The 70,194-nt window shown below is 36.7% G+C and overlaps 1 long non-coding RNA gene across 1 annotated transcript; it reads left to right on the plus strand.

The window, feature by feature from the left end:
- The first annotated feature begins 29,290 nt into the window (after positions 1–29,290).
- Positions 29,291–60,422, plus strand: LOC143662533 (uncharacterized). The gene is made up of 4 exons (XR_013165393.1): positions 29,291–29,386; positions 51,864–51,909; positions 57,050–57,101; positions 57,615–60,422. It is a non-coding gene; the product is annotated as an uncharacterized LOC143662533 (long non-coding RNA).
- The last annotated feature ends 9,772 nt before the right edge of the window (positions 60,423–70,194 follow it).

Consider the following 70,194-nt stretch of genomic DNA (forward strand, 5'->3'; position numbering starts at 1 on the left):
GTAACTGGACGCTTCAGGATTTGGCACGTATCTGTTTGAACTAATAGCTTGTGTTCTATTTACTATAAAATATTTTCATGATGAGTCTAATTTAGCAATGAATCAATGTGTCTTTAGGCAGAAAATACAACTGTCACAACAAAGTTAGATTCCAGTTCCACCATTATGGCAATGAATTCATTCAAACATACCCTTCACCTCCCTCCACATGCCCACATTCTCAAAATTAATACCTATGATGACTCTTTTCTTATAAGAGCAAATGTAACTAAACAGTAGCATAAGCTCATGGGCAATCTTGACTCCATATGTGAATCCTTTATGTGTCCTCTTGAACACCCAGCATAGAACCTGGCAAAGTCCTGCAGCAAAGTTTGGAGAATTGAATTTTGAAAACCAGGATTGAAAAAAATAAATGATGATGAATTTTTACACAAACATTGCATATGTGTGTACCAGTTTCATCAAATATTTTAGCAGCAATGGTCCAACAGCTTATTTGTAAGCTTCACTAAAGATATTTTTTGTATTTCAAAGGTAGGAGAAGAAAGGGTAAGCTGGATTAAATTTAGTAATATAACTTTTTGATGAAAGTTGAATTATTTGGCACTATACATCACACATAGGACACTTTATTGCTACACAGGGATTATTTACATGATAGTTTATCCCTGTGAAAAGTGTCTTTTTTGTTATAAATAGCTCTATAAACAAACTATTTTTTTACCTATAGTCAGCTACATTTTGCTGCAAAAAATGAGGTTTCATCTTTCACTAGATGACACCTTAATGAAGAATAAAATGATGTTTTCTTTTAAGGAAATGCACGTAACAAATAGCTTGTTGTTAGATTCCAAGGCTTTAGCAAAATATGAACTGTCGGGAAAAAAACTCCAAATTGACGAAAGATGTTACTCCAATATTTTATGGAACTCTGTAGAACACAGGCATAATCCCCTTTGTGGCTTATATTAGCCACAAGCAGTAAAATAATTATAAACCTACTGACTCCATGCATTACATCTTTTATTCTCTAAGTCATTTTGTAACCTTTCATTAAGACTCAAAGTAAGAACCAAAAGTAAAATATAAATCCATCAGTGAATATGTCCTTAAACCTTATCTGCATTTTAACCCAGAGCAAAGATAATCTGTCTCATGAAATTAAATGAAAATAGAATGATCCATTCAATGCAGAACAAACAAATGGAAAAATAAAGTGTTTGTTCTCCAAATATACCCAGATGTGTTCGGAAGTTGCTGTCCAAACAGTTTATTCTTCACACAGTGTCTCCCTGATCTTGTACAAATCAAATAATCATGGTGTAAAAAATGAAATCTCCCCTCTCAAGTCATTTCTCAGTTCCTTCCTCCGTCCCCCAGCTCTTCTCTTCTCCCTGGTTTCCTTCTCATTCTGCAATCAGCCCTCCAATCTATTCTGAACTCTTGGGATTGCTTGATGTTTCAGCGGATGGTTTTTAAAGAGAAATCCCAAATCTTAGATACATTCCAACTTTAAAGGTCAATGTAAAAATAATTTAAAGTATGAAGTTTTAAACAGGGGCAAAAAAAAAAATTCCCCAATTCTACCCAGTCATTTCTCCAATAGTGCAAAAATACCTAATAAATAGCACAACCTGGGAAAGGTCAAAATGGAAATTATTAATAAATGCTAAATAACAAGAACCAGTGCCAGCAATACATAAAACGATGAAATGCCAATTGAAAATCACCAAGTGAAGCAAAAATCATTATATTTAATTGAAAATATCCATTACAGGAGGAAATAAAACATATTTTCCAAGCTACAGCTTTTTAAGGCTTGATTACTAGATGGGCTGTCAGGAATACCATTTCTGTTTAGGCTTCTGTGGACCTTGATACCCTAATTCATGTTAAAGGGTCTTTATCTTTTATAGGTTTTTATATAGAGATACCTCGTTAAAATAAATTAATGAATTCAGCAAATAACCGGTAGTTTTGCCAACGTTAGCTAATTAATGAGAAAAAAAGAGTAATTTATGAACAGGGCTTAGAAATCTTTGTTTTTTACTGACAAACTACAGTTTATCAATAACTTTCCACTCAAAAAATCCGAAACAGATGATTCCTGATTTTTAAATAATAATGATACAATCTTGTCAGAGTTGCTTTAGCCAAATTGTATTCTAAATTTTGATTTTCTAGACTACCTTTCTTTCACCATTTTTTTTCCTTCATTCTTTCTGAAATGTTTTTAATTGTTGGGGAAATCATAAAATCTCACCAAAATAGTTAAAGCTTATATACCTATAGAATAATTCATCTGTATTACAAACAATAAGTTAAGTAACTGTGATATCATTTTAAAATGCCCCTAGCTTCAGAAACAATAGTAACAGACTATGAAAGTGGCTTTATAACTTTTAACCAAAAAAATAAGCAAATTGGATTTGTTTAATTGTTTTTCTTTCCACATAACTATTCCAGAATGAGATCTGAAAGGAAGAGGATTTCAGAAAAAAAAATACTAAGTTTTAATGATAGATGTTTTACATAATAAGGATAAAAATGTTTATTGTGATTGCTTTTAAACATTTTCCTTAGTTGTCCTTGGGGGAAATCTGCATTCCGTAGGGTAATTAAAATTGTGCATATGCTATAATAAATAGAACAATCTAGAAGCAATTCCTGGCTTTATAATTATAGCATCTATTTAGTGATAAGACTATGTACTAAGAAAAAATATGGTGTGAAATCATAATTTGGAAAACTGCATAAAAACATGTAAGTGAAGCAAAAATACAATCAGTAGACACAATAATATAATGATGGCATTTGATTTTCCTCATGTCTGGCAACTGCAGCTATTGTAAGAATATTTTAAATTACAGAAGTAATATAGTAGTGTTACCACAAGTTTGGAAAGTGTTTTTAAAGGAAAAAGGATCATTGGCTAAAACAATACCTGTTAGGCACACAAAACATAGATTTTCATTGTTCTTCACCGATATTGATGCTCTGAGCACAACTATATTTCAGTTTAAAATTTTGTAGTATTAAAGTTAGAGGATATAAAAGTCATCGTTAAATAATAATGTATGCAAAAAAACATGGAAAGGCAATGTGGATGAGACAACGTAATTTTTCAAAAATCAAACGCAATTTTGGTAAATATAAATGGAGAGTTTTAGAACAATTAGCAGGTTGCAATACTTTTATGGGAAAATATATGAGGAATGGCTGAAAGCTTGTTTAAGATGGGAAATATTTTAAGCAAGCATATACTTTCATAAATTTTATTATGGCTCCTATTAAAAGAAGTTCTTAATAAATCAATTGTGATTGTTGCTATGCTGGGAAAATATGCTGGAAAATAAACAGAAATTTTCCTGCCTAAAATATGTGAAGATAAAGGGATAAAAGTCATTTTAAACCATCTTTAAAATCATATGTAATATTTAAAGTAAATAAAAGTTAGTGAAGCAGTCACTGTGTTTATGCTAGTTCATGGTTGATGAGAATAAACCTGCAAGCTCTAGCAGGAGATGGTGGAAGGAGATGACCAGTGACTACAGAATAGAGCGTTTTTTTATTGAGAAAGGTTTCCCTTTTTTGCCTTCATGTATACACATGAAGCAATGAAAGGAGAAGGGACAACCACCTTTCCACTTGACTAGCCAGCCAAAACAATCTTAGAAATTAGTGGCATGTTAGCCATATTGCCTTGGGTTCTAAGGTGAGAAGGCATTGAAGAAATGCAATGCTGTGATGGGGGTAGGTCAGGAAGTGCTGGTCAGGAGGAGAGACACCTAAAGAGATGTCAGCCTTCTCCAATAGTGTCAGGATTGCCAGCAAAAGCACAGCTTCACACAGGTTCCAAGAGAAACTGATTTTTAGTCACACAGATAAAAGACGGCGAAAGGTTTGTTTCACTAGTGGGCGCCGGTTCCCCGTAGCTAGGAGGTTTCTGCCAAGGCCATGGCAGGGAGATGCTCCAGGCACTAATGTGCAGGTCCCCTGTCTTGGGTTCCTGTGCTGGTGCTGCTTCAGTGGAGAAGACCACTGGGATGTGAGCTGGACGTCAGAAAACATGTATGCCAGAATCAGACTGTGTCCAGAGAATGTTTACCTAGGTTCCAACAAATTAGGACAAGGAAGGTGCTGGCAATCCCCTTATCTGCCAGGGGTTTGTGCTTTATTCCTGTTTCTGAGCGCAGGGTGTATTTGTGCATCCCAGGCAAAGGTGGCAGGCCACCCGAGGATCGTCTCTCACCACAGGGAGCCTTTCCTTTAGCATGTGAACCAAACGAGTTCAATGTGGAAGTTAAGTCAGCTTCCTGAAGGTTAAATCTATTTGTTACATAGGAAATACATGGGGGACCCTAAGCATTTAATGTATTTTATAAAACTATCTGAAGTGGAAAGGAATATTTGTGATCAGTGTAATGACTGTAATAATAAAGGGGGGAAAGAAGTTCTTGAGACACCAGAAAATTCAAAATGTCCCTATGGTAGTTCCTGGGGTCTTTCCATACAGAGAATTAAAGAATGAATATAGAGAGAGGGTATTGTAGAAGAAAGAGGTGGTATAGAACAAAAATCTAGACATACAGAAAGGGGGAGCATATTTAGGGAAAAAAAGGGACAGGTTAATGTCAAAGAAGGCTAATTTATTAAATTTTGGATTGCTATTAGTTAAAATAAAGTTACTTAATGGAAACTTCATTTTGATCTGTGTATTTTTCATTACCATTTGTAATATCAACTGTGATTTTATATAATTTTGTGCTTGTGTACATACCTAAACTGAGGTAATTACTTTTGAGTTTCATTTCAAGGATGTCATTAAAAATGATAATATAATAGAATTGACTCAAATATAGCAAGCATTTGAGAAAAAAAAAAAGACTTTCTCTTAATGGCCAAGTAAATCTTGCGGTCACTGATTCCCTGTCCTTTTTGGGACTGAGTAGCAGTGAAGGCGGCTGTGGCTTCAGGATTTGGTTCTCTGATCTTGGGATAGAAAGTGCAGATGTCCATTCCCCATCCTCTGGACATAGGAGGCAGTTGTTCTCTGTGGTTGTCTCTTATTATGATGCAGCTCCAGTGAAAATCTCAAAGGTAGTGACTTGTGTGTATCAGCTCTGAATGTGCACTACAGACTCAATCTAGAACTATCCCATTCCAAAACAGAGATGATGGTTCTTGTGTTCTAGTTAAGATGCACACTTTTCATATACATTTACTTGTTCTTTATATTTTCATTACTTCTCTATTCATATATTAATTCTGCTTTTCAGTCATATAATTTAAGTTGCAGTTTTGGACATCCATATTGTAATATTCACTAGATGGCAATGGATAGGATATACCAGTGTTGTGCTTACAATAATGAGCTAACGCTTAGTCAGAAAATAGCATTGATACAATCCACCGACTTTATTTAGATACACCAGTTTTACACGCAGTCATTTGTGTTTAGTCTTACCCAGTTTTACCAAAGGTGTTATATATGTATAATCACCACCAGTGCCAAGATATAGAACAGCTGCATCAGAAGGGTCCCAAATGCTTTCCAACGTTAACCATGCCAACCCAACCCGATCTCTAACCACTGACAAGCACTATGTTCTCCTAAATATAATTTTGTCAATTATATTTATAACGTGTATGCATAAATATAAATGGAATCATAAAATACATGACCTTGTGGGATTAGATTTTTTTATTCCACATAATTCCCTCGAGATGTGTTCAAACTGCTGCCATGCACATCAATAGGTTGTCCTTTCTATTGCCGAGTAGTATTATGTGGCATAATTGCACCACAGTTTGTTTAACCATTTACCCGTTGAAGGACATGTGATTTTGTTTCTTGTTTTTGGCTATTATAAATTAAGCGGTCATCAACATTTGCATACTAGTTTTTGCATGAAAATAGTTTTTATATCTCTGTGTAATTCTAAGTTTAGTTTTATAGGAAACTGCCCCACTGTTTTCCAGAGTGGGTCTACAAACAATGTGTGAGGGATCTGGTTTTGCCTCATCCCTACTAGTATTTGGTGCCATTTTTATCTTTTAGGTAGCCATTTTTTATGGTATATGGTGATATTACATTGTGGATTTAATTTGTTTTTACATAATGGCTATTTATGTTCAACATCTTTTCATGTTCTTATTTGCCATCTTTACATCCTCTTTGGTGAAATTTATGCTTACATAATGGCCCATTTTACAATTGGATTGTTTCTATTTTTAATGTTGAGTTTGAGTTTTCTTCACGTTTTTCTACTATTAGTACTTGGTTAGAAAAGTGATTTGCAAATACATTGCCCCAGTCTGTAGCTTGTCTTTTCATTCTCCTCTCTTTGGGTAAATTTGTGGATATGTGAGGTAATGTCAAGACCCTTTTTCCTTTTCCTTTTCTTTTCAAGTCTATGTATGTCTGACTGCTCTAGCACAATGTAGGAAAGATTTTTTTTTTTTTTTTTTTTTTTTTGGCATGGGCAGGCTCCAGGAACCAAACCCGGGTCTCCGGCATGGCAGGCGAGAATTCTGCCACTGAGCCACCATGGCCCGCCCGAAAGACAATTTCTGAATTTTTGTCAAAAAGTCTTTATTCTATTCCCTTGTTTATGCCCTTATCCTTCAGACTGTATCACTCTTTTGCTTCCTGTAGCTCTATAATATGTCTTAATATCATTCATAGCAATTCCTAACAATTTACTCTTCTTTCTAAAATGGTTTTATCTACTCTAGTTCCTTTGCCTTTCCATATACATTTTAGAATAAGCTCATCTGTTTAATTTTAATTTTTTCTGAGATTTTGATAGGAATTACATTAAACCTATGGATCAACTTAGGGAGAATTATTATCATTTGCCTTCCAATTCATGGGCATGATATATTTCTCCTCTCATTTAGGTTTTTTTTTCATGTCTTTCGTAAGCAATTTGTAAATTTCAGTAAATAGGTTCTCTACATTTTGTTAGACTTATATCTAATAATTTCATTTTATTTGGAAGAATTATATGTTCTTTGTTTGTAATTTGGTTTTCATGTGTTCATTGCTGATATATAAAGATACAGTTGATTATTTTCTATTTATCTTCTATCTGGAAACTTACTGAATATATCTACTCTAGTGTTTGTTTGTTTTGTAGCTTCCTTGAGATTTTCCACATAGACAATCAAATCAACTTCAAATACGGATAGTTTTACTTCTTCCTTTGCAACCTTTATGTCTTTTATTTCTTGTTTTTTTTTTTTTTCTTATTGTAGTAGCTAGATCTTTCAGATCTATGAATTAGAGTTGAGAGATACCGTCCTTGTTTTGTTCCAGATTTGGGGGGGAAATGGAAATGCTTCAGTCTTTCACAAGTAGGTGACATTAGATGTAGAATTTTTATAGAGCTTCTTTACAAAAGGAGGTTGTTTTCATCTATTCCAAATCTGCTGAGAAGCATTTAATGATCGGGTGGTGGATGCTTTCTCTGTCTGGGTTGATATGATCACGTTTTTTTCTTCTTTAGCCTGGTGATATGATGGATTATATTGACTGATTCTCACATATGAAGCCAGCATTGAACAACTGGAATTAAGCCCACTTGGTTATGATGTTTAATTATTTTTATAGATTTCTGAATTCAATTTGCTAATATTTTATTGAGGTATTTTGTGTCTATATATGAGATCTATTAGTCTGTCTTTTTCCTTCCCTTCCTTTCTTTTTCTTTTCCTTTTTCCTTCTCATACCCCTCCTCTCTTCCTTCTACACTTCTGCTCCTTTCCCCTTCTCTTTTGTAGTGTCTGTACTGCGTGTGTCTGGTTTTGATATATTGATAATATAATAATGGCCTTAAGACATGAGTTGAAAGTGTTACTCCTTAATTTTTCCCTCTTCTATTTTCTTGAAGATATTTATAAATTGTTAATTCTTTTTAAATGTCTGCTTGAATCCTCCAGTGAATACATTTAAGAGAGTTTTTTTATTACAAATTCAAGTACTTAATCATTTAAATATTTCATCTTCTTTAAGTTTTCAAAATTCGTCGTTTGGGTAGCCTTTTTTTCCTAAGTTGTTGGAATCATGAGCATAAAATTGTTTGCAGTATTTCTTTCTTGCCCTTTTTAATGATTGGACTATCTGTAATGATATCTTCTGCTACATTCCTGATATTGGTAATTTGTGTTTTCTCTTTTTTTTGTTGTTTTGTTTTGTTTTCCTGTGCACCAATTTAATAAACTCTTTGGAAGAACCAGTTTTTTGTTGCATTGATTTTTTTATTCTACATTTTTTTTCATGGATTTCTATTCTTTATTATTTCCTTCCTTTTGCTAATTCTGAGCTTATTTTTTCTCTCTTTTTTTCTAATTTCTTGTGGGAAAGTAAATATATATATATATATATATATATATATATATATGTTATTTGAGAACAATTTTCTTTTCTAAGGTAGGCTTTTAGTGGTATAAATTTACCTCTGTGCTACTTAAGCTTCATACCACACATTCTGACCTATTATATAATTATTTAATTCAGTGGCCTGTATTTTTATTATCATATGGATTTCCTCTTTGACCCACTGATTATGTAGAAGTGTTTTGTTTAATTCCCAAATGTTCAGATAATTTATGTTCTCTTTCTCTTATTGATTTCTCATTTGATTCCACTATTATCAGATAAATATTCTATATGCCTTAAATTCTTTTAAGCTTTCTGAAGTTTATATATACAAATATTCCAGAATTTGTTGTATCTTAGTAAGTGTTCCATTAGCGCTTGGGGAAAAATGTGGGTTTTGTTGTCATTAGGTATAATGTTGCATAAATGTGAATTAGATCCTTTTCTTTCACTTTGTTGAGTTCCTTGGTTTTCTTGTCTGTTGGTCCTAACACATTGGTGAGTTGTGGGTGGATGTTGAAGTCAGCAAGTATAATTGTGGATTTCTCTATTCCTTCTTCTGCTCTATCAGAATCTTCTTATGTTGTTATATTTGAAGTTATTTATTTTAGACAATTATTGGTCCACTCTGGGGAGCTCTTCAAATTTTAATTTCATCTGCCAATCTGTGCCTCGTAACCAGTGTATTCATATAATTTTTATTTAAGATAATTGTTGATACCCAGCAGGGCTAAATCTGACATTTTATTGTTTGTTTTCTGTTTGCAATGTCTGCCTCCCATTTGTTTATTTTGCTTTCCTGTTGGTTATTAGAACATTATTTGGGGAATCTATCTTGATTTATTCATAGGGTTTCTGAGTTTATTACTCTTTCTAATTTTCTTAGCAGTTGCTCTGGTTATTACACACATACCCACGTATGCACGCGCACACACACACACATATATACATACTAATATATACATATACATTACATATAAACATTTGCACATATGTATACATAAATATACATAACATGTGGCAATATGCTGATATTGATGTTTTATGACCTTGAGTGAAGTATGGAAAATTTTACTTCCATTTCCCGATCAGATCTGCCTTTGGTGGTGGAGTCTCAGGCTGCCCTTCCAGTGCCTCTATGTGGAAAAGGGATTCTCTGGCCCCAGGGGTGAAGAGCGCCTCCCTAAGTGGACCAGTAATTGTGCTGGGATGCCCCTTGCAGTGTTCAGAGCCTCCCAGTGTCTAGGTGGGTGAAGATTCTCTGCTGGCGGGGCGCATTCCTGCTGGATTCCTCCTCCTGGGGCCATCTGTCCACCTTGATTTGTTGGTGGGACTCCTGTGTGATCTTGGGGAAGAATGAGCCCATCTAGGATGACTTCTGCCGCTCGGCTGGGATTGGAGATGCCGAGCCCAGGTCACCTTCTGTTACTGGATGGGCACTGGGGAGAAGGGTGTACACAATGCCTGGCTGTCTTGTGCTCCTGCACCTGGGAACCCCAACTAGTCTGGCTTCTTCTCTCCATCTTTCCGAATCCCCCTATGTTTGCCTCTTGCATGATTTACAGGTCAAGCAAAATAGAGTAGGACAAATAGGAATAGAGTAGGTAAGAAATACATTTCTAAGGTCTCAGAGGAAGCGACAACTGATTCTTATATTTGACAGCAAAGAAATAGATATAAAACCACCATGAATATTCTGTCACAACAAACATGTTTAGAAACTGAAACTATGTCAGGGTCAAGACCCACAGGAAATTATTAGTTTTGTATGGATAATTTCATCAAATATACAATTTATTCAATTTGAGAATCAGATGATTTATGGCTAGTGAGCATGCCTGCGTATATTTGAAAATGGGAGAAATCATCTTCCGAATGCAAATGTCATTTCCTCTGTTTCTAGTCAACTGATTTCAAGTGTATCTTCTCTTATCAAATGAGAGTAAATATTTTCAACTTGCTTTTGTTTCCATTACTCAATCCCCAATACCTAAAACAATGTCTGGCAAAAAGTTGATGTTAATTGATATTTGTCTTGTGAATGAATGTATAAACTATCCAAACGTCATTTAAAATATTAGTTATATTAAAGCTCACACTTGTGGATGACACTTTCAGTGTTCATGAACTGAAATCATAAAATACTTCCAGCCAGCAATCAAATGTGCCATCTGCATTTTGGCTAATAGAGGAAGATAAAAACAATTTTTATCATTTACAATTGCTACATTCTACACTTAGAGTTTTGCATTTATGTATATTTATATGTACAATATTTTCATATTTTATTCTTTTCCTCAATTCCCCTATTACCTACCTAGTCCAAGAATGCCATTGACTCAAGGCTAGAGTACAGGTGCCACTCTTTCCCTGTCTGTCCACTTTCTGAACACCAGCTAAACTTATATTTTTAGAACGTAAATCAGATTTTCGGAAAATTTATATTAACAATTTACATCTCTTTTAAAATAGTCTACTAAGGTTTCTCTCATATATCCAATTTAGTCTTACTGATTTCTTCCTTGTTTCAGGAATTTTTCACCATAATGTATGTTTCTTTTTAAATTTGACATGTTTATTTAGTTTAGATAAATAACATACCATCACCATAGCTTTTTAATGCAGTTACAGGCTTCAGTTCTTCAGCTACAAAAAGCTAAGATGAAAGAGACCATGACAGATAAAAATGAGAAGTGTGAAATATTGACTGTTTCTTTTAGGTACTAAATAACTTCTAAAAATGAAAGCATAATCCTGTGAAAAAAAAAGAATTATGGTCTTTTTCTGTATAGAAATACATATGGCTATAATGTATGTGCATGTGTATTTTTATACATATATATTTGCATGTTCTGTGTTTTAACCTTTAAAGCTGTGTTCAATCATGTTCCTCAGCCCTCAGTCTTCTCATTTGCATCTATTGTTTGTGACCATTTACACTGCTTTTTGGAATGGAGGATATGATAATTAACTAGCATATTTCCATTTAGCAAATCTAGAATATTGCACCTTTTTTTATTTTTGTACTTGATGACATTTCTTTTATTAGCCTATGTTTCCACTTATTCAAATATAGTTACTTGATTTAAATATATATATTAATAAAATAAGCCAAAATTAATCTTGAGAATAGAGAAAAATGTTATGCATTTTCTAGATTTTCTTCTAAGGTATTATGGTTTGAATCATGACCCTTACAAGCCATGTTAAAATCCTAACTCCAAGTCTTGTTGATGTGAACTCATTAGTAAATAGGATTTTCAAAGATGCTATTCACATGGCTTCAAACTTCAGAACCAAGGTAGGCCTTCATCCAATTTGATCGAAGTCTTTATAATCAGAGGAAATTTGGCCACAGGAGTAGGAGTCAGTTGGAGACAAAGGGAGACAGTGGTCATATGAAGGACGCAAATTGAGATATTGGTTGTCATCAAGTCATCATCAGAAATCTACAAACCTCAGAGGAAGCACAGCCCTGCTGACAACCTGGATTTTGGACTTCTAGCCTCAAAAAGTGTGAGACAATAAATTACTGTAGTTTAAGTCAGCCAGTCAGTGGTATTTGTTATAGCAGCCCTGGCAAACTGAGACACAGAGATTACACTGGCATGACTATAGAGATTAGTGAGGACAGTCATGTGCACTTAGGCTTCAGCTACAACATCTGCTGAACGAAGTAGGGAATGCGTCTCTACCTGGTAAATGGAACTTCATCAATAGGCAATGGAAGATATTGGCACCCATGAATAAAATGCTTTTTGAAAGTTTTAACATTTAGCAAAAATTTTTATGATTTTATGTTTTTTACACACTTTTTATTTTTAGAAGATAGTCACAAAAACCAGTTGTGGAAATTAACATCATGCAGCATAACACTGCTGGACTTGGGCTGATTGTATCATCAGTTGGCCAGAAACTATCTGTTACTTTCTTGAAAGAGGGCTAACATGCATGTTGATATATTTTTCTATATTGTTCCTTCAATTCACAAGCTTTAACCCTGGCTCTGTCACTTCTAAAAATGCATGATATATGTATATGTAATCCACTGACATTATTACTTAAACTATAAAGACTAAGTAAGATTGGCAGCTGACCATGCCCAGAGAATATTTGTGCTGACCATGATTTGAAAATCCCTAATTACTGTCTTTTCTATCAATATTTGCAATTACACTTAAATAAAATTAATAATTTCACACTTTTATTTATATAGTCCCAGAATCTGACCTATTTGGTTCTAAATATTTAATATATGGCACTAGACAGTTATAAAATGACTCTGCTGTTTGTCAAATGAAATATCATTGACCTTGCCTTTCGTCTCTTAAATGCTGTTCCTTTTTGTTCTAAAACAAAACTCTGATAGAATTTCTAGTTGTTTCTGAGTAAATGAAAACTCAGTTTGTACTTTTGTCCTATCTGCAATAAATTTCTCAGTGCTATGCTGTCTGAAAAGAGTTATCTGATTTAGTGTTTTTTTCTGAAATTCTTCTCTCCAGAATCTGACACACACAAAATACCAGAGTGCTATTTCTGTCTTGGCTTGTATTCTCCTGTCTCTTTCATTACTGAATCCTGATCAAGCATACAGTTTTATTTTAAGGTCATATTTTCTTCTTTATATTAAATATCTAAAGCTTTTCCCATGAATATTTGTCAGATTTACAGTCTTTCTAAAGCACAGCCTGTAACTTTAGATTGAAAACTTTGATATGGTAAGTATCACTTTGTCCACAAATTTCAAAATGATATATTAGTGTGTTTTGGGACATGATACAATGAGTCATGGGGTGTTTAAATTCTTTAGGACTACTCAAGTCTGATAATATAGACAAATTTTCATAAATAATCCTTTATTCCTCCAATAGTTTGCCTATTATGTATGTTTTTGCATATTAAGCAAAGCTATCAAATTATAGTTGTGTGTTTCTTGATGTAATTATTGGACCAGTGAGCATCGACTAACTTTTCAAGATGCCTTAAAACATGTTCATGTGTTATTCTTTGCCGTGATTTATTTTTGCCCACATTTCCTAATTGCACAAAATATGAAGCACTTTTCTGGTAAATGTAAGTCTTTCTTTGGAACTTATTTAAATGCACAATTTAAACTAGTACTGCTCAAATAAATATGACCTGGTTAAAGCTACTATCAGAAATAGGTACAGGGTTTAAAGTAGAGCTATGTTTCTTTTTTGTTAACAGAGGAAAATATTGAAAATGGGAATATGCTGAGATGTGATGTGGAGGCTAAACTAGGTGGAAAAGGAGGCAGCATACTCTCTTCTAGAGCACAAAATCAAAATTAAGATTCCATCAGAGTTTTCAAAAGCAAAAGCCCCTAACACAACATTTCTTTTACTGAAAACTACAAATAAACACACAATCACCTAAAATAAACTATCAGCAATGTTTATTCCTTTAGAGATGGTAACACTAGAGAGTAAGAAGTCAGAAGGACAGAAAAGAAGGAAAGTGCTTCAATATTTTGAAGGTACTTAGTCATTAAAACAATTAGTATACAAGGAAAGCAGTGAGACTTCAGATTCAGTGGCCCCTCCATAGTTTAACTCTGAAACAGGAGTCTACTGTTGGCTCTAGCTCACAAGCCCCTTCAAATGCAAGAAGCAAAGGACCTGTTACACCAGGTGATAATGGCTTTAATTAGAAAGTAAGTGTCATGGTCAGGTTCATGTGTCAACTTGGCCAGGTGGTGGTATCTGTTTGTCTGATTGGGCAAGTGCTGCTCGGTCTGTTGCAATGAGGACATTTCATAGAATTAAACCATGATGATGTCGTATGCTACATCCACAGCTGATTCCATTTGTAATCAGCCAAGGGGAGTGTCTTCTCTAATGATTGATGCTTAATCTGATCACTTGAATCCTTTTAAGGAGGATTCAGAAGGGACAGGATCTCTTCCTGCTTCGGCCAGCGAGCCTCTCCTGTGGAGTTCATCCAGACCATTCTGGAATCATTCCAATGATTCCATCAGAATCGTCAGCTTCCCAGCCTGTCCTGTGGATTTGGACACTTATGTGAGACACTTTATGAATTTTATATTTACAAATATTTCCTGTTGATTCTGTTTCTCTAGAGAACCCTAACTAATACAGTAAAGCAAATAAAAATGGGACAAGGAAGTGTTCCTATGTTCTGAAGCATCGAACCCAGAAGGCTAAAATGCGATGCCAGTTATATGTCCATATTTACATAATCCCATTTAATTCTTAGACTAATACCTTCCAGTAGACAATAGTAGACTTATATACATATATATGAAGAAATTGAAGGAACCAAGACTCAAATCTGTTTGATTGCAAAACTATTTATAGCCCATTCAACTACATTTCTAGCAAAGAAGCAAAATATCCAATATATCAAAAGTCCCCCCTCCCCCCCACTTTTCATTTAGATATGTTGGCATTTGGGAGCCATGACTGAGGATTGCTTTACAAATGCAGTTGCCTTGGTTTCCTTCTCTAAATTTGGTGTCTGGTATTTTACCTCTGAAATAAGGATGTCAATTTTTTTGTTTAACTTTTGTCAGGAACTGATATTACTCCCTCCCCTTTTTTTCTTTATATTTTGAAGCTGGAATTATAGAAAGCTTAGAACTGACCAAATAATATTTTCTAACTGAGCAAAGTTCTTTTGTACAGAGAATGATGACATCAATTCTCCCATCAATTGTGGAGTGACCAGAGGAAAGTCAACCACAGATAATTCGGTTATGTATAAGGAGACTCACAAAGGCTATTCAACACTGAAGTGGGAGAAATCTTTGACTGCAGAACTCTAAAAATGAAAGAGATTTTTCAGCCTTTTATGAACATTTTTGAAGGTGTAGTCTTTCTGAAAAATGACTCAAAATATGGACCTCTTAAAAGTTGTCTGGCTTCTGAGGTTATTTTTTGTAAATCATTTTACTATACATCTGTAAGTGAAAAAAGGACTAACATACGTTGAGTGCCTTCTTTTATTCTTTTGCAGAAGTCTTCATTATTATCTTATTATAGCTTTTACCAAGTCTATGTGGTAGGTATTATTTTTCCCATTTTTATCAAATGAGGAAATCAAAGACTGGGGACTGGAATTTTCCAAATTGGTGGTATTTGAACCCAGATATACTTCTCAATTCCACTTTTCATTTTGCCATGTTCTTTGTAACTAAGTTACTTATTGTCTTTTGATGGGTGAGATTATTAGAAGTATGAACTGAAGGATTATTCACTTGTGTCCACAAATGTCCACCAGTGCGTTTACCAGACAACATTAATTTAGATATAATCCATAATAAGATTAATTTCCAGATTTTTGTTATTAATTTATAGGTTAATCCTTCCAATTTCCCTTTTTGTATATATCTAATTATTTTAACCTCAAGAATTCTCTCTGCTATATTAAAACAGTACTAAAATATGATATAACACAAACTTAATGACAAGATAAAGTAAGAATTGATATACATAAATTATATTACTCTTTTCTTTTACCTTTTTGGAGGGTAGCAGGGGCTCAGAAAAATGGTGTCTGACTCCAGATCCTTAGGATTTATATGACTTCCAGGAGCAAAAGCCTGGCTTACCTATCTATAAGCAATGTAGCCTTGTCATAGAAGTAAGGGAAACAAAAAGGCAGGAAAATGTTCTTAAATGTCACAGCTCTGTGATATTCTACATTAGCAAACTTTAAAAATGATGACTCTATTCAAGTCAATGATTAACTCAGTTTATCAAAATTAAAATATCTCTTTTATACTGGAAGCAAAGTAGTATAATCATATATGAACCCTTAAACATTTGTAAAAAATTTGCACAAATATTGGTTATTAAAATTTCTTCAATGCCAAAATAGAAATTAGTCAGAATAAAATTTTTAATCTGGAAAATTTGCTGCATTTGTTTCAGATGTATTAGCTCATGAGGTTTAACGAACTGCTTTGCAAAATATTTTACAAAATACCTCAAGAATTTCAACTGTAGAAAATGAAAATTTACACAATTCCCTGCCTAAATCTGTTTTAAAGATGAATATGTAATTCTTCACAGCACTTAATTCTGTTTTAGCTTCCTCTGTTTTTTTTTTTAATTGGTCTGTACTCTTTATAAGCATGCATTTATAAGCTGTATCTATAACTTCATGGCTTAGAATCAATCAAATATTGAAATGCTTGAAAAAAGGAACTCTAATCTTATGAAGTAACATTTGAGTTGTAGTTTGTACATTTTGCAATTGCATCAATATTCCATAAATACACATGTACATCAGTTGCATATTTAAAAGGCATTTCAATGCTTTGACGATATTTGGAATTTACCTTTAAATTGACAATATTTTTAAATGTCAAGATACATTCTGATGTTCATAGAATTGAAAACAAATACCAACGATGCAGTTGGGTTATAATCATAGAACATGCCTCCAAAGTGAATCTATATTAGCACAACTCAATGTGGTAATTAAGATAGAAAAAAGCAGTACTAAGCCGCGTGTCCTATCAGGTTCCTTAGGGAGAAAAAATCACTGACGTGACTTGAAATGTGGCCAAGGGGTTTAGTTAGTCTCCAATTAGCTGTGAAATTCTGCTATTAAAATGCATAACAAATACCAGCCTGCATGTCCCTGAACCATTCATTATTTGAGTCCTAATTTCATATGGCTCCTTTATTGGAGCATATATCCCAAAAGCTAGCTCTGACTTTTAATTATACTATACAGCGAGTGCTGTCAGGTGATGCTGGAAGGACAACAGACTCTAGGGCATATATTGGTGAACCTCAAGGGCCCAACTCTTAACCAAAAGCAAGCAGCAGAACAAAAGCAAACAGTGCAGGAACCATCTACCGTGCAACAAAGCTAGGCTGTTGCCCCTCTTTAACCTTGCCTTTTACACTCATCATGAAATCCATATAGTAGGTTTGAGTGGCAAGGCAGAGATGTGAGCACAGGGGTTGTTTCAAGAGTGGGAAAATGGAATCTGTCTTTCTCAGGTTTAGAAAGCATATGCCTTCTTCCTGTATCCCTTTTTGCTGCATCACAGCTTCCCTTCATAAACATTTGCACTTTAAATACCACATTGATAATGAATATTCTAGGGTGAATAATGTTTTTAAAAGTAGGTTGGGTAAATATTTAGTGAATACTTTTCAGACTACAACTAGTTTATTCTTTGGAAAAAATTTTCTATATAAACATTCATTAGTAAGTCAGTTCTTTGAAAATCTTAACAAATTTTCCTTTATAGAAATAATAAATTGTTGTTCAATTCACAGGATAGGTTGGAAATAGTCTGTTTAACCAATGGCATAACTTCAAGTAGGAACATAATTCAGTTTTACTCATTTTTAATAAATTTACTGTGGAAAAATTGTCTCCTGACTTCTACCTCATGTCCTAATAATATCCTGTGCTTCAGATTAAGACAATCTTAGAGAAGAGCTGATGCTCTGATAATAATTCCTCCCACTGTCACTGTCAGCAGATGCACTAGAGTGGGTGGGGTAGATGTCCTATATTGAAGTGACTTTCAAAATCAATATGATTTCATGAGTAAAGGGACCTTTCAAAATTTTATTAAGAAGAAAACATTTCTAGTAATAGCCAATAATCCCTCAATTGCTCTGAACTAGGGAAAAATATATGCATGTATTTGTGGGAGCATGCTTGTGTGTATATGAGAGTATGTGTATAAGTGCCTATGACTGTGTAAGCATGATTGTGTGTGTATGAATGCATGTTATGTGTGTGTGAGAGAGAGTGGGTACCTGGTGCGTGTGTGAGAGTAAGGGTATGCATGAGTGTGTGTGGCATGTGTATGAGTGAATATGTGGGTGTAATTTGTGGAAGAGAAGCAGAGTGTCCATATGATGAGGTCAAGAGGTCATGGGTACAAGTGGAATTTTTAAATTTGGGCAATCCACAGAAACTCAACAATATATGGAGTAATGGGTGGAAAAGTCTAGTAAAGGACTATGTTGAACATGATTGTTCGTACAATATTCATCCAAGACATACAATTTCTATAATGATATTTTTCTATTAAAGGTAAATTAAAGCCTTTTAAATATCCATATGAAAAGACAGCGATGAATGGGATTGCATTGGGAGAAGAAACTTGCAATAACCAATAATGAGCTGGTAACCAGAATATATAAATCACTTACTCAAATCAGAACAATTAGACATTCCACCAGAAAAATACGCATAAATTTAAATAGCTGCTTCTCAAAGGATAATACCAAAAAAATAGATAAACATGGTAAAGTTCTCAGACCTATTACTTATCAGGTGGAAGCCATAAAAAATCACCAGATTGAGTGAAATGAGGACAGGCATTACCCAGAGTTGATGAGGATGGGAAGCCCCATGGATTTTCATCTCTACTGGGTGAGTGCAAACCTAGTGTACCACCCTTAGACCCAGGCAACGATGGCATCCACAGCATGCACCATACTTTAATATATCCCACTTTGGCCCTTCTCTAACTTTACAACTCCCCAGATACAGTGTCTGTGGGCCAAAGGGATGTGTTACCTAGAGCCTGCCATATACCCTCTTGTAGATCATGCTTCAGCTGCCTGAAGCTCCAGATTCCCTGCTCAAATAGTCCAGAGCCTGCTTTCACAATCTGCTTGGGAGTCTTCCCGGGTTTTGCCTCTGAAAGGGAGCTGATGCCACTTGTGTGTAGCACTAGACCCAAGAGATGGTCAAGATGCAGAAAGTTGTGGGAAGAACTATGAACTGGGTTTCCCCACTTTGTAAATTTACCATTTTATTTCATACTCATAAAGTCCTATCAATTGTATTTTTAAATATTTCTGATATCTTTCTACCCTCTGTAACTATACCCAGGACTGCAATAGCCACCAAAGATGTTCTTTCTGCTTCTATTCTTAGTTTCCTCATTTTCTCTGTCTGTAACAATCCAATGGTTCAACATTGTTCACAACATGAAGAAAAAAGAAATCCTTAACATGACAAGTGGCTGAATTCCTTCTGCCTGAAATATCTCCAGCCTCTTCCCCTACTACTCTAAACGTTACCCTGCTCCCCAGTTATCTTGGCCTTCTTGAAATTCCTCCTCCATGCTCTTTCTAGTCTCAAGACATTGGTCCGTCCAGTGCTTTGAACCATTCCCCTTCAACATACACATTTCCCTGATTAATTTTCACAAAGCCTTCATAGCTCAATTGAGATAGATATATTTTCTCCAAAGAACCTCACCTGGCCACTAATTTGTCAGATCCTCCCCCAACAAACTCTCACTTTGCTCTTTCTTAGCATTTAATACAGTACTAATAAAATAACTTATTTATTGCTTCACATCTGTCTCCCCAAGCTAAATTGCATGTTACATAGGAATTTTTAGCAGAAAAACTTTCAGATAGTAAGTGTTAAATAAATAATCATTTAACAAATGAATATAAACATTAATACTTGTAGTTTTGTAATACCTATATATTCTCTAAGGAAGAAGAAAATGTGTAGATAGCAATAATCACCATTTTTATTTGTATTATATGACAGATATTTAAATGATAATAAATATTTTAAGCCATACTTACAGTCATGAATAATATGTCCATGAGCTGTTTAAAAATAGTGTGATTCTATGTAATATACTAAATTTTAAAAAAACAACCTGAGCTTCTAATTCTTGGAAGGATTAGCATTTAAATAAAATAAATGGAGAGATAAATTCATAAACCTAATAGTAACAAGGATTATCATTTACATAAAATATACATAGGCATAAATTCACAAACCATAAATTTTCAAAATCAAATAGCAATTGTAACATTTAAATACACGTTGTAGCAAAATATGCATCATTTGTGCATGTATTTATGATGCATATTAATAGCTGGCATTTACTGAAAATTTACTGAATACAATATGCTTTAACTATATTATCTCTAATTATATCCACCATAAAGTCGATGTTATTATCCCTGCTTCACTGTTGAGTTAACTGATCGTTGGAGTTGTTACAAAACTTGCCAAGTTTGTGTTCGTGGACTCCTGAGAGCTGGACTTTAAAAGTTTATCTGATTGACTTCAAAGCCTGGCCCATTCACATTGCTTAAAAAGATTCACTTCATTTTCACTTTTACCAGAATTAATTTTTCAGTATCTAGTTGGAGTATTTTGATCAGAACTTTACTTTTCCAAAGAAAACACATTTGATTAAATCTGTTAAATAGGTTAGCATTTACTATACTTTGTGAATAATGAACTTAAAAGCAAGACAAACAAACACAAAAGCAGCAGCAAATCAATAAACCAACAAAAGTATACAAACTAGCTTACCAAAAATCATTTGAGAGTGATTTTGAGCTAATCCTTTCTAAAGTGTGAGCCTTAAGAACCTCTAAGACTGCATTTTTTACACTCTACATCTATAACATTTATTACACCTCTAACACTCTGCATTTATTATAGTAGTGTAAAGACCAAATCAAAGTTATAAATCCAAGACGATATTAACAATGCAATGTTAACGGACAAGGAAACAAGCAAATGCCACTATAAAATCACTGCAACCTGCTGATTATTAGCGCTTGTTTGCACATGCAAGTATACTTTCTCTGATAAGTAATCTAACAATTAGTGAGCATAATGCCCAAGGTAGAAAGCAGTCATTGAAAACTAGAGGTCATTTTATGCTAGAATATCAGTGTAAAATGAATTTCTGTCCTGGTCTTTTCCTCTATGGAGAAAAGATGCACGTGGGTATCATTAAGTGCCAGATTGTTTCTCACATTTTCTTGGAAACCATACCATACTGCAAAGGCAATTAAATGCATAATTTTAATTCTGAAGAAATTATCACTGCTAAAATTCATGGATAGAATGAGAATTGTCATATAAAAGCACATATAATTTTGAAATTACATTTAGTGATTGTGTATATTATATACATGGGTGCAAATACTCATACATAACTAAGTTAGTTGGAGTTAATGTAATATGTCAATGATTTTGCATAATTAGTCTAAACTAAATCCCAAAATAAAAGTCCCTTCCACATTGCAAATAAAATTCCAACCTAACCCTGTTATTTATTTTATTTATTTTTTACATGAAGCTCAGCCTAAAATATAGCTCAATTAGAAAGTGAACCTTTAACAATGTCCTTAGCTTCATCAAAGTAAATGTGAGAAAAGAAATAAGGTATACATAAAATGAGGAAATGCAAATGATTACTTTTATACCTTGTATAAAACAAAAAGAGGAAAACATAACTAAAGTAATGTTTTTCATAGATGACTTCCTTCTAGAAAGGAATACATTTTCAGTTAATGTCACAGATTTGCCCCAGTCTGTTTATAGTGGTGATTCTGAAAAGCATCACCATGAAAGATGTTTTGCAGTTGTATTTCATTCTCCTTTTCTCCATGAATGAAGGTTATAGTGTTCGAAATCAAGAATGCTGGCCACTTTAGGATCTATGTCCTCCCAAATTTTCTGATTTTTTTTTCAGAATTATGGTGACAACTCTGTGTATAATCATCTTATAATAGAGATGTAAATTTCTTTAAGACATATAGAGTTTTTTGAAGAGTTTTTACGATGCACTGAAATTTCAAAATGCAACTTTCAAAAAACCGTGAGAAGAATGAACATTACCCTGTTTGAATTATCATCAAGAATAGTTTATTATTTGCATCAGTGAGTTCAGCAGACTTTGATAAAGGTTGAACAAATGTTTGAACAAATGTTGAGCAGCCCATTAGAATCATTTGGAAAGCTTTTAAAAAATATACTCAATTCCCAGGCCACACTATAGATTAGTTAATTCAGAATCTCTGGAGGTGTGTTGCCAAATTGGATTACTGTCTTCATCCACAATCACTTTGATTTCAAACAGTTAGATATTAAAGCCATGGTATGTTATTCTAAGTTGCATTCTTTCTTTTTCTCATTATTCAAAAATGAAGACATCCTGCACTGTTTTGAAATTATATGTAAATGTGCATTACAGTGTTTGTCCTAAAATGGCAGTGTGAATGCTAATATCTTCCAGAAACACTTATCTTTGAGTTCTCATCAGCCCAGCATGTGAACGGTCAAACACAGCTTAGTATCCAAGGTTAAGTTTAACATCTGTAGCTAAGACTTTTCAGCATAACCTTGTGAGCTCCTCTGCAACTTCATTTATTTCCTTCCTGCACTTTCAGAGTACCAGAAACCATTCTTAATTTCCTTGTATGCAGAGGAATGTTCATCAAGAACTCCATTCTCTTTTGTAAGTGCCTCAGTTCCCCATTTTAAAGCTAGCAAGTATTATTATTTTGGAAATGTAAAATGATATGGTACTGCAAGAACTCATATTCTGAAAAAAAAAAAACAAGGGTATTATATTTTTCATGGAGGATAATTAAGAATATGATGAAAAGGAAACGTGGAAAATCATCTTTAGGGAATCCAATCTTAGGGAAAGTAATATTGTTTTTCCTTTCATTAAATGCCATTTAACCTGATGATAAACAACTTCTCAAACTCAAACGTTTAGAAAACTATAATTTGGGGGAATAACTAAGAGTAGTGATGTCTTCTTTTTGCTAATTAATGCAAATATAGTTTGAGAGATAAGATAAGGAGATAGTGGAAAAGAGGGTAAAAAGGAGGGAGGGAAGGAGAGAGAAAGAAAGCAAGGAGGATTTTAAGTGTTATATAATGCAATGTTTTAAAACAAGCAGATGCCATTCTGAACGGGGAAGACTCTCAGTAAATCTATGCCATTGGAATTCTTTCCATGTCCATGAGCATAAGGTTTAAGTGTTTAACGTTGTCATGTAGATGGTAATACATGAGGAAAATATGCATTTATCTTTGGGGAGGAATGTTAAATAATATCTTGAATGACAAACTGTGGTACTAACATGTGAAATAAATGCACATCAGCAATCTTTTCTTTAAAAATCCATATTCTTTTAGCACTATCATCATAAATGCATCCTTTTATAGACAAATAATTTGCACAAGTTTACAGTATTGCTCCGTGACTTAAAGTTACTATGATTAAAGTCTTCTAGAAACAACAGTAAGCCAAAAAAATCTGCTGAATGTGGACACATGTTTTTAGCCATCTGGGAATGTGGAGTTCATGGTGGGAGCTCTATTTCCCAAGCTCTGCCACTCTCACTGCTTTTTTCACTTAGTGCACCAAGGTCCAAAAACGTACTGTTAACTGTTTCCTCCCTGCAGATGGTAATTGACCTTGATCACCATGAAACTAACAGATAAAACAGGGACAGAAGAATCCACATGCCTTAAGACAAAAAATATGCATTCCCTGAAGACTGGTGGACAGGATAGGTATTTTAGTCCAGTGCTCTAGATATTTTCCTCAGCTCTTTTGCACCAACCAGAAGCTTCGGTGCAAAACTGTCATTTATCTCCAAAGGATCACTTTTGTTCTCTTATTACCATTACATGAAAGAAAATCACAGTTGTTTTCATTGTGTCTCAAGATTCACAACACCTCATACCTACAGGTATTAGCACATGAATTTGTTTTCATGCATATAAATGACAAACGAAAATGGAATGCTCTTTGTTGAAGTCACCTAATAAAGGTACACTATAAAAACCTGTACTCCCCTAAATAATATATACATAAGCTAACACCGTAGGGGGTCTATGGGGCTACCACTTTTGTGACCTTCATTAAAACAAATATTATCTTTGCATCTTTAATGATAAGCTAAAAATATTTTAAAGGATGAGGTTAGTGTAGCCTCTTTGCCTTCGATAGGTTTGCCCTGGTTTAAGTGAGTGGCTAAGTTTCCCACATCCTGTTATGTGTGGTCATGATACACATATCTTTAAACATCTGCATACCCATCCATACGCACACCCCAATACACACACATATACACGTGCACACACTCATTCATTATCCAGGAAGGCCTTATATGGTACTGTGGAGGTTATGTATATATAAATGCACATACATACATATGCGTGTGTTATGTTTATATATATATATATATGTATGTATGTATATATACGCAGTAATGAGTGAATGCAAAAAAAAGTAAAATGCATGCTTTTCTTATTTTTTTTTTTTTTAAGAGGGAGGAAGGGAAGGAAAGACAGAGAGAAGGAAGGAAGGAAGGAAGAAAGGGAAACATCTTTAAACATTTTCTTGTTTTATTGTATTTTGTTTGTTTGTTTGTTTGTTTTTACATGGGCTGGGGCCGGGAATCGAACCGAGGTCCTCCGGCATGGCAGGCAAGCACTTTGCCCGCTGAGCCACCGCGGCCCGCCCGCTTTTCTTTATATAATCTGGCTATTCTAAATGAATTTCAATAATGCGGGTTATAATCAAATGAGTAGCATATGAAAGAGAAATTATTTGCTTCTTCTTCTGAGATTCAAGCCATCACAGTAAAGCAGAAAAGAAGAGATTGTCAGTGTGCATGTGTGTGTTTATATGTGTGTGTGTTGAGGAGTGATGTGGAGAGGAAAACTTTGCTCGACTGTAAGTGAATAAAATGACAAAGAGTGTGGGGAAAGCAGTGGATGTGGTGTTCTCTCTCTGTCATAAGCTTCCAGGGCCTCTGTTGCCTTTTATTCTACCTGTTTTCAAAACCCATCCCCAAACTTTCTTCCCTGTTGCAGCATCCTTAATATAATCCTGGTAACTATAATCACATTTTATTTTTCTATGCATGTCAAGAATTTGTTTTTATCGTGTCTTTTCTTCTACAAATATATGAATATTTTACATTTTTAGCTCTTATAATGTACTTTCTCAGATGTCCTCAGTGAAATTAACTTCATGCTATGCAACAGGATGTTGAAATATAAATGTTAAATGATGCACCAAAACAAAAAAGATGATACATAGTAAAGAAAATGTGAGACTTACAAGCTAGAATTTGCCCATTGTCATTGTACCGTCGCAGACCTGATTAGACAGTCATTCAACTGAAAATATGATTATAAAAGAATCCTGAGAAAGTATTTTCAGGGGAATTTCTTTTGAGAAAGCTGATACTATAGTGGGAGTTACCTACCCTACCCCAACCCATTTGTTTTAAGTCATAGACTTGGGAGAGTTTTGTTGGGAGCAGGGCAGGTGAGGGGAGTGGAAATGGATTGGTTTTTAACATCAACCCAGGAAATAGAAAAGGCTGGTGACAGGTTGATAACTTCATTTTATCTGTACTACATGTTCAGAGTAACATGTGCGTATGTGTGTGAAGTTATAGATGCTTGAAAATAGATAAAATACATCTAGAAATCAGGATGCCTGGTTTGATGCAAAGGTCCTATAAAGGTTGAACTACTAATGACAGTGATTATCATTTTCAAATCTTTACCGCTGAGAAATTTTCATATGTCATGTTACATTCAATGCTATATACTTACAAATAAAAATACCTGCATATAATGAAGTCTACATTGAAAAGATGTAAGATTAGCATAAAAGTTTAAAATTATTGAATTCTCATCCCCTAGATTTTAAATCTCTTGATTACCATGCATATTCGCTGCCCTTTGCCAAGAAACTATTATCTTTACTCTGGGGAGGAAAAAACTTTCAGAAATTATTTGGTCACAGGATTTCAGACTCAGGCGAAAGCCTTTCTCTGGTATTCATTTAACAATTAAATTTTCTATTGTCCTTTGAAGAAGGGACCTGATCCTGGCATACTTTATTGAAAACTAATTATCAAATTTTGCATGCTTTCTTTAGAGCACCTTTAGTTTAAGAACAAAGTGAGTCTTAATCCTTTCCTGAAGCCCTTTGTGAAGCGGATAAAAGACAGTAAAAACGCAGAGAGTTTAGAAAGAAATGCCCATGGAGAAACAAACAAGGACCCACAGGAGCTGAGGGAGAGCCCTTGAAACCAGAACCCAGGAGAAAAGGACCAGCAAATGTCACCATGTGCCTTCCATGTGACATAGGGAACTCAGACACTAGCAGCCTTTCCCCAGAGATATCATCTTCCTTTTGCTGTCTTAATTAGGATATTTTCATGACCTTAGAACTGTAAATTTGTAAAGTAATAAATCTCCATTGAAAAAGCCAATCCATTTCTGGTATATTGCATTCTGGCAGTTTTAACAAACCCAAACACATAGTGTTCATAATTTCTTGGTTAGAATTACAAATAAATAGTGAATTTTCTAAAATATTCATATTCTAAATAGTTTAGTTATAAAAATATACAGCAAGCTATAATTGATTACTATACACTGATATGTCTTTAACTGGATATCATAATAAAGATTGATCCTCAGAGAAGGAGGAGATAGGGGAAGCTGAGTGTATTCACAGAAAAATTAGGGAATTTCAACTGTGTTGTTGCTGTGGAATAAGTTGACATTAATTAAATATCTATTCATTGACAACAAATGCGAAATAACATTAAGCACTTAGTAGAGCATTAAACACATACTTAAGGACTAATTGTACCATATCAACAGTTAATGGCAATATAAGAAACTAGATATACAATAATATATAATTGGTGTTAGCTGAAAGATATTCTATGAGTGTGATTTCCTATTTCATAATGGGACAGCAGTACAATATATACAGAATTACTGAGATTTTCCCTCCTCCAATCATGGACATATTTAGGTACTACTAATGTAACTGAATATATCTGTGTCACCATTAAAAAACTAACATTTCAAATTGTACACTCACAATCTCACCTCCCTGTGGCAAAAATAAATCTACTTATATAACTAAGATAATTTTCTGTCTAAGGTGAAATGAAAACTCAATACATATGAAACAAAGAAATTAAGCTGAAGTACATGACACCCACTTTTAAGAGGTTCTTCCAAAGATACACTTCTCAATGTTGTCTCCTTTTACAGAATTGGGGTTTTTACTTAAAATAGAGCAAGGTAGGACCCAGATTCAGAGAAATGCAGGCGACTCCCCCTGCGGAACATGGTCTAAACATTTCACCATTCCACATAACTATGAACTGAAATATCTACTTGACTCTGTCTTCATCCTATGGAAAGTTTCCAAAGTAAGTTTCAGTATCAAAATAGAGGAAGAGATGTAGTCTATATTTTGGCATTGAGATCTCTGTTGTCAAAGGCTATGCTGTTTGAACTCTGCCTAAACATTCCTCTTCAAATCGTATATAATCCTAGTCATTTTCTGGGAAACACAATAAAAATAACTTTCTGATGCAAACAATACTTTGGATTGTTGTCATAAATATGTACCTTTTCCTGTCCTTTGACATGTAACTTTGCAGTTCCTCCCACAAGGGGAGCAGGGAACTTTCCTGTCCCTTGACTTTGGCCTCAGAACATATGAAGTTAGCAGAATTGGTACAAATTTATTCCTGAAGTTCACTTTGCACTAAGGCTTGTCCTCTTGTCTTGCAGGTCACATATGGCAGAATAAAGATGGTCACCAGCTCCTTGACAGTTTCCCTATGGAGAGGACAGTTCTATTTCTTCTCTCTTTGAATTTAGGCTGGTAGGTAGGAGCTGAAAGACCCCAAAAGTTTGTTATTGGAAGTACAGTAAGGAGACTCTCAATAAGTAGGTCAATGAGAAAAATACCATTGGAAGCTGGAAAGAAGGGCCACATGTAATGAGGAAAATATAGGAAATAACTAATATTCAAGAATGGGCCAAGGATATTTCTAGACAGTAAGTTGCAAGTTCCAAATGACTTCTTGCTGCCTATAATCAGAATTACAAAAAGAAAGTGATGAATGAAGGAAGGAATTGCTAAGTCTTTAAGCAGAATTAAGAGAGATATAAAGGAGTCAGGGCTTGTTGTACATTTAAATCAGGCTGATGTTTATTCCTAGTCTATCTCAGAGTGATAACTGAATAGAGGACAAAAATAAAATCTAGGATTCAACCAGTAAACCATGGTCTGAGTTTAAACAGGTCAAGGATAAAGCTGTAAGATTTTTTAATAAGAACTCACAGAAATTATGTTTTTAGGACTTTTCTGTGGAAAAAAAGGAAGTTGTTGTGACTGTTGACGGTTTCATCACCTAGCTGACTGATGATCAAAGGAAGAGAAGAGAATAGTCCCAAAATACATGTTATGCCTTCTGTCTAATGAAATGAATTATAATTTCATACACAGGAAAGCCACAAAATTTTTAAAACAATTATATAAGATTAGATGAAAGAGCATGTAATGAAAAGAGGTCTTTGAACCTCTAATCTTCTACAGGCAGTAAGCAGTATGGGAACACTACTCAGTGGCAAACTTGTGTCTTTTATTGTGTGAAATCAAGGATAATTCAGAAAGCAGAGCCAAGAGCCATGGAGAATCGTTCTGAGGGAATAGGACTTGGTCTTAATCGAGGAACTGGAATATGGGCTGCAGTACATTTCAGAACTGCTACAGTCCTGTGATGTTTATATAAATCCTATCCTCTCTCCTTTGAGATTGGAGTGCCAATTGTCACTTTCTTATTGTGCATTGCCAATTCAGCTGTGTATTGCCATCATTTGTTGAGTGTATGAAGGGCAAATAATAATCTCTTTACCCCATAAATCTTTAGATTAAGAGAAATCCTGTGGAAGGAAACACATCTGAGGTGCTTCAAACACATCAGAACCTGATTTAGGTTTATCAAAGCCTGAATTTTTAATTGATGTTGCAGTGAAAAATGATTTGGGGGAGATTTGAGAGGGTTGAGTATATTTTGCATTTGAGTGGAATGTAAATAATTTTAGCTAGAGAGTGGGCTGTCATGGGTTAAAAATGGTTCAAAGTTCTTTGAACCTCCTTTTATCAAAAGGCAGAGCCTGTTGGCCGTCACCTGGAATGCAGGTGGACTTGGGGCTAATTTGACCAATAGAGAAAAATAACAGTAGCTTTATGTCTGTTCTGTGTCTAGCATTCCCCAGGAATGTCATCCTCTGCCTTGTCTTCCAGGATCCTTGTACCTTCATGGAAGAAGTCAAACTACCGTGCTGGAGAGACTATGCGGAGAGTCCCTAAAACTACACAGAGCTGAGAGGAGCCCCGCAGAGGTCAGCCTTTAGATGTTGCCCCCAGTGGCCATGAATGGGATGTAAACATAGGTCCATCTAGAGTGGGCCACCCATCAGCTGAATCCCATCACTGAGTGATCACTGCCAATAGCACAGGTACATCACCTGGGCTTCCAATCTCGATGTCCTAAGCTGACCTAGGTCTTACTAGGTGTAAAGCAGGGTTCTAAATGCTGGAATCCTGGGATTAATGTGAAAACAAATGAGCAAACAAAACAGGCTCGTTACCTGCCTTCCAGAGCCTCATATCCTTTCATATTCTTAAGAAACATGACACTTTAGACAGAAAATTATTTGCTATTTGCTTCCTTAGGTCTAAGAGTTGAAATTTTTTTTCAGGTGTTTGATTAAAAGTTAAACTGAATCACCCCTATGATGATCAAACTACTCATCAAAAAATGAGGCCTTTCTTTCCAAATCCACCAACCTACTAATTCAGGTTATGTTACATACACTGCATTATAGGAAATGCTGCTCCTTAGAAACTGGGATTTTATAACTAGAATTTAATTTCTAGCCTGATTTATTTCCTCTAAAACCCATCTCATCACAGAATAAGAACCTAGCTACATAGTTAAGATTTTAGGAAATGACAACCCTTCAGGCTATTTTCCCTTTTTGTTTATTATTTTAATTTTTTAAAAGTAGCTGTAAAAATGAAAATATGAAATGATGGGTAACAATTTATAGAGGGTTAAAATTTTAAAATATCTTCATGAACACTCACAAAAATTGTGAGGGATTCCTTCATTCTGAAGCTAAGGAAACTAAAGTTCCAGGAGCAGTTAAGTGATTTCGAGGTCAAATGAAAAGTAAACTGTGGAGCTGAGGGGTAAGCCCAGGTCTTTGATTTCTAAGTCCACACAACAGGCTCTGATGTTTCTGCCATCATTTCTGCGTTGTGTTGACAGACAAATTTAGAGCTGGAAAGTCCAGGTTTTTCCACTAATACTTTTTCCCAAATAATCAACTCACAAGTATCTACTAGAGTTAAGATGATTGATTCTTCTAAAAGAATGTGCATTAACACATTTATATTGCAAAATATAATTTCAATCCCAAAGACTAGCTATATCAGAATTTATAACAGTGGAATTCACACACATTGGCTGGTGGTGAAAACATAATTGGCTTCCAAATCTTTAGATTGATTAGATTATTATAAGTGGGTTTGGGGATTAGGAAGTTGGACATACTTCTCAAACTTCGAAGCACTGTCAAGCATTTTTACATATAAAAACAAAATTATAGAATTATAGATTTTATAGGTGTTAAATTGTCTAAATCCCTTATTTTTCAAAATGGAAAAATGTCTCATTTTGATAACTAATGCTCATTGCTTTACCATGCACATGTGATTTTATGTACTTTATTTCACAAGAGACTTTTGAAGATGGTTTATAGAATTTTACAGATACATTTTATTGTTAGTTAACAACTTATCACAAACTTAGAGGCAAAATACACATTTATTATCTCATCCTCTCCAAGGGTCAGAAGCCCAGCCTCAGTTTCACTGAGTCCCCTCAGCATCTCCCACAGCTGCAATCCAGGTGTCAGCCAGGCCCCTTTCTGGGGCTCAGGTCCTCTCCAAGCACATGATGGTAGAACTCATTTCCTTGAAGCTGAACCATGAAGGACCTGTTTCCTTGCTGGCTGTCAAGCAGACACCACTCAGCATCTCAAGACCCCTGCAGGGTCCTCTCATGTGTCCCCCCCTCACAGGTTCCCTCACAGCATAGTGGCTTATTTCAGAAGAGCCAACATGACAGTCCATCTCTCCAGTCTACTAAAATGGAGTCCTATATGATGTAACTTAATCCTGGGTCTGACATCCCATCCCCTTTGCCATATTCTATCCACCAGTAGCAGGTCTCGAACTCCACCTGACCTCAATAGGAGGGGACTACGCAAGGGCATGACTCAGTGGGGCTCCACTTGGTCCACCGCGATATACCAGCGAGAAAAGTAGAAGCTGCTGACATGGACATTTACTTTCAGATACGTCAGGTTCCAAATTCTCTGCTTTACTTAAGACAGAGGGACATTAAAATTTACTTTTCATTTAATCGCCTGTTAAATTTCCCAGGACTTTTTTTTTATGGGTCTATAAATAAAAGACAGAAATAAAATTTAAAATAACATAAAAGATGGGGGTGTTTCACATTTGCATTGTTGTAAATGACTTGACCTTCATTCCAGCAGAAGTTGCTACACCTTAGATATTTCTGCTTCTCAGTTAGGATTTGGCTTCCATCACCAGATAGGAGTGCCTTGCGAGTAGACAGAGGTGGTGCTAGGGGAGCAGATGTGAGGACAAGAACTTGAGGCACCTCATATGATTTACTTTCTCTTTTCCTCCAGGCCTAGTAAGGCTTGTTCATGATGATTGCAGTCTGCAAGAATTTGCTCTCAAGTCTCTACATTATAACATTGGAAATTTCCATTCACAAGTCTAGCACAGAATATAAGTTTAAATAAAAACTTCATTTAAGTGAGTGTCGCCAGCTGTCTTCCAAGGAAGGAAAGTGTAAGCAGAATGTGAGGGAAAAAATAACTAGTAGTGAAAACTATCATCAGTTTTCAACTAATTCCAGCAGAGAAGGAGAAACCTCTGATTAAGAAAGTTACTTACAAGAATCCTGGAAGAGCTATTCTCAAAGTTATGGTGATGAAGAGACAGTGTTGCCAAAATCCTCTGGACACCCCCACCCCAGGACACTGGTTTGATGACCTATTAAGGATTTTCTATGTCTAATGAATTTAGAATCAGGGAAACAAGATGATTATATTAAGATAATTAGCATTTTTATCACTTCAAAATTCTAGGGTAAGACCACTCTATTAGTTCTAATACCGGAATGCAATATACCAGAAACAAAACAGCTTTTACAAAGGGAAATTATTAAGTTGCAAGCTTACAGTTCTTAGGCTGTGAAAATGTCTAAACTAAGGCATCCAGGTAACGATACCTTAATCCCAAAAAAAGGGCTGATGAAGTACAGGGTTTCTCTCTAGCTGGGAGAGCACATGGTGATATCTGCTAGCTTCCTCTCCTCATTTTATAAGGGTCCCCTGGGGGCGTTTTCTTTCTGTATCTCCAAAGTTTTCTGGCTGTGTGGGCTCTGTCAGCACTGAGAGTTTTCCAAACTGGTTCCCTCTTAAAGGGCTCCAGCAGGTAACCCCACCTCGAACAGGTGGAGACACATCTCTATGGAAACCATCTAATCAAAAGTTACCACCCACAATTGGGTGGTCACATCTCCATGGAAACAATGAAAAGGATCCCACCCAGCCATATTGAACGAGGATTAAAGGACATGGCTTTTATGTGGACAATGACAGTTTCAAACTGGCACAAACATTTTTTAATTGCAATTTTTTTTTTTTTTGCTGAGTACATGGCACAGACTTTTATCATAGTAAATTCATAACCTGCTATACCATAAGTTGCTCATGGCTCCTATAACAAATTACCACAAACTTAGTGACTTAAAACAATATTTATCATCTTATAGTTCTGGAGGCCAGAAATCTGAAATCAATCTTATGGGGCTAAAAACAAGGTACCAGCAGGGCTGGAGCCTTCTGCAGGGTAGAGGAGAAAATCCATCCCTTGCCTCTGCATGACTACTGGAACCCTTTGATTTGTGGCTGCCTCATTCCAATATACACTTTTGTGGTCCCATCACCTTCTCCTCTTCTGCAGTCAAGTCTCCCTTTGCCTCCCTTTAATGAGAATATTTGTGATTACATTTTGGGCCCACCCTGATAATCCAAGACAATCTCCCACCTCAAAATCCCTGATTTAATCATATCTGCAAAATTCCTTTTTCCAGAAAAGATAAGATTGACATTTCAGAATTGGACATGCATATCTTTGAGGTGCCAGCATTCAGTCAACACAGCACTGTCCTTATACACGCACCTGAGTTATGCAAGTATGTGAAGCTAAATCTTAAATAAACCCCTATTTCCCTACTGGACTGCTTTTCAGACAAGTGAATAGTATTACAACAACTTCATAAAAGCCAAATATTCACATTTACACAAACACAGTTCTTTTACCTCTTTCCTATTCCTCTTTAGTCTTTTAGGATTTTTTTAAGCATTTTTTTTATTATTATTAAATATAGCATATATATACAAAGAGTCTTTTAAGTTGTTTATCTCTGAAAATGGACCCCACCCTCACCCAAAACAAAGCGAACTCTTTAATACAGCACATGCAAATATTTGTAACTATTTTTATTATTCACATGTTAAAACTCTTCATTTTTAAAAAAATAGATTAGGCAAGCACTGTAGGTTCTTATTTCAGGATCCATTTTTTTTTCTAATAGTATTATATTGCACCTTTAAACACTACTTGGTTTTTATATCTCTACCTTCTGCTGACATGTTTTAAGCTGCTTTATCAAATTATTTTTAAAAATATAATTACTGCGCGTAGAAAATGTATATAGTATATAGAAAAATCGCACATATCAGAGGCACTGTTCCTTGCATGTTTGTTTGTAGAACTCAAAGCTATCTCTACAGCACAGAAGGAAAGATTTATTTACATCAATTATTTTTGAAAGGCATTAAGTGAGTTTTCTGCTACCTGATCAGGACCTATCGATCTAGGCAAAAAGTAAATAATAAATCACCACAAAGGCTTCATTCTTGCCACCTAATGAATGTGACACATTTATTGAACAATGAGTTTAACTTGCTTCAGAATGTTAGTGCAGAAATATTTCTGGGGAAAAGAGGGAGAGAGAGAACGCAAGTTGGGAGCTTCGCAGATCTAAGGGTCAGAAAACTCAGGTTCTCATCCTAATTTTGACATCAATCAGTTTTGTGATCTAAGTCATTTAACTTGTATGACTCTCATTTGTCTGATTTACAAATTAAGAAGACAAAAATAAATTAACCCCTACCTCTCAATGAAATTGAAATATGCGATTCTGGCCGCCGCAGGTTACTGCCACTGTTACTTTTTCTTGTAACTTTACCAAACACAGCAAAGAGCTTAGGTTATTTACTAAAGGTGGGTGATTGTTTAAAGATGCAATAAATCATTGAGAATTGGAAAGTGTAAAACCATCCAAAACCAGACAATTCAGTCTTCCCTCACTTTTGCTTACCAACAACTAAATGTGAACGAAGGAAATAAAAATAGGCTTGCTTTGATTTATTTATGTGTGCTATCATAGGTAAAGATATTCTTTTTCCCACACCAAATCCTTTTCCTAATTTTACATTTGCTGGAAAAAGTATCAGTAGAGTGACTGGATTTATCTGGGCCCCAAGTTTCAGGTGAAGAAGGATATTTAAATTGAGGCTTCACTGACAATGATACCACACTTGAAAACAAACAAAAAGCCAAGCAGGCAAACACATTGTATCTACTATGATGATTTCGTTTCCTCTCTTTGTATAAGTATTCTCTAGCTGTAGTGACCCTGTTCACTCTAATGCACCATCCTTGAGATGTATAACAGTGAGAGAGATTCCTTAGAGATAAGGGACTTTCTACCTCAGGATATCTTATTGAAGGAATGCAGTGGATTAATTGCTGCAAAAAGCAGAGGCAAATTTCTGACCTCTCTTCAGGGGCTGAGATGCCAGGCCCTCCTTCCACCTCTTCCTTGAATAAGCAGTGATTAAATGCTTCTCAAGGAACTGTGCTCAGACATTATTATATCAAGACTTCCACTCTGGGAGGCAGAGTCTTTTCTTTTTGTTTCCTTTTCATTCTCCCCCTCACCCCTCCCTGGAGAAAGGGATCAAGAGAACTTTCCCTTGAACTAGTCTCTCTGTAGTTCCCTGACTTTGGTTTCAGACCAGTATTTGCAGTTCCTTATGCTCTGCTTTCCCTTTGCAGACTCCAGGGATAAGTTGCTTCAGTTACCAATGAATGCAAAGGAGAAATTCACCTTAGAACCTCAGTTAAAAGAAAAAAAGGCATTTTCATTAAAGAATTTCCACCATACAGCAGTGTGGCACTTTATGATAAAGATTTTAATAATAGGATGGTTTAGATATTACAGTAAATTTCATAAAGCTGTTGCATGGTTATTCTCAAGTCTCACCCCCACCCCCCAATGTCTCAGGGTGATAGACAAGGTAGCATTTAACCTTTTGAAACCAAACCCCACAGAGACTCCTGATAGCTAAAAGCACCCTAAGAAGGAAGAATGAAGTGGGAGGATTAACACTCTCTGATTTTAAAACTTATTATAAAGCCACTGTGGTCAAAACAGCATAGTACTGGCACAAAGATAGAAGTATCAACCAGTAGAATCAAATCAAGAGTGCAGAAATGGACCACCAAATCTTTGGTAAACTGATCTTTGACAAGGCCCCCAAATCCACTGAACTGGGCCGAAATAGTATTTTCAATAAATGGGCATGGGAGAACTGGATCTCAAAAGCTGAGGAATGAAAGAAGATCCTTGCCTTACACTCCATACAGAAATGAATTCAAATTGGATCAAACACCTAAATAAAAGAGCCAGTACCATAAAGCTCCTAGAAGACATAGGGAAACATCTTCAAGACCTAGAAATAGGAGGTAGCTTCCTAAACTTTATACCCAAAGCATAAGCAACAAAAGAAAAAACAGGTAAATGGGAACTCCTCAAAATAAAATGCTTTTGTGCCAAAAGACTTTGTCAAAAAGGTGAAGAGGCAGGCAACTCAATACGAAGAATATTTGGAAAACACACATTGGATAAAGGTTTGATATCCTGTATACATAAAGAAATCAAAAACAAAAAACAAAAACATAACCCAGTTATAAAGTGGGATAAAGATATGAACAGGCATTTTTCTGAAGAGCAAATATAAGAGGCTATAAAGCACATGAAGAGATGGCTCATTTTCATCAGCTATAAAAGAAATGCAGATGAAGATTACAATGAGATACCACCACACACCTATAAGAATGGCTGCTATTAAACAAACAGGAAACTACAGATGTTGGAGATGATGTGGAGAAATTGGGACACTTATGCACTGCTGGTGGGAATGCATAATGTTTCAGCGGCTATGGAAGACAGTCTGGTGGTTCCTCAGAAAACTGGATATTAAATTGCCCTACAACCCAGTAATACCACTACTTGGTATTACCTTATGCTCTGCTTTCCCTTTTCAGACTCCTGCAAAAGAGTTGAAAGCAGTAACACAGAGGTTTTCACACTGATGTTCATAGCAGCACTATTCACAATCGCCAAAAGATAGAAACAATCCAAGTGCCCATCAACAGACAGGTGGATTAACAAAATGTGGTATACACATACAATGGCATATAATGCAGCAATAAAACAAAATGACATCCTGAACCACATAACAAGATGGATAAGCCTTGAGGACATAGTGCTGAGTGAAATAAGCCAGACACAGAAGGTAGATATTTTTATGACATGGTAAAGGTAAAATCAGAGGCTTATAATACATAATACAGGGGACCTAGAGATACACAGAAGCTTGAGATGTATGAATAGTTTGCTAATGAGGTTGAACTTAATTTTAAGGGAATAGATAGAAGTGAAGGCAGTACACTAGTGGGTCAATAAGTAATATTACCATATTGAAGGTGAACATAATTGAAAGGAGGTGTATAGACCCATGTGTCCCACCAATTAACACTACAAATATAAATGAGTTATTGTATGAACTACTGCAAAGATATGAATCTTGTACAAAGAATATATAATTTCTGAGCATAGGGAGAAAAATCCTATTGCATGCTATGGGCTATGTTTAACAGGAAAACATCAACAATATGCAGCAATACCAGGGATACGTAATTGGGGGAGGAACAAGTGTTGGGGGGGGTTGGATTTTCTATTTGGTGAGGGTGTATTTATTGGCTTTATCTTGGGAACAATGAAATTATCTAAAATTGAGAGTGTTGCTGGACTTTTGACTCTGGACATTTTACATGAGGCCCAGGGAATAGAGGTGGCTGAAAGATGCACTGACTGAGAAGTAGATTGGTAAGTGATGGCATAAACATATAATTGAACATGGTGTAGCTACAAAAAGGAATGAAATTGTGAGGTGTGCAATGATGTAAATGAACCTTTGGGACATTTGGAGAGGTGAAATAAGCCAGAAACAAATGAGCAAATATTGTATTATCTCATTTGGAAAATACTTATAAGAAGACTGGAACTGAGATTGTAAGCTCCTATAGTAGTCACATTTAGTCTGGAGTGGTAACTGTTATTTCTGGATTCTGAGGGGCAGTTTTATACATGTATACCCTGGTATTTAGAGATGAGAATGAAACTGATAAAGTCAGGACTAAGGTAATTCAGAATACAGGGGTAAGGAAGACATTGCCTGTATTTTAGAACTTCAACTACTCTTTGAGACCACAGGAAAAAAGTTTACTATATCCAGAACCTAAATTTTCTGTAGCACATAATCTAACTCAAACTGTCTGGATAGATCATTTAGACAATCCAAGCACAGGGAACCCAGGATAAGAATGAGGGCCTTTAATCATGTATACTTTAATGTAATGCCTGCATACACCCTAGAATATATTAAGCAGATAATCAAAAAGTATTGGCAGAGTCCTTTGAGTGATAGGAGAAAAATTATGGAATTATTAAATTTCACCACTGGGGAAGCCAGATAATGTGCCAGCAAATCAATATGTCAAGCCCTCGATCTTGAGACTTGCTCTTGTGAAACCTATGTATGTAGCAGAGAAGCTTAGCTGATCTGTAGGTATGCCTAAGAGTCACCTTCAGAGGACCTTTTCTTTTGTTGCTCAGACTTGGCCTTTCTTTTTCTAAGCCCAACTCTACAAGTGAAACCATTGTCCTCCCTGCTATGTGGGACATGATGTCCAGGGATGAAAGTCTCCCTGGGAGCATGGGAGATGACCCCCAGGGATGAGTCTTGCCTTGGCACCATGGGATCAACAATGCCATCCTGACAAAAAGGGGAAAAAGGAGTGTAATAATAAAGTATCACTGGCTGAGACAGTTCAAATAGATTCTAGAGGATACTCTGGGGGTCACTCTTATGCAAGCTTCAGTTAGACATTGCTATCTATCATAACTTGCCAACCCCCAACCAAAACCATTCCTGCTAATCCTAAAGAATACCTAGGGCATTATATAAGATTCTACAAAGGTTCCATGAACTAGAGTAACTTTCCAAAACCTACCCCCTCCAGATGGGTCCCTGGACCGGATAAATCCTGAAATGCAGAGTGTCTAGCCCTTCTAGAACATCAACTAGTTCCATCCCACTATCTTTATTATTGACAGCCCCTTCCAACATCAGAAAGTTAGAATGAACATAGCTCAAATACCCCTAAAGAGTGGGAGAAAGGCCAAAGGTGATGGTGGCGTTATACAGAAAATGTCGGGTTTAATAAATTAGTATGAGTGCTGAATCATTGTATTGATATTACTGTTGGTCTCCAGTGTCTTGGAGCAGCTAGAAGAAAAAAAGAAAAATTGTGGAACTGTAACCCATACCAAATCTTAAAATCTGTTCTATACCTACTTGTTAAAATGTACTTGGACATTTATTGCTTTTTTGTATATTTGTTATATTTCACAATAAAAAAGAAAGTTAAGAAAAAAACAGCAAATCCAAGGTGATTAAGAGTATTTCCTGAGGTCCCCTGGCTAAAAGTATCAGTATTAAGATGGAAATGCTGAAGTTCTTGTCTTCAATTCAATTCTTTATCCATTTCACTCATTGTTTTATCCTCTCTATGTTGTCTTTACTAGCATGCGTTTGCAGGCAGCCTGCTAATTTTAATTCCATCTAGAGGAATGGAATATTTCCCCAGTGTCTTCCTCCTCATTGTATTTCAAAGAAACCCTTATCTGTTGTTCTTTATTACCACTTTACAACATTATCAGATAGGTCATAGTTGGGCATTTTGGTCACTCTAAGTCAAGTATGAAAAGGCTTATTGGTGAGATGCAGTCGGTACATGCAAAACAGCTGCTTATGATCATATGCTCCATAATCATATGGTTCAATTAGACCAGGGTCCTGAAGACAGTAACTGGTGGAAGACATCTTGGGTCTTTCTATACTGCCAGTCAGTTAACAGTATAACCAAGAAGTTAGGATTTAAGAGACAATTATGATTACTGAATCATTAAATAGATATTTTTCTTTGTTTTCTAGTGTATTAGAATAGACAGAGGGAAATACCTGAAATTATTGAACTGTAATCCAACTGCCTTGATCTTTGATAATGATTGTATTTGCAACAATATAGCCTTTATCTAGTAATTGTAAAATCCTTGTGACTGGCCCTCACGTTTATACCCTTTTCCTGTTTTCCAATTTTAGAGTCTTAAGTTCCCTAAAGACAACCCCTAATGTTGATTAATGAAGGGCTTTGGGTCAGTACAAACCAACCCACCCCAATTCCGAAGTTATCTTAAGAGACAGAGCTGCATCTAACCAAAGCCAGCCCCCTTGACATATGCAGTAGCTTAAACTTTAACCTATAATTGACTTAAACTTCATTATAATATTAAAAACCACACTCATCATCATATTAAGGCTGACATTTCCTCACTAAGTTCTATGACTAAGCATGCAATCAATCTGCATATGCTTAATAATTAGATCATCTCTATCCTCATCTCAAGCCTTGTACTCATTATCCTAAAATATGCCCATCTGTTGATAATATAACATTATGAGAATGCATTCAGCAAGACAGATTTCTAGGCTGCTGGGAGTCTGATCTGTTTTCTGCCTAGCAATAAACTTTCTGTCTTTGAAACTCTCGTGTCTCAGGAATTGGTCATTTGAGCTGGTTGGGCAGAGAACCCAGTGCTTTGATCCATATCAGTGGGACTGAGCTGGGTTCCACAAAATTCTTATTTCCCACTAAATGCATGTCCTGTCATTGTTTCAGTGAGACCATCACTGGAAACACTGAAAACTCACAACCTCTTCTGGTGCTTCTACAGAGTAACTTTTCATTTCAACTGCTTACTCTGGTTTGACATTTTGTTCCTGTGATTTTTGGTGAATATTTTCAAAAGAGAATCTGGCAGTACCCATCTTAGGTTCATTCATTTAGTGTGGCTTTTAAACCTAAAGGGAACATAGCATGGTCCAGACATTACCTCAGGTACTAGTGATAAAATACTAAAATAACAGACTAATTCTCTGCATTCCTGTTTGTACTTTAGAAATATGAATTGCTCGACAATTCAGGGCTAATGAGCAGATGCAGGCAAAATAAATAAATAAATAAGAAACAAAAGCAAAGCAGAAGCAAAACATGACCATGTAGTCAAATAGAAACTGTGTTTCTTTCTTTTTGCCCAACAATTTTTTTTAAGTTTCTGTGTTTGGATTGGGAAGAACATAAGGAAGAAAGCAGGTGGGAACCATAGGTGGTATTCTTTCTCTAAGAAAAAAGGGCATAGAAAAGACAAACTGTTGAAATTAAAGAACTATTATAGGTCATGACTACTCTGATGGCTATAGAGTATGCTTTTATTCTTTCTTTGGAAATTTTAATATTGGTTGAAATTTAGTCATTTCTTTAATGTACATATTCATGATCTCCTTCAAATAACAGGTGCAAATCTGACTATCCTAATGAAATTAACCTAGCAACTTGAAAACAATTTATTTACATAAATTTGAAGGAGCATGCTGGGTTAATTAGAGGCATTGCAAGATTAGAATTGCGTTTTAAAATGTTTATCTGCTGTTTTTGTTTGTTTGTGGGATGGATTGATAGGGGGCATTGCTTAATTAGAAAACTAAGGAATGTTTAATTTCCAACTAAGGAGGCTAGAATAGTAATCCAAGCAATCAATTATTGCTGCCTGGCCAGTTTGCTGGCAAGAAAATTGAAGGGACATAATCAAATTTAAAACTTATTTAGGAGGTTGATTCCATAGGTTTGGTCTCTGATAGGATGAAGAGGTGGAGTGGGGTAATTTAGATAACTCCCAAATTCATGGCTGAAACAACAGGGTATACACAAAGGTATTAACAGAAAGAGGGAAAAATAAGAGAAGGAAACATTGTGGTAGGAAAATATTTAGGTCAATCACATATTGAATTTGAGGTGGCTGTTTGGCTCCCAGTAGAGATATTCACTGTGGAATTCAACATTTGGCTCTGGAGCTTATGGAAGTATTCTGACTTTAAGATTTGGATGACATTCAGGTAATAAGTGGAGACCTGTTAAAGGAAGAAATTACCTGGGAAAAGTGTGAAGACCAGACCTATGTCAGAGCCCTGATTAACACCAAACTTCAATGGTGAGAAGATGCTACAAAGGGATGTTGAAAAGGCGCAATCAGGGAAACAGGGAGAAATACACATTGTCACAAAAACTAAGGCAAAAGAGTCGTTAAATTTGACATTCTTCATTTAAGATTATTAATTAAATTTTAACTGTAAGATATAACACAGAGGAAAATGTTCAAAATCATAAATGCTCCATTGAATGATTTTTAAAAGTGAACAAATGAAAAAGAGTCCATGTCAAGAAATAAAATATTTCTAGCATTAAAAAGCAAGCTACAAGACCCTTCTTGACTTCAAATCTTCTCACCCACAAAATAATTGCTCCCCAGAATCTTATTTTGCCTGCATTTTGAACTTTAAATAACTAAAACTGGAAAAAAAGTATTTTGACTATGGCTTCTTTCACTTGATATTAAAATTTCTTTATGAAATTCATCCATTTTGGTCATGTAGTTATAAGGTGCTATACTTTTCATTACTGCACAGTATTCCATGAAGTAAACCTACTGTATTAGGGTTCTTTAGAGAAACAGAATAAACAGGGAACACTCGAAAATATAAAATTTATGTAAGTGTATCATGTGACTGCGGGAATGCAGAGTCCAAAATCTGCAGGGCAGGCTGTGAAGCCAATGATTCCGATGGAGGGTCTGGATGAACTCCACAGGAGAGGTTCACCAGCCAAAGCAGGAAGAGAGCCTCTCTCTTCTAAATCCTCCTTAAAAGGCTTCCAGTGATTACACTGAGCATCACTCTTTGCAGAAGACATTCCCCTTGGCTGATTACAAATGGAATCAGTTGTGGATTCAGCTGAGGCGATTGTGATTTAATTCTGCGAAATGTCCTCATTGCAACAGACAGGCAAGCACTTGCCCAACCAGATGAACAGGTACTGCCACCACCAGGCCAAGTTGACACATGAACCTGACCATGACAGTCCACCCCTTGTCAATTTGGCAGCTATATATATAGCACCTTAAACCATACCTAATTTCTAAATTAAAAAACATTAAAACACACTTTTTTTTTCTTTTCCCTAACAATACTCAACTGTTCTGCATATAACTGGAAACACGTTAACTCTCTCCAGAAGAGGATACAAGTCCTTGGGTAATAGTCATTCTTAAACTTGCTATATTACAACTTAAATAGTATAACAGAAACAAAACAGCATCACAATCCTCATTTCTCTAACTGATCACATGGTCATAGTTCATATTTATCACTACCTTCTTCCACTACCCATTCCATGTTCACTTTACCCTCAGCAAGCCCTTCAGCTGGCCATGGTTCTTTGCCTGGTGTGGTGACCCAAACCTTCATTCCTGAAGTTTCAGACCCATTGGTAGTCCTTCCTAGATTGGACTGTTGCAGTTTTCTGTTGATTTTAATTACAGGCTATGGTAATACTAAAAGACGCCCTAGGGGATCTCCTATATTCCAAGAAAACTCTTCTTTACCTCCATTATGTAGTTGTAGTCCTATTTCCCCCTGTTAGTCAGGGTCAGTCACCCAAGACAATAATGCAATACCCTTCTTGGCTTGTTGATCCAGAGGCATGAGTAGGCCAAAGTGACCAGGTAGCAATCTTAGATTCCAGTTCAATGGAATCGTTGTTTCTCCTGATGGAAGCATTCCCCCTTTTGCAACTAAAACCTGTAGACTAGCAGAGCTCAGGGTCGCAGGGACAGGGAGGAAAAATTTTCCTAGTAGATCACTAGGGGTAATAATGAGTGACACCACACACATTTGCACCACTTGGTTCCTGGACCCATGGATCCTGGCTATGGGAGAAACAACACCACACAGCAGACACTGATTCAGAACATATACAGCTCCCTGGAGAACATTACCCCAGCCCTTCAAGTTATTGCCACCTAGTTGGCACTGTAAATGAGTTTTCAAAATGACATTCCACCGTTCTATCAATCCAGCTGCTTCTGGATGATGGAGAACATGGAAAGACCAGAGAATTCTATGAGCATGTGTCCATTACCGCACTTCATTTGCTGTGAAGTGTGTTCCTTGTTCAGAAGCAATGTTACGTGGAATACCATGATGATGGATAAGGCATTCTGTAAACCCACAGATGGTAGATTTGGCAGAAGCATTATGTGCAGAAAAAGCAAACCCATACCCAGAGAATGTGTCTATTCCAGTTAGAACAAATGGTTACCCCTTCCATGAAGGGAGTGGTCCAATGTAATCAACCTGCCACCATGTGGCTGGCTAGTCACCTCGGGGAATGGTGCCATATTGGGGGCTGAGTGTGGGTCTCTGCTGCTGGCAGATTGGGCACTCAGCAGTGGCTGTAGCCAGGTCAACCTTGGTGAGTGGAAGTCCATGTTGCTGAGCCCATGCATAACCTCCATCCCTACCATCATGACCACTTTGTTCATGAGCCCATTGGGCAATGACAGAAGTTGCTGCGGAAAGAGGTTGACTAGTATTCACAGAATGGGTCATCTTATACACTTAATTATTAAAACCTTCCTCTGCTGAGTCACCCTCTGGTGTGCATTCACATGGAACACAAATATGTTCATGTTTTTAGCCCACTCAGAAAGGTCTATCTGCATAGTCTTCCCCAGACCTCTTTGTCACCAATTCTCCAATTATGGTCTTTCCAAGTCCCTGACCATCCAGCCAAACCATTAGCAACAGCCCATGAATCAGTATACAAATGCATCTCTGGCCAGTTCTCCTTCTGAGCAAAATGAACAACCAGGTGCTCTGCTCATAGTTCTGCCCACTGGGAGAATTTCCCTTCATGACTGTCCTTCAAGGACACCCCAGACAGGGGTTATAGTGCTGCAGCTGTCCACTTTTGGGTAGTACCTGCATATCGTGCTGAACCATCTGTAAACCAGGCCCGGGTTTTCTCTTCCTCAGTCAGTTCACAGTAAGGAACTTCCCAGGAGGCCATAGTTCTGGTCTGGGAAAGAGAAGGTAATGTGGCAAGAGTGGAGACCATGGGCATTTGTGCCACTTCTTCATGTAACTTATGTGTGCCTTCAGGACCTGCTCTGGCCCTATCTCATATATACCATTTCCATTTTTACAATAGAATGCTGCTGCGCACACCCAACTTTGTGGTTTGGTGGGTCAGACAACACCCAGCTCATGATAGGCAACTCAGGTCTCATGGTAACTTGGTGGCACATGGTTAAATGTTCAGTCTTTACTAAGGCCCAGTAGCAGGCCAAAAGCTGTTTCTCAAAAGGATAGTAGTTATCTGCAGCAGATGGTAAGGCTTTGTTCCAAAATCCTAAGGGTCTGCATTGTGATTCTCCTATAGGTGGTCTGCCAGAGATTCCAGACAGCATCTCTATTTGCCACTGACACTTCCAGCACCATTGGATCTGCTGGATCATATGGCCCAAGTGGCAGAGCAGTTTGTAGAACAGCCTAGACCTCTAGCAGATTTTCCTCTTATTCAGGTCCCTACTCAAAATTAGCAGCTTTTCTGATCACTCGATGAATGGGTCAGAGTAGCACACCCAAATGAGAAATATGTTGTAGCCAAAATCCACAGAGGCCAACTAGGCATTGTGCCTCTTTTTTTGGTCGTAGGAGGGACCAGATGCAGCAACTTATCCTTCACCTTAGAAGGAACATCTCCACATGCCCCACACCACCGGACATCTAGAAATTTCACTGAGGTGGAAGGCCCCTGTATTTTTGTTGGATTTTTCTCCCATCCTCTGACATGCAAATGCCTTACCAGTAAGTCTAGAGTAGTTGCTACTTCTTGCTCACTAGGTCCAATCGACATGGTATCATCAATGTAATGGACCAGTATGATGTCTTCTGGGAGGGAGAAACAATCAAGGTCCCTGAGGACAAGATTATGACATGGGGCTGGAGAATTGATATACCCCTGATGTATGACAGTGAAAGTATATTGCTGTCCTTGCCAGCTGAAAGCAAACTCTTTCTGGTGGTCCTTATTAATAGCTATTGAGAAAAAAAGCATTTGCCAGATCAATAGCTGCATACCTGATACCAGTGGATGTATTGATTTGCTCAAGCAATGATACCACATCTAGAACAGTAGCTGCAATTGGAGTCACCACCTGATTGAGCATACAATAATCTGCTGTCATCCTCCAAGACCCATCTGTTTTCTGCACAGGCCAAATAGGAGAGGTGAATGGAGATGTGATGGGAATCACCATCCCTGCATCCTTCAAGTTCTTAAGGGTGGCAGTAATCTCTGCAATCCCTCCAGGAATCCAGTATTGCTACTGATTTACAATTTTGCTAGGCAGGGGCAGTTCTGGTGGTTTCCACTTGGCTTTGCCCACCGTAATAGCCCTCACTGCATGAGTTAGAGGGCCAATGTGGGGATTCTGCCAATTGCTCAGTATGTTTATATGAGTTATGCATTCTGGAACTGGGAAAATAACCACAGAATGGGTCCGGGGGCCCACTGGACCCACTGTGAGACGGACCTGAGCTAAAACTCCATTGATCACTTGGCCTCCATAAGCCCCCATTCTGACTGATGGACCAGAGTGATGTTTTGGGTCCCCTGGAATTAATGTCACTTCTGAACTAGTGTCTAATAATCCCCGAAATATCTGATCATTTCCTTTTCCCTGATGCACAGTTACCCTGGTAAAAGGCCATTGGTCTTCTTGGGGAAGGCTTGGAGTAAGATTAACAGTATAAATTTGTGGCAGTGTAACAGGGTTCTCCCCCAAAGGGACCTGGCCTCCCCTTCATTCAAGGGACTCTGGGTCTGTAAATTGTCTCAAGTCTGGAAATTGATTAAAGGGTTGTGACTCTGTGTTTCTGTATTCAGGTTAAACTTCTGTTCACTTGACTTAGAACTCTTGATTATACAGCTCAAACAAAAATTTAGTAGACTGCCCATCTATTATATTTCTAGGTACCCCATGATATGCTAGCCAATATCACAAATCTCTGTGAGTCAGACTGATTATTTTGACTCCTGCTTTGAGTTTTCTGTCTATTATAATAGCCACGTCTACCCTGTCTTTGGCAATTAAATGTTGCCACCTGGCTTCTGCCAACTTGGGATCCCATCATCTCCATTGTGTTTAAGGATTCCAGCTCTGTGACAGCAGTCCTTACAGTAATGTCTGACCTACAGAGAAGTGCAACTACAGAGCTCTTCAGGGATGATGGTGCTAGTCTCACAAATTTATTTCTCACTGTTCTGGTAAAAGGTGCATCCTCCTGACATTCCTGGGGTGTAAGAGCAGACTTTGCATGATAAATCCACTCTAACACTCCAACCTCTCTAAATCTCTTAATGCCTCATCTACATTATACCGTGGCAGTTCTGGCATTTCAACCTCAGGTAATGTCAGCCACCTTTTGATCTGTGTTTCAACCAACAATCCAAACAAGCTGTTAATACTTTTTCTAACCCATTAAGCTATAACAGTGAATGCAGAATCTCTGCTTGGTGGGTCTATATCAATAAATTCACCTGATCCAGTCTTATATTCCTCCCATCATTAACCCATACCCTTAAAGTCCATTGCCACACATATTCCCCTGATTTCTGTCTATATAAATTGGAAAACACACACAGTTCTTTTGGAGGATAATGTACCTCCTCATGGGTGATACTTTGTACCTCACCTTTAGGGGCCTGTTGAGACTTTAGTCTAGTTATAAGTCTTGAAGAAATGAGAATTGGTGGGGGTGGGTCATGAAAAGAATTAAAAATATCCTCCAAGCCATTTGCTTCAGGGCATTCATTTGCAGTTTCAGCTGATGAGGCAGGATTAATCACTCTAGGGCTAATTCCTTCAGGAAGAGTTTGGGGGGCCAACTCCTCAAGGTAGGCTGGAGGTGGGGCAGCTATGTCGTCAGGGCAGACTATTACAGGGTTATCTAGAGAAGACTCAGCATGACCTAGGGTTTCAACTTCACCCTGACATCGTTATCAATCCATATGTCACCATCCCACTTTTCAGGGTCCCACTCCTTTTCAATCAATGTCCTCACTTTAATGGCAGACACCACGCGACATTGAGATTTCAGTTTACGTTGTAAAGTAACTACTCTAACAATAGGATTCTGAGTCTGATTTTCAGAGCTCTCAAATCTCCGGCAATAAGAAATAAGATTTTCCTTTAGGATACTCACAGAAGCTTCTACATCTGTCCGACGGTGCTTAAGCTTCTTGTTTGAAGATGCAAGCCCATCCCTTTCACTCCTTAATGTAGCCAGTGTATCTAACAACAACCAGCTAACATCTCTATACCTCTTATTTCCACAAAACTCTGTAAAGGTGTCAAAAACCTTATCCCTCAGAGCCTTCATACAAGTGAAGCATTAGGAGAACAAAATGGTCATATTTTGACTCTATCTTTTGGCAACTCACTCCATGGATAGGGAGTGTCATTCTGATTATGGGAATCAGAGTTCTTAGTGCCTTTGAGTCCAGTCAGAATAGAAAACCATTCATAAAAACCCATTTTTAAGATTCTGTTTCTTAAGAACCTCTCCTGGTACCAAGGTGTATTAGTTAGGATTCTCTAAAGAAACAGAATCAACAGGGAACACTCACAAATATAAAACTTATAAAAGTATCTCACATGACCACAGGAATGCAGGGTCCAAAATCCACAGGGCAAGCTGTGAAGCTGATGATTCCGATGAAGAGTTTGGGCGAACTCCACAGGAGAAGTTCGCCAGACAAAGCAAGAAGAGAGCCTATCTCTTCTGAATCCTCCTTAAAAGGTTTCCAATGATTAGATTGAGCATCACTCATTGCAGAAGACACTCCCCTTGGCTGATTACAAATGGAATCAACTGTGGATGCAGCTGATGTGATCATGATTTAATTCTATGAAATGTCCTCATTGCAACAGACAGGGCAGCCCTTGCCCAACCAGACAAACAGGTACCACCATTTGACCAAGTTGACCTGACCATGACACTTACCAAAACATAAATATCCATTCAATTTTGATGAACTTTTGGCTTGACCCATTTTGAGGCTACTATAAAAATAGTCCCATAAACATTTTGAAATGTCTCTTGATGCAGATGTCCAGGTACTAATGAAGAGATTTCTTTGAGAAGAAACTGTGGTCAAAAGAATGAAAGTCACTAAAAAGATAAGTAATATAGACTATTCATTGAATTTATTCAAAAGAGGATCATTGATTATTTTGGTTAGAATAAGGTCAGTGCTGTGTATAGAACTAATAACTACTTTTCATGGGGTGAGAAGGAAAATGCATGTGTTGAAAACTATTCAAGGAATATTGATAACTCTTTTATGGAGTTTGGCTCTGGAGGAGGGGAAAGAAATCAAGTACAAACTTTCCTCCAGTTACAAAAGAACAGAAGGAAGTGTCCATGACATTTCTAAAACAGCCTCTTTGTCACTATATCTTCTTTTCCCTTATTCTTCAACTTCTCCCTTCCATCAGCTTCTTTACACAAGTACCTAAATATACTTAACCTTTGTCATTTTGAAAGACTCCTTCCTCAAACCATAACTCTTTGACAAGGCTTATAAATGCATTCCTGATTCTCTGACATCATCCATAGATAATCTAAACTTATGCTCTGTATCAATCATGGTTTCCCAGAGAAACAAAACAAATATAAGAGATTCATTATACAGAATTGCCACATGTATTCTGAGACTGGCAGTCCAAAATCCATAAGGAAAGGCAGAAAGCAGAAAAATCAGGCAAAACTTGATGTTGTTGCCTTCTGGTAGAATTTCTTCTTGCTTGGAAAACCTCAGTTTTTGCTCTTAAAGCTTTCAAATAATGCCCACCAGCATTATTGCAGAAAACCCCCTTTTCTTAAAGTCAAATACTATAAATCTTAATTACATCTACAAAAACCTTTTGTAGCAACATCTAGACTATTGCTTAACTGAACAACTGGACACCATAGCCAAGTTCACACATATAATCAACTGTATCATTTTCCATAGTCAAGAATTTTAGCTTCTTGCAGTTATTTGGATATATTAAGTATTTTAGTTTCTTGGCTACTGAAGAAACTATCATGCAGTGGGTTGGCTTATGCAATGAAAATTTATTGGCTCATACTTTTGAGGCCAGGAGTTGTCCCAAGTCAAGACAACATCAAAGCTGGGCCTCCTCCTAGAAGACTGGGATTCCAAGGCTGAGAGCCAGTAATCCTTAGTCCTTGGCTTTTCTGTTACATGTCAATGCACATGTCATCCTCTCCTGGTTTCTGAATTCGAATAATGTACATCTTCTGGCTGTTCCTTCTGGCTTTCTCTCTTTCTCTGTGACTGTTCTTATAAGTCTTTGAGTAATAGGATTAAGACCCATCCTGATTCAACTGTGCCATACCTTACCTGTATAACTTTATAAGAGTTATACACTGAGGAATGGATTAAATTTAAGAGCATGTTTTTCTTTTTTTAACATGGGCAGGCACTGAGAATTGAACCCGGGTCTCTGTCATGGCAAGGGAGCACTCCGCCTGTTGAGTCATTGTGGCCCAAGAGCATGTTTTTATGGGATACCTAGCTTCAAACTGCCACACTAAGCTTTCAGTCTCACCTCCAAATTTATGCCCATGCTCATTATTCTCCTTGAAATACTATCCATTTTCTGTACATCCTTTTCTCTGCTCCTGAATAATTTCTACATATTCTCCAGGTTTCTGCTTAGATGCTACTTTCTCTTAGAATTGTTGCCAAGTATAATTAGCTTTTTCCAAAACTATGAATATGTTTGACAAATTTTGCTCTGCATCTCCTTTTTGATTTAGTCACAACTTTCTCAAGGCTGTACTGTCATCTGAGATCCTTCCAGTATATTCCTCCTTCCTTTCGTCTCTTGCTTCACAGGCAGATGTTGGATATTCATACAAAAGCCCCATAGATCAATTTTCCAAAACCATCAATTGTACTATAGTTGGCCATTCAGGCTATACAGGACCTGAAAACCCAAGACACCTCATTATTTTTTCTACCTCTACCTTTTGGGCATTCCATTGAACATAAATATAGCAGATTCAACTAAATGCTTTCTGCCTGTTAAATGTGTATTGGCTCAGTGTGAAGATACTTAAGAGGAGCCACTTACTCTCAATCCGGTACTGACTATTAAGGGATTATGGATTTTGGTTTGTTTTCCAGATAGAGATTTTTAATCTTAGAGTGGATTGTAAAGCACTGATATCCTCAATCTCAAATGTGAGTTTAAAAAATATTATAGAAATATTGGAGGAATGTTATACTTGACAACTAAAACATATGTTTCTCTTATAGTTGCCGGAAAGATACATATGTCGGTATATAAATAAGTATGAATATATACATACAGCTTCACACATACACATACACATACACACACACCCTGCACTGCTATGGAGCAAATTATTTCACATGAGAAAATCTTTTAGATAATTTTAAGTTTACCCAAATACATATGATTTTATTATAAAGCTTAAATCTTGGGGAAATCATTAAACTCATAATGTTCAAATTTTCATCCTCAAAACAAGGACTGATGGTCTTAGACATTTTTCCATTTTTCCCTGATTTAATATTCTGATTTCACTCTCTATTTTTTAGATGAATTATGAACTTTATTGATTTCTTAATCAGAAGATATCAAAGATAATGTCATAATTTGTTTTGTTGTTGATTCAGGATCATAAGCAGGAAAATTCCCCATATGGAAACAATTTTTAGAGTTTTTCTCTCTGTTCTTTTATATCAGACAAACTGTCATTTCTGCTACCCTGAGGCTGAATTTTACATCTTTCATCATTTCCAACCCCTTTGGACTCCACCCTTTCTTTCTTGTTGTGGGTATTGAAAAAAAAATAGCCAGAAGTGCAAACAATGGTTCTTAAAATTGCTAATAGTCAATAAGGCCAAAATAATAGCCTTTTCCATAGATAGATCTGACAATAGCTCTTTAGGCGATCAATGTCTTCATCTCCTTGGACTCTGTTATAAAGGAATCAGTTTGCTGGAAAATAAACCACTGATTAAGTAGCATAATACTGAACACTGACCTGCCACAACATAAATTTGTGCCCTGACATTTTATGCTTGTTGTAATATTCGCTAGAAAAAATGTGACCAAAAGTTAAGTCAACTAAGTTTCATATTCCATACAGGTTATGCACCAGACACTTGTCTTTCAGTTAAGAGTGTTTATTGCATTTGTGTGTTAGTAACGGTATTATTCTTTCCATTTAGGCAATATTTCTTCCTTCAAAGTGCTTCTAAAAAGAGCTGTAACTCTGTAAGTAGAGAAATTGTACCTTTTTAAATAAATTATAAAGCAGAGGAAAAATGAAGGAAGTGAATTGCCCAAGGTCATAGGAGAGAAGAGGGATCTGAAATTAAAACCTAAGGACTTCCCATTTTCAGCTACTGTATTCTACATTGATCAACATCACCCTCAATCTGAGTATATGAACTTAAGAGTTTCCACTATTCAACCTCGCCTTTACAGATTCTGTATCAGAGTGACATTTTAAAAGATGGTTATCATATTTGACATAGTTAGCTAACAAGATGAGAGGCACAGACTAAGTTGTATGTGGCATTTTAGGCCTAATATCCATCAATTACTAATAGATACTTAAAATTTTCAATTCAGTGGTGCACCTATTAAGCATTTAACAGAATCTTCAAATCCAAATGAAAATCCATTTATGTAGAGTCAAGTCATATATTCATCTAAACCCATTTGTAACCCAAAAGCTCTTATAGATGCTATTTCTTCAACAGCCAACTTAATAAAATAAAAGGTATACAGCTGTTCCCACTAAATATCTATTTATGTTATGAAAGATTAAAATTGGGAGACAATTGCCACCTCCTAAACCCAGTGGTTATTTACCTTGTTTTGAGAATGGCAGGCTGTACATAAAGACCAGGTAGACTTTATATCCTTGCAGTAAGTAAAAGCATGCACATGCTTGCATGCACAAGGTTCTCCGTCTCTTTTAGCCCCGTAGGATATATCTAAAGAATGTTCACTGAGGACTTTCCTACTAATGTACTGTGTTCCAGAGCTTAAAAAAAAAAAAAAAAACTCTCAGGAGAGATCTATAATGAGTGAACAGTAATAACCTTTCAGTTTTCTTTGGTTCTTACATATATCACTGAGTATGCAAAGTGCTCTATATAAGAAAATCAATTAATGCAATGCTTAAGTGATGAATGTTTACAATTTACTCTTTCATTGCTACTGTGTTCTAATAAAAACAATATCTAAAAAAGAAAAGTGAGGTTGCAAGCATAGAACAGATACCTGCACTCATCTAAATATTTTTCTTGTGGTTAAATACCAGAACAGTTCTGGTGGTAGCATTTTACTTCATTGCACAAAAATTGCAGATTTTACATAACTCATCCACTTCATTCAAAAAGCAAATGCTTAGAGTACATAGAGAAAAGTTGGAATACACTTCATTACACAATTAGGCAAATCATTTATGCATTCGACAAAACCAAACAGTAAATATGAATGAATACAGTTGGGTTATCAGTAACTATCTCAGAAAAAATTCTATTATGGATAAAATACCTCAAAAGTTAAATTATCCAGTGTCACAATATTTTATGCAGAGTAGCTACAGAAAGTTTCTCTTCTTTTTGAAAGGTAAGACAACATCATTTGCATTTGTAACGTTACAAGGAGTTTTCATTATATATGAGTGTCTTTTTAAACCTCCAAAGTCATTTTTTTTTTTTGCATTGGGGAAACTGTCATACAATTAAAGTAATGAAAGCAATCCCATTTCTTTCCTGCTGAAAATATAGTTTTCTATAGTAACAAGGTAGTCAGAAATCATTTCCCTTGTTAATACTTTAAAAAATAGAGGGAAGAACATTTTCTTTTTGAACAATTCTAAAGAATGTCCCAATAGATACATTTTTTTTATTTTGAAGACAAAGCCATGCATAATTATTCTTTTCTCCATGCATTGTTAATGTAAAACAGAAGTCTGATATGTAATTCATAATGTAAAGTCTGATTTCTTTCCTTTGTGGTTGTGTTTACTATTTGCTAAACCAGACAGTAAATTGAATTGCCTATGGAGGATCCAAGAAGAAAGTAAGAGCTCCTAATTGCCTACTGCCCAAGGTCACAAAATGCTGTCAGAAATTTATATAAGGACTCAAGGGCCCCAGGCCCAGGTTTCTGATTTTTATGATGCCTTTACTCTCTCTCCCCACTTAAACCACAGTTTTTTTTTGTTTTGTTTGCAAATTTATTTAAAATAAATGTTTACCTATCATCAATGGAAGATGCAATAAAACATTTGGGAAATCAGACCTGTGGACCAGGAAGCTAGAGTTGTTATATATAGCAGTGTACCATAAAATCCAGAGTTCAGGCAGATGAGGTCAAATAAGGGATGGCTCATAATTTGTTTTTTATTTTTACTTTACTTTATTTTATTTTATTTTTGACATGGGCAGGCTCTAGGAATCAAACCCGGGTCTCCGGCATGGCCGGTGAGAACTCTGCCACTGAGCCACCCATAATTTATTTTTATAATTTACATTTGGCCATGGTTTTCTGAAGATAGTCTATAATAATTGAATCATATTTGCAACAAATTAATAAATAATATGAAATCACTCATTGAAATGGAGGTCAAATGTTAGGAAAGACATTAATACTAAAGAATACATTACTAGTCTCAAGACAAGAGTTATGTTCTCAGAAAAATATATTGTTTAGTTCGTAAATATCATAGAATATTTCATAAGTAATCCTTGATACTTGATGTTAAGCCATCAATTATTAGCCTATATGTATTGTATATGTATACATATTTTATACAAAATTGTTAGTTATCAAAATAATCTTCATCTCATAAATTTTTGTATTTTTATTACCATTTCATTTCATTCTCAGGTTTTCATTCTCAGGTACTCAGATGTAGTGAATATTATCTACATTTACATATCAAAAGATAGATAATAGATGAGAAAGATAGATAAAGAATAAAGATAGACAGAGACAGACAGATAAAGAGATAGATAAATACACTGTGAATTGACTGAACAATCACTTGGTTGGGACCAGGGGCACCTCTGGAGCTCACCCAAGCTCAGGATTCCACACAAGCTCAGGATATTCCATGTAAGAGGATATGAATTTTCCACGGGTGCTGAAGTCTCCAGGCACTCGGCAGCTCGATGCCCCAGATAACTCCTGTCATACCCCAAATCCTGCTGGCACTAGTGATTAAGTATGATGGTCCAGGAAAGGCCTGCTATTTGTTGAGGGGGCTGTCAGCACCTTCAGCAATCCCTGTAGAGCTGAGAGCTGAAGGCTGCTAGCACTAAATGCGGGGAAATAAGACCTTCCTGGAAGGGTGATTTTGACCATGTATCCTGTCCACAACATGAGAACTGTAGCTTCTCATCTCTTCTTGCTGACCCAGCCTTGAATACTTCCCCTGCCCCAGCAAATCCTGTTTCTTCATCCCTGCTATGTGATATCATGTCTCATGTCCCAAGTCATGGCTTATGTGTAGCAGAGAATGTGAAGGAACTTGGCTGTGTTGACAGCTTGATAGGTAGTTTTTCTAAATTGACTGCTTTTCAAAATAGCTAAACTAGATTGCATGTTATAATGTAAAGTCTGTCTAGAATTCAGAAGGAACCGTAAGCACTTGTGATAACTGCCTGACAGAAGCCTTAATACGGATATGGAAAGACTTTAAAAGAGCATTCTTTGCAACATGAAAATTAGTACTTGTAAGCATTGATTGTTTTCCATGACTATAAAACCTGCAACTAATGTACTAAAAATAGTTAGGTGGTGCTATGCTATGTATGTAGCAATTATCATGAAGACATTTGATTATATTCATTCATATTAATGATGCAGTCTTCATTTATGGGTTTGTAAACATTTCAGACTCTATTAGCTGGTTGCATTATTTCATTCTGTTGACAGAATACATTATCTTTTGTTTTATGGCTGAAGTGAAGTGCAGCAAGCAAAGAAGCAGCAAAAGGTAGATTGTCAAAATACTGGGAATGCTGATTGTAAAGTTACACTGAGTACTGGCTCAAAGAGAGCAGGGTTTTACTTGTTTGTTCTCAATTTGTATTATTTTGTAAGCATAGGTAAATGTAAATGTGAGAGCCTTAAATAGATTAGTAACTCCTTCTACTTAGAATCTTTGCAAATGTTCAGGACAGTAGCAATGCTTGGGATTGTGTACAAAGTTAAGGTTAATTTTCTGCTAGGAAAATTGAGTATCAATGATAATTTCAAGATATTCTCATTTTTTTAATTTTAATTTTTTTTTTGGCCAGGGTAATAGAATTTCTTAAATTTTAAAGTAAACTTGTATTGAAGAATAACATATGTACATTGTCATAAAATTGTAATTATAACTTTCAACTTTATATGGCTATATATGTATATGTTTTTTTTAATTACCGTGTAGTTGTGTATTCATCACCATGGTCATTTTTAGAACATTTGCATCACTACAGTAAAAGAAATAAAAAAGAAAAATGAAAAATCTCATACATCCCAAATTGTTACCCTTCCTTCTCATTGACCCCTAATATTTCAACCTGCCCAATTTATTTTTACCCCTTATCCCCTCTCCTCCATTATTTATTTATTTTTGGTCCTATTTTTTTTTTACTTATCTGATCATACCCTGGATAAAGGAAGTATCAGACACAAGATTTGTACAATCACATGGTCTCATTGTAAAAGCTATTTAGTTATACAATCAAAATATTCTTAATGTTTAGTAATTTATAAAATAGCTGCCTTGTGAAAATTATTTGCATGTTTACAGCTTTAGTACATAATGGTTTTAGTACATAACTTCTCATTTTTTCTGCCTTAAAATCTTAAAAAGTGTCCTCAATCAATATGTCAGTGCCTTTCAGAATAGGGAAATATGTTCACAAGGTAAAGGTTATAAAAATGTGGATGATTTATTCTTAAAAGTAATGTCTGTGATGACTTACTCTGCTAAAATAATGAACTGTGGATCTCTTTCTTGGAACATGGCTGAATGCAGTTTAAGTTATTGCCATGAGGCAGAAAGTACCTACATTCAGTAGAACTCAGTATTCAAGCTCATTTACAGTGAGTGTGCAGCTCCCGGGATGTACCATAAACACATCGAAACTGAAGCATGATATTGGTTTTTTTTTCTTTTTTTGGCGTAGGCAGGCTCCAGGAATAAGAATTCTGCCACTGAGCACCGCTATATCTAAGCCCTTTCCCTCCCATCCTCACTAGCAACATGCCTGGATGAAGTATTGCAATAAATAAATAAAAGGCTTAGTAAAGAAAGGCTCTAGGGCTATGACCACTTGATAGCTTTGAGCCCTGAGTCCCACTGCTGCATTTGTCTAAACCTTGTTTTTTCTTCTTGTAGGATGGGGTGAACATCAAGATTTTCCTCACTGGTTTGTTTTAAGAATTAAAGGGTAAATGTATTCAAAGTGCTCAATACAGTGCCTGGTGCCTAGTAAATGCACAAGCTCATTGTCCCCACCATAATGATTCTTCTTCCCTCCCTCACTCCTCCCCTCATCATCTCAGGCTTTGAAGGCACCAGAAAGGGCAGAGATTGTAAAGAAGGAGTTGGGAGATTGCATCATGGGTGTCCAGGGAACCCTGCTTTGGAAATCATGATACAAACCATTTTTCTTGGCTTTTGCCAAATATGGTCAGCACAAAAATGTACTCACAAAAGCAAACAAATAAACCTTCAAGTTCAATTTCAGAATATTTAATATATAGTGAGGATTCCCTGAAAGAAAAAATTAAAATAAGCATTTATTTAAATTATAAATTTAAACTTTCATGATTATTCTTATGAAATGAATGATTTATTTTTACTTTATATCATCTTTTTTTTTTTTTTTTTTTTTGCGTAGGCAGGCACTGGGAAGAATGCATTTATTTTAACCAAGGTTTTGTTTTGTTTTTCCATTCAGCACTGTTATAGATTGAATTCTGCCCCCAAAATGGTACATTGATGTTCTTATCTCCAGCACATCTGAATGCTATCCTTAAAGATGGTATTACGGAAGTTAAAATGCCATCATTGTGGAGAAGAGCGGGCCCTAATCCAATCTGAGTTTATAAAAAGAGGACATTTGATCACAGCTAGGAAGAGAGAGAAGACAGCCGCGAGCCACAGACAGAGATGGAGTTACACCCCGAGCCAAAGAACTGCTTTCCCCGCAAACCACCTCCACAACCCTACAGACTTTGAAGGAAGCAAGACCCTGCCGACACACTGACCTTAGACTTCCAGCCACCCAAACTGTAAGACAAGGAGTTTTTGCTGTTTAAACTACCCAATCGTGGCCCTTTGTTACAACAGCTCTAGATACTCACTAAACTTTTCATTGGTTGGTTGCAGATTTTTTTTTTTTTGTATTGCAGAGATTAGGTCAAGTAACAAGTAAAAACCTGGTGTCAAGCAGAGTTGGATGACGATTTTAGCCTCACCATGTATAAAAGTCTTGTAGTATAAAAGAGAAGAAAAGAAAGAGAGAGAGGGAAAAAAATGTAGTAATTAAACACATTTTTACTTCCCTCTAACTCTTGGTGTCCTCATCTGCTGTTTTAAGCTGTCTCAAAGAGTTATAAAAAACAAAATAGTTAATATTTTTCATTTTTATAATATCTAATCCATAAACTTTTAAGTTTGCAGTAAATGCCAGGTATTAGTAGTGGTAGGCTCCAAACTGACTTTGAATTTAATCTAATGCTTTCAAGCTTGTCTCTGAAGCCCTAGCTAGACTTGCTAATATGTAGCAGCTCCTGAGCCCACCGGCTGTTTCAGTGACGGAATCTTCAGTTTTGCAGAGACACTGCCTGACCAAGGGCTTTTAATTTTCTACCCTGGAACCTGCCAAGCTACAGACTTTAATTCCCTTTTATGCCTCATCAGAGTGAGAGATGAAGGCTGGCGTGAAGACGGAGTTGCTGTGCTTTTTGGATTCCACATATGGCTGGATGCAGTGGGATGATATAACTGGAGATTGGCACACTATCCCATCAAGTGCCTGGAAAAGACATCTTCCTTTGAGCATATTTTTGAGTGAGAGTACGAATACAAAATTCCCATTCTTGCCAATCTGTATAATTGTTCATGTTATGCCCCCAAATAAGAACGTATCATGGTCTATCAGTCACATGCTCACCAATCAGCAACAAGTAATGATGCCTCTGGCTATGTTCCCTTTTCCTGAATCTTGTTATCAGCAGCCTGAGTAAATGAAGCAGTGATACTTTAAAAAGAGATTTTTCCACCATTTGAATCTCTCACCCACTTTAAAACATACTTGAATGTTGCTGATACAGCATTACATATGTTTGATATGATGCTTTCCTAGACTTTGTAATTAAAGAATACCAAGCCAAATGCTTTGTACCTGAATCATATTAGAACCCAGGAGTTAAGAAAAAAATACCTAGCGTGATAAGGTTAATTAATAAATAGTTCTGTATCAGCAAAATAACATGTATATAGAAGATATACCAATTGGAAAACATCTTGAAGTCTATTGTCACATTCTGAATACAAGATAGAGACACATGGCCTGTGCATTTGGAAGCCCTGGAAGTTTGTGGCAGTAGAAAAATGAAGCTCAGATGAGGTTGAACGTGTAAGTTTGTACTACCTGGAGTGCTCCCTAGAAAGGTTTACACAGAGGCATTGGTTTTGACTAACATCTATAAAAATGTTATCGACAACTTGAATAAAAGGCACAAATGGTATTTAAAAAACTTGGAGAATAATGAAAACAGGAAGGGAAGATAATACATAGGAAGTAAATATCAAGATAAAAAAAAGTCTTGAAAACATTAAAACTTGTTAGTAAACCTACTTACTCCACCACAGGAAAGATACATTTAACCACAGAAAACAATATGGCAAAGAATCACAAAAATCAGGCACATAAAATAGGGAACCTGAGATTAGCAAATTAATGTGAAAATCCTCAAAGGCTTTAGTTGCCTGCAAGGATGATATTAATAATGTAGAAAAATACTAGATAGACTTCGTATTTTGGGAGAAATAGCATTTCACAAAATGTGTATTGCATACTACTAGTTCTAGGAATTACTTCAAAATAACTTTTGGAAGGTGATAGGCTAAACAAATTTAAATAGGTTAGTAGGGAGGAGTTCTTAGATATGCCAGAATTCTGGTTGAATTTCCAAAGAATGACTCTAGCATAACTAATAACAATTTTTCCTGGATTGTTTATGGGATGAATATTCCAAAGACTATATTTTTAAAAATGCCAATCTATTCACAAAATGGTTTACAGAATAGAAAGGGATTTGGAAACTATGACACATCAGGTGAGGTTAAAATGGTTGGTTAGCTGGTATAAGACTTAAGGGGATTATAGGTCTATTCTTTTGCCTAAAGCAGTGGCACATGGAAAGGTACACAACTTATTCTTTGTAATTCCCAAGAATAGAATAAGCATTCAAGGTTAAAAACTCCATGGAGATTAATGTTGACAAGGTATAAGAAAACATTTTCATTAGATGTATAACAATCCCAGAGCGGAATAGACTGTTTCTTGGTGTGTGTGTGTGTGTGATTGTGAGCTTCCTATTTCCGACTGTTTTCTCCAGAAGCTGAATGACCATTTTCAACCACATTAATGAAACAAGTAGAACCTTGCCTAAGCAATGCAAAACCCACATATTCTTACTACGCACTTTGGCCTAAAAATGCATCTGTCTGGCAAAAACAAAACAAAACAAAACAAAAGTGTCATGGGCATTTTAGGTCTAACCCCTCCTTCTGGAAATAAGCACAAGTCAATGTTGCCTTGGTATGATTTAATTTTCCACATCCTTTGGTAGAAATAAAGTCTATGAATCCAATTGTGACTTTGGTGTGTTATTTGTATCAAGTAAGTCACTTTTCAAATGTGGTTCAATTTATTCCTGGATTACAGGGATTTATTGCCATATTCCCTGCAGGAGCACCAATGGTAGGTGGCTGAAACCTTTGCCCAAACAGTATCTTCAATAGAATCATGTTGATTCTATGAGCAGTCATTTCACATTAGGTTTTCTTTGAAAATAAAGGTTTTATTACCTAAAAGAAGTAGAAAAGTGTTGCTTAAGGAAATTTCTCCAGTCTTGAGCATCTTTTGTTTAAGCACTATTCAATCTTTGTTTCATTTAGATATGTATTTTTTTACCAAGACAATGTAAATAAATGACAAATGAAATGGTAGTGAGTCCCAGCCATCTGTTGGATGCATGGTGCAATGTCTAGGTCTTCCTCTAGGATCGGCACTGATAAAGCTGATCACTGATGATGACAACTCAACTCACAGCTGAGCTCATTTCAAGGAATTGTCCTTGGGCAAAGGTAGTGGCATCACCCAAGCTTTCACCCCCTTCCTTGGGGAACATAAGTGCATAAAAGTGTGCATCCTTGTCTCAATTCAGAGCAACCCAAAAGAGTCACCCCATTTCCAAAGTCCAGCTTCTTCCTCTTTCCATTTCTGCTTCTGTCTTGTACCTCCACAGGAACTATCTGCAATTAACTCCCAGCATGCAAATTTTCATCAAGATCCATTTCTCAGGAAACTCAGCTTATGAGAATTGAGGCCACTACTATTCCAAGGATGCAGACCCTAAAATGGTATTTTGAAGGTAGATCACCTGTTGGTTAGCTGGTAATGAGGCTACCATCCCTGTGGGAAATGGAGCACTGATAACTCCTGCCTGATGGTAACAGTGCAATTGACCATACTTTCATGACTAATGTGTGGGATGAGGTCATGGGGGTAGGGACCGCATTGGGGGTGCTGGGTAGTTCTGGGGAAAGTAATACTAAAGACTATGGAACTGGCTGTTGCTGCTGGGGGTCATCAGTGCACTGGAAAAAGAGAGCTGAAAGTTAAAGATGATTAAACACCAATTCAACCTATAGTCACTGGACCTCCTCAGTGAAAATAAAGAGAATCTCATCTTCTGTATCTAGAGGACAGGAAAAGAAAAGAATCCAGACAAGTTTGAATGCCCAGTTCCTAATATGCTAAGCTAATGTGAGGAGGTGTAGGAGGAACACTGACACCTGGAATGGGACATTTGTGTTAATCCACTGACAAATCTTGAAACCCCAGATTTTTCTGAACAGCTTTGGCCTATGAAGAGTTTTACATGTACAGCCTTAGGAAGTCTTAGAAAGTTATGCTGGAAGGAAAGGAAAACCCATATCCAGAATATTTGTCCCATCTCAATCAAGATGAATTATTTCCACTTTTAAGGTGGAAGATGTCTAAAATAGCCAACTTACCACCAAATTCCCAGTTGGTCTTCTCAAGAGATGGGGCCATTTCATGAACAGCCTTATTCTTTGTCACTGGCTGATGGATATTAGGCAGTGGCTGTAATCAAATCACCCATACTATGAAGGAGCCTATTGATGTGTTGTCCCTGCAGAGGCTTCACTCTTGCCACCAGGCTTAATTTATGCATGACCCCATCTCATCAGCACTGGATTGGCTGACAAGAGGCTGAGGGTGGTTTAAAGGATTAAATGAGATAATGCATAAAGCACTTAGCATTTAGATAAAGGAACAGATGAAGAACAGCTACTGATACTAGTTATAGTGATAATAATGCAGCTGATAAAAGTAGGAGCATTTCTCCTTACTATTGTGACCAGTTGTCCACTTAGGGAATGTATGTACATATATATCATAGCAAATCCAATGTGCAGCAATCATTAAAAGGCCTGTTTATGTGAATTATGGGCTTGTGCCAGATCCGAGTGTGTCCCACTCTTAATCCTATCTTCCTGCTGATGTAGGAGGCATAAAAGGGGTGATATTGGACACTTATGTACCTGATGAGCTGCAGGAAAATATTTACTCTGTGGCTGAAAAGAGTAATACATGTTTTCGCCATGATTGGAGAAAGTTAGGATTGTCCTTCTGCCACTGTTACCATTCACCATTTTCTATAAACTCTACTTAGCATGATGATGATGAATGCAAGGAATACACTTCTCTGACTCAACCAAAGCTATCACCGTTGATGGATAATATGGTGTGCTGATTTGAAATGATTTATGTACCCCAGAAAAGCCATGTTTTAATCCTAATCCCATTTTGTAAAGGCAGCCACTTCTTCTAATCCCTATTCAGCACTGTATGTTTGAAACTGTAATTAGATCATCTCCCTGGGAGATGAGATTTAATCAAGAGTGGTTCTTAAACTGGATTAGCTGGAGGCATGTCTCCATCCATTTGGGTATGTCTTGATTAGTTTCTGAAGTCCTATAAAAGAGGAAACACCTTGGAGAATGAAAGAGATTCTGAGAGAGCAGAATGACACAACCATGAGAAGCAGAGTCCACCAGCCAGCGACCTTTAGAGATAACAAAGGAAAATGCCTCCTGGGGAGCTTCATGAAACAGGAAGCCAGGAGAGAAAGCTAGCAGAGGACACCGTGTTCGCCATGTGCCTTTCCAGATGAGAGAGTAACCCTGACCATGTTTGCAATGTGCCTTCCATTTGAGAGAGAAACCCTGAGCTTCATCAGCCTTCTTGAACTAAGGACCTTTACCTGGATGACTTAGATTGGACACTTCTATAACTGTAAACTAGCAATTTATTAAATCCCCCTTTTTAAAAGCCATTCCATTTCTGGTATATTGCATTCTGGCAGCTAGTAAACTAGCTGGGATACATGTGGTATACAGTGACACAATATTACCCAACCAGTAGGATATAAAAATGAGTGGGACTCACCCAACGTGCAGCTTTATATCAGATGGTCAGTTAGGCATGATTTTTACAGTTGAATTGAAGTTGAGTGGTAATTTTTCTTAAGTGGTATTTCTCTGGCACTGATATGCCTCTAAATCACCCAAGTATCTTATAAAACTGCAGATTTCAGTTCAATAGGTCTGGAGTAAAGGACATGAAGCTCCCAGGTGCTACTGCTGACCCATGGTCTATAATTTAAGGAGCAAGGTCTTAGGTAGATCTTGATATCTGTTTAAGATCTCAGAGCCTCTTGTGCTTTATAACACTATAGATAATATCCCCCTTAACATGTATTCACTCAAAGCTTCATTATACTATGATGCAGTTTCAGAGTCTTACCCCTTTATATTCACTTCTTCAAATATCAAAAACTGATTTTTGTGCTAGTTCTCTTCAGGTAAACTAACCATCCCCTACTCCTCACATACATTTACACATTCAAAGTACTGAAAATTACGTCAGAATTTCAGAATTGTTTCCTAGAGTAAAATGTTCTTTTGTATCCAAAATAAAGATGAAATCATTAAATATCCCTGATGAAAGAGAACCAAACCATAGCAGGTCTTTTGGCCAAGGTAGGATGAGAAAGTATTTCTTCCCATTAACTTAGACAACCTGTAAGGAAGGCAAGAAACAGTGTCCAAAAGTTCTAATTTTGGAAATAAAGCTGTCCTCCACACTACTTACCTGGTTCTGGTGTGACTTCAAGGCTCCCTCAGTCCCCTTCAATTTAAAGAAACCATACCCGGCAGTCTCGTGGTCCCCCAAATACCAGCTCAGAAAATGGACTTAGCTGCCTTAGCTTTTTCATTGCTGAAGGGAAATGGCATTTGTAACCATGTCCTCCTGGGTATCACGGGCATAAAGCAAGCTCTATGCTCTAGTTGTCTGAGAGTTAATTTTGAACCACATTTGGGCCTATGAGGTGTCATCTTAAGGAATGGTAACATCTTTATTCCATTTAATTCCATAGAAAGTGGCATTTTAAGTTGAATGCATTAGTGTTTAAAATTCCACCAGAAGGAACTGGAATGCAGTTCTCAAGGACAGGCCTCGGGGAGCATGCCCATTGTCCCTGGCACTGTTTGAAAGGTGAGCTGACTGCCCCAAGGAACATAAGAACACATAGCTTCATACATCCCTGCTGGTGATTTATTGACAAACTTATACACAGATGAGGCCCTGCATTATATGATTATCACATATGGCTCAATCGATGCCACAGAGGGAGTCTCAGCCAATTTGATTTTTTAGTCATCTCTCTGTGTAATGCTCCCTCCTGCCCCAGAGCAATCAGATTCTGTAACTGTTGAGTGTTCCATCCCCTTTCTTCCTCTCACCAGGTAATGAGTTCTGAGTACTCCACAGTAACAAGAAAGTGTCAACTCCTTAACAACAGGTCAATTAATATTTCTGATATCAGTGTGACTATTATAAATCGCTGATGATGTAAGGACAATTATGATTAGAAACTTTAGAAGCCATTTTATTTTAGTTTTTTTTACATGGGCAGGCATAGAAGCCATTTTGTACTAAGGCAATAAAAAGCGAGTGTGTGTGGAAAAAAGCATGTACTCTTTTTTTTTTAATTTCACAAGTCTGAGACTCAGTAGAATTTAAAATATATTTCCTTTGAAAACGACGGACCCATTTTTTCTATCTAACTGAATTATAAATTATTAACTACCCTCTTTCATAAATAGTTCAGCTTATGGCCCAATTTATCTCAATTAGTATGTTGATTATGTTAATAGATGAACACATTAATTTCAATTGGGTAATGACTAAATTGGACAGGTAGCAGCCTACAAAATTGTTTTGCTTGCTAAAAACAGCTTAATAGTAATACTAGGCCTAAAAATACCCATACAACCTAAGTCATTTAGAAGCATAAGTCCTCCCATGTCAGGGTTATTTTACTTCACCTGTTGAAGAACAAATGTCAAAAATTCACAATTACCTGAAAATTTTCAGAAAGAACTGAAAGGGGGAAAAAGTTCCACTATTGGAAGTTGATTCACTTTCTAATAATAATAATAAAATGTATCTTTCATCAGAAAAGAGTGATTGAGCCTCTGTTTCTAACAGGGGTGGGAGGCTCAATGTTCAGACCCTGGAAAGACTTAGTCCTGGGTTAGAAACGTGGCTCCATCCGCTGCTGGCCCTGAAACCTTCTGAGAAGCCATGACTATTGCAATAGGTTGGGTCTTTGTCTGCAAAGTGGGAAACTCCACTGTATGTACCCTTTGGGGCTTTCTCAAGGATTTCCTGAGATGATACAGACGGCTCGCTTGAAGTTGAACCTGATAAAAGAAAGGATTATGGATGTTAAAGTCTTTCCTTTTCAGTTAAACATAAAATACTTAGGGGTCCTTTAATTCCATGCCTTTTTTGTTAATTTACATTAGTTGGGTACTTAAAATTATCATCAGCTTAAATAAGAGGGCCCTGGGTCCCCAAGGGACTTTTATGCCACCTTTCCTTGCAAGTCCTTTTGGTGAGAGATGAGGTTCACTTTCTGACTGCAGGTTCCATGTCATCCTTACAAGCCAGAGACACAGAAGATTGAAACAATAGCAGGAATTATTACTTCATGTTCAACTCCTAAGAACTCTTGTATTTTTCTAATGCTTATTTTTAAATTTACTAATTAAAATGAGTTGTGAATTGTTGGGGAAGTAAAATAAGTAAGTCAGTGCTCCAGACATTTCTCCCATGCTACTCAATTGGAACTTCACTCAATTAGTAATGTATGTTCTGCAATCTTTTAAAACCAAAAGCATATAATCGTGCCCATAGCATAAATTAAATTGTGTGGTGATGTCAAATTGGAAGGTTATCTCATATTACTTTAATGTCAAATTTGTTCCTCAATTATGTGATGCTAAATACAACCAGGCAATTATATACATATATGTAAATACATATATATGTATCTATTTCATTCCACATACCTTTATCGCAAGTAATTTTTTACAGTCTCACTTATCTCCTTAACTTTTGTTACACAATTTTAACATATTTCAATTGTTTAAATGAATTTCTCTGTCCCCAACTGCCTCATTAGCAGAAATCCTACAGCCTATCTTTTGATTTAATTAAAGGTAAGATACAATGCAGAAGCAAGAAAAAGGAAGAGTGGAGAATTTAACCACTCTTGCTTTCTGGTCACACCTCACTGATGAAGAATGATGTGGCAAGGTCAAATGAAACCCTTTCTACTGGGTGTTGATGCTTTTGTCAACAGAACGCTGCCCTCCAAATGGGATCCAGATCACATTCCCAAACTTACATTTATCAGATGGCAGAGTCCAGAGAAAATTCTATCAGATAAATTTTGTCCAGACTGGGTTCCTCACTTAGGCTCTTGGACCAAACTTGAGCCACCGGCCTAGCCTGCCATGTTCATAACATGCTTATCTCTGAAGTATTCTTCCCTTGATATACCCCACAGGCTGCCTCAGAGCAGCATAGCACATAAATCTATCTTTGAATATTGAGAAAGGCCTTTAAAAGGCCTCTGGGGCATGATGGAAATCAATCCAGTTTTCTAAAGTGTGGGAAGGACAAGGTCACTTCTTTCCAAGAAGTACAATGTTAAAAAGGGGGGAAAGAGTTACTTTAAAGTGGAAAAACTAGAAAACACTAACTGAGGTGATCAAGATCAACATCAACAGGTATAAGTCATGTTGATGGTATCTGCCCTGATATAATATGAAGAAAATTGAACTTTATCTCTGTGCTTTTCCTCCTCCAAACCCATAATCTCAGTCTCATTATGATGCTAGAGAAAAATGCCAGACACGTACAAATTGAGGGACATCCTACAAAATACCTGTCTAGTACTACTTGAATCTTTGAAAGTCATCAAAACAAGGACATTTTGAGAAATTGTCACAGCCAAAAGGGCCCGAGTACACATGATGACTGAATACAATACCATGTCTTGCATGGAATCTTGCAACAAAAAGGGGCATTAGGTAAACACTAAGGAAAGCTGAATAAAGTATGGAATTTGTTTAATGATAATGCTTCAATAGCAGCTCATTAATTGTTCCAAAAGCACCAAGATAATTTAAGGTGTTAATCTTAGTGGCAATTGGGTATGGCTATATAGGAACTCTCTTATTACCGCTGCAACTTTTTTGTCAATTTAAAACTGTTGCAAGATTTAAAGCAAAGTTTATTCAAAAATTAAAGTAAAGGCATACGAAGATGAAAAACAAACGAACAAAAAAAACATAGAAAGAAGGAATCATGCAGACAGTTCTATTGCATCCCAAACCTTTTCTTCTTTATAATTAACAAAGGTCCTCAAGTGGTCCTTCTCAACACAGGTAGTCAGCATCTCCCAATCAACAAATGAACAAGTAGATAATATGAACTCTGCTATATTTTCATATGGGGCATCATGTAAATATACACTGAAAGGAGCCAGTTTGGACTTACTCTCATGGATACATGCTGGATGAAAATTCAAATATGCTGTTGGTTATAAATATTGTCTAGCGTACACCAACATTTAGGTGAGTGTGCAGAATATTCACTGGTTTGGAAGAATTTACTCAATAGGAGAGTCCTGATCTACTTTGACTTAACTTGTGCTGTAAGTATATGAATTAGTTAGGGTTCTCTAGGGAAATATAATCAACAGGAAATACTTGTAAATACAAAATTTATAAATGTGTCTCACTTGGCCATAGGAACATAGAGTCCAAAATCTGCAGGGCAGTCTGTGAAGCTGACGGTTCCATGGAGGGACTGGACAAACTCCACTGGTCAATGCAGGAAGAGAACCTGTCTCTTCTGAATTTTCCTTAAAAGGCTTTCAGTGATTAGATAATGCATCACTCATGAAAGAAGACATTCCCCTTGGCTGATTACAAATGGAATCAGCTGTGAAAATAGCCATTGTGATCATGACTTAATTCTGTGAAATGTCCTCATAACAAAAGACAAGCCAGCACTTGTTCAACCAGACAAACAGGTACTACCACCACCTGGCCAAGTTGACACATTAACCTGACTATGACTGTCCACCATTGTGCACCTGGCAGCTATGCTCATCACCTCAAACCATACCTAGTTTCTAAACAGAAAACAATAAAAGACACATTTTTTTTCCTAACAATACTCAACTGTCCTGCATATAATCAGAAACACATTAAATCTCTCCAGAATAGGGTACAAGTCCTTGGGTAATAGTCATTCTTAAACTTGATATCTTACGACTTAAATAGTATAACAGGAGCAAAACAACATTACAGTCCTCATTTCTGTAACTGATCACGTGGTCAGAGTTCATATTTATCACTACCTTCTTCCACTACCCATTCCATGTTCCCTTTACCCTCAGCAAATACTTCAGCTGGCCATGGGTCTTTGCTGGGAGGGTGACCCAAACTTTCATTCCTGAAATTTCAGAGTCATTGTAAGCTCTGCCTGGCTTGGGTTGTTGCAGTTTTCCATTGATTACAATCACAGGGCATGGTGGTACTAAAAGATGCCTAGGGGATCTCCTATATTCCAGGAAAATTCTTCTTTACCTCCATTGTGTAGTTGTAGTCCTATTTCCCCCTGACAGTCAGGGTCAATCACACCAGCCAGTAATGTAATCTCCCTCTTGGCTTGTTGATCCAGGGGCATGAATAGGCCAAAGTGACGAGGTGGCAGTCTTAGATTCCAGTTCAATGGAATCATTGTTGTTTCTCCTGGTGGAAGCACTCCCCTTTTTGCAACTAAAAACTGTAGACCAGCAGAGCTCAGTGTCTCAGGGACAGGAAGCAAAGATTTTCCTGGTGGACCACTAGGGGTAATAGTGAGTGGTGCCACTCCCATTCCCACCCCTTGGTTCCTGGAACCATGGATCTTGGCTATGGGAGAAACAGCACCATACAACAGATGCTGATTCAGAGCACACACAGCTTCCTGTAGAAAATTATCCCAAGCCTTCAAGGTATTGCCAACTAGTTGGCCCTGTAATGGAGTTTTCAAATGGCCATTCCAATCTTCTATCAATTCAGCTATTTCTGGATAATGGGGAACAAGGTAAGACCAGAGAATTCCATGAGCATGTGCCCATTCCCATACTTCTATGCTGTGAAAAGTGTTCCCTGATCAGAAGCAAGGCTGTGTGGAATACCATGACAATGGGTGAGGCATTCTGTGAGCCTACAGTTGGTAGTTTTGGCAGAAGCATTGTGTGCAGGGAAAGCAAACCCATATCCAGAGTACGTGTCTATTACAGTTAGAAAAAATGGCTGCCCCTTCCATGAAGGGAGTGGTCCAATGTAATCAACCTGCTACCATGTAGCTTGCTGGCCACCTAGGAGATTGATGCCATATCAGGAGCTGAGCATGGGTCTTTGCTGCTGGCAGATTGGGCACTCAGCAGTGGCTATAGCCAGGTCAGCCTTGGTGAGTGGAAGTCCATGTTGCTGAGTCCATGTATAACCTCCACCCCTACCACCATGACCACTGTGTTCATGAGCCCATCAGACAATGATAAGAGTTGCTGGGGAAAGGGGCTAACTGATATCCACAGATCAGATCATCTTATCCACTTAATTTTTAAAACCTTCCTATGTTGAAGTCACCCTCTGGTGCACATTCACGTGGGATACAAATATCTTCATATTTTTCACCCACCCAGCAAGCTTTGTCCATATACCTCTTCCCCGGACCTCTTTGTCACTGATTTTCCAGTTATGTTCTTTCCAAGTCCGTGACCATCCAGCCAAACCATTAGCAA

The sequence above is a fragment of the Tamandua tetradactyla genome, chromosome 18 (genome assembly GCF_023851605.1).
Source record: "Tamandua tetradactyla isolate mTamTet1 chromosome 18, mTamTet1.pri, whole genome shotgun sequence".
NCBI classification, from domain to species: Eukaryota; Metazoa; Chordata; class Mammalia; order Pilosa; family Myrmecophagidae; genus Tamandua; species Tamandua tetradactyla.